This window comes from Cherax quadricarinatus, unplaced genomic scaffold (genome assembly GCF_038502225.1).
Source record: "Cherax quadricarinatus isolate ZL_2023a unplaced genomic scaffold, ASM3850222v1 Contig721, whole genome shotgun sequence".
Lineage (NCBI taxonomy): Eukaryota > Metazoa > Arthropoda > Malacostraca > Decapoda > Parastacidae > Cherax > Cherax quadricarinatus.
The window spans coordinates 50841-122929 of record NW_027195747.1 but is presented as its reverse complement, the minus strand read 5'-3'; the positions used below and the strand labels follow the sequence as shown (position 1 = coordinate 122929).

General features: G+C 41.6%; 2 protein-coding genes across 2 annotated transcripts; one reads left to right on the top strand and one right to left on the bottom strand.

Annotated features, from left to right (window-relative positions):
- Positions 1 to 15600: 15600 nt before the first annotated feature.
- Positions 15601 to 58055, bottom strand: LOC128685758 (uncharacterized). Its single transcript, XM_053772387.2, has 9 exons — positions 57920 to 58055; positions 57564 to 57727; positions 57395 to 57488; positions 56839 to 56975; positions 40838 to 42314; positions 33328 to 33524; positions 29813 to 30004; positions 29327 to 29587; positions 15601 to 16120 (listed from the first exon to the last, which is right to left on the bottom strand). Exons 1-9 carry the CDS (start codon positions 58053 to 58055, stop codon positions 15965 to 15967), a joined length of 2814 nt encoding a protein of 937 aa, XP_053628362.2. The 3' UTR covers positions 15601 to 15964.
- On the top strand, positions 54498 to 56144 carry LOC138851470 (zinc finger BED domain-containing protein 5-like). The gene is made up of 2 exons (XM_070080631.1): positions 54498 to 54819; positions 55085 to 56144. The coding sequence occupies exons 1-2, from the start codon at positions 54556 to 54558 to the stop codon at positions 55547 to 55549; spliced, it is 729 nt and encodes a 242-aa protein (XP_069936732.1). The 5' UTR covers positions 54498 to 54555; the 3' UTR covers positions 55550 to 56144.
- Positions 58056 to 72089: the final 14034 nt, after the last annotated feature.

Sequence of the window (72089 nt, the reverse complement as noted above, 5' to 3'; positions counted from 1 at the left end):
CCAAGGCAGATTATTTGACACCAAGAAGAGGCATCCTCAAGCTACCGCACGAATATTAATAACTGCAGATCTATAAAAAAAAAAGCTATTTTGGACATTGACAAGTTCCTGCACACATACGGAACATGATAGGTGCATCAACCAAAAAAATATTGTAGCCATTCAAAAGAGGTAGACTCGTTATTTAACGTGATTTAACAGGATAAAAATATCGTTATTTAAAGAAAAAATGACAGATGGCCACTTGCAAATCTGATATTCACTTTCCATCCTCGTCGAATTAGAAATCACCATTTTTTAATGTTTAAAGCTACGGCAAGATGCTGGAATTGGGTTTATCAACTTAGATCCTAGGGCACATTCACATACTAATTGTGCCCAGAATATTGCCCTAGTTACCGTACCCTAGCTCTGAAAATTTTAACCTCATTGAATGAGACTTTCTCGTGTTATGATCAATATAAAAACGAAGATATGAGGAAGAAAAAACGTAAAAGATATTATCATTATTATTGTTATTATATTATATATTTTGGTTATAATACACTGATAATTACGTCTCTGTTATATGATATGCGAATGAAACTATTGAAAAGTGACAAACATAACTAAATTTATATAGCTAGTGTCGCCCTTTTATATTTTCATGTGGATGAAACCAAAAATAAATTAATAAACATAAATGAATAACCTGACTGTAGTAATATGCATCACTGGCTTGATTACATGAAGTTGAATAAATATTTGTTTGATGTTACCACTAACTTCAAATTGACACAGCAGAGAGGATATGCATTTACACGTTTGTGCTACGCCTGGGTTACCGGTATTTTTCCATCAAATCTCAATCGTATGTGTTTGTTTGCCATTAAACAGTAGAGCAGTGGTTTCCAGCCGGGGTGTCGCTGAGCAGTGGTTTCCAGCCGGGGTGTCGCTGAGCAGTGGTTTCCAGCCGGGATGTCGCTGAGCAGTGGTTTCCAGCCGGGGTGTCGCTGAGCAGTGGTTTCCAGCCGGGGTGTCGCTGAGCAGTGGTTTCCAGCCGGGGTGTCGCTGAGCAGTGGTTTCCAGCCGGGATGTCGCTGAGCAGTGGTTTCCAGCCGGGGTGTCGCTGAGCAGTGGTTTCCAGCCGGGGTGTCGCTGAGCAGTGGTTTCCAGCCGGGATGTCGCTGAGCAGTGGTTTCCAGCCGGGGTGTCGCTGAGCAGTGGTTTCCAGCCGGGGTGTCGCTGAGCAGTGGTTTCCAGCCGGGGTGTCGCTGATCAGTGGTTTCCAGCCGGGGTGTCGCTGAGCAGTGGTTTCCAGCCGGGGTGTCGCTGAGCAGTGGTTTCCAGCCGGGATGTCGCTGATCAGTGGTTTCCAGCCGGGGTGTCGCTGAGCAGTGGTTTCCAGCCGGGGTGTCGCTGATCAGTGGTTTCCAGCCGGGGTGTCGCTGAGCAGTGGTTTCCAGCCGGGATGTCGCTGAGCAGTGGTTTCCAGCCGGGGTGTCACTGAGCAGTGGTTTCCAGCCGGGGTGTCGCTGAGCAGTGGTTTCCAGCCGGGGTGTCGCTGATCAGTGGTTTCCAGCCGGGGTGTCGCTGAGCAGTGGTTTCCAGCCGGGGTGTCGCTGATCAGTGGTTTCCAGCCGGGATGTCGCTGATCAGTGGTTTCCAGCCGGGGTGTCGCTGAGCAGTGGTTTCCAGCCGGGGTGTCGCTGATCAGTGGTTTCCAGCCGGGGTGTCGCTGAGCAGTGGTTTCCAGCCGGGGTATCGCTGCACAATGGGGGCCCGAGGGATGCCCAGGATGCCTGCCAGTGACGCAAAAATTTATAGACACAAGATTAATTAGCTGCATCTGAGGCCGCATCTGCAAAATCTAAGAGAAGAAAATATTTCAGAAATTAAAAAAAACCGGCTGAACTATAAATATATATTTAAGATATTTAAGCCAAGGAACTGGCTGTCATATACGCATTGTACCACATCTTCAACTGCTGCATCACTCCACATCTTCACTGCCACATCACTCCACATCTTCAACTGCTGCGTCACTCCACATCTTCACTGCTACATCACTCCACATCTTCAACTGCTGCATCACTCCACATCTTCAACTGCTGCATCACTCCACATCTTCACTGCTACATCACTCCACATCTTCACTGCTACATCACTCCACATCTTCACTGCTACATCACTCCACATCTTCAACTGCTGCATCACTCCACATCTTCAACTGCTGCATCACTCCACATCTTCACTGCTACATCACTCCACATCTTCACTGCTACATCACTCCACATCTTCACTACTACATCACTCCACATCTTCAACTGCTGCATCACTCCACATCTTCAACTGCTGCATCACTCCACATATTCAACTGCTGCATCACTCCACATATTCAACTGCTGCATCACTCCACATATTCAACTGCTGCATCACTCCACATATTCAACTGCTGCATCACTCCCGTCTCCGTGGTATCCACGACACCTGACACACCGTCTCCGTGGTATCCACGACACCTGACACACCGTCTCCGTGGTATCCACGACACCTGACACACCGTCTCCGTGGTATCCACGACACCTGACACACCGTCTCCGTGGTATCCACGACACCTGACACACCGTCTCCGTGGTATCCACGACACCTGACACACCGTCTCCGTGGTATCCACGACACCTGACACACCGTCTCCGTGGTATCCACGACACCTGACACACCGTCTCCGTGGTATCCACGACACCTGACACACCGTCTCCGTGGTATCCACGACACCTGACACACCGTCTCCGTGGTATCCACGACACCTGACACACCGTCTCCGTGGTATCCACGACACCTGACACACCGTCTCCGTGGTATCCACGACACCTGACACACCGTCTCCGTGGTATCCACGACACCTGACACACCGTCTCCGTGGTATCCACGACACCTGACACACCGTCTCCGTGGTATCCACGACACCTGACACACCGTCTCCGTGGTATCCACGACACCTGACACACCGTCTCCGTGGTATCCACGACACCTGACACACCGTCTCCGTGGTATCCACGACACCTGACACACCGTCTCCGTGGTATCCACGACACCTGACACACCATCTCCGTGGTATCCACGACACCTGACACACCGTCTCCGTGGTATCCACGACACCTGACACACCGTCTCCGTGGTATCCACGACACCTGACACACCATCTCCGTGGTATCCACGACACCTGACACACCGTCTCCGTGGTATCCACGACACCTGACACACCGTCTCCGTGGTATCCACGACACCTGACACACCGTCTCCGTGGTATCCACGACACCTGACACTCCGTCTCCGTGGTATCCACGACACCTGACACACCGTCTCCGTGGTATCCACGACACTTGACACACGGTCTCGTGGTATCCACGACACTTGACACACAGTTTCAGTGGTATTCTGACACTGCCTTTTCACCGGTGTCATAACAGTCTCTAAGGAAGCCTTTTCACCGTGTCGTTTGACACTTCAACACTCCGAGTTACACGACCCTTTCTAACTTGTGTGTGGTATCACCTGACACTCACAGGGTTACCACACCCTCAACTTCACTGAATACTTGTGTGTCAGTCACCTAAGACACAACGCTCACCGGGTCCAACACCCTGGCTTTCCACAATGCTTTTCTCCGTGTCACCTGACACACGCTCACCGGGCTACACACACCCTGGCTTTCCACGTCCGCCCTCTACAGAGACTCACAGGTCCCTAAGGTCTGCTAGAGAAGAATAAGTCAGCAGGTGTCCACTCCTTGAGGCAATCTGGTGAGCACTCTCAAAGGCCAGTAAATGTACGCCTTGAGGCAGTCTGGTGAACACTCACAGTAAGGTCTAGATGGCACCAGCAGGTCTATTCGTGAGAGTCTGGTGAATACAAGGCCAGTCACCAGCAAGTGTAGAGTCTGGTGAATACTGTCAAAGGCCGGCTCAGCAGTCCCCACATTGGGTTTGATGACTTACCCCGTGGTACTGCCGGCCTGCAGATTATCTTCACATCTTCAACTGATCCATCACTCCACATCTTCATCTGTTGCATCACTCCACAACTTCACTGCTGCATCACTTCACATCTTCACTGTTGCATCACTCCACAACTTCACTGCTGCATCACTCCACATCTTCACTGCTACATCACTCCACATCTTCACTGCTACATCACTCCACATCTTCACTGCTACATCACTCCACATCTTCAACTGCTGCATCACTCCACATCTTCAACTGCTGCATCACTCCACATCTTCACTGCTACATCACTCCACATCTTCACTGCTACATCACTCCACATCTTCACTGCTACATCACTCCACATCTTCAACTGCTGCATCACTCCACATCTTCAACTGCTGCATCACTCCACATCTTCAACTGCTGCATCACTCCACATCTTCAACTGCTGCATCACTCCACATCTTCACTGCTACATCACTCCACATCTTCAACTGCTGCATCACTCCACATCTTCAACTGCTGCATCACTCCACATCTTCAACTGCTGCATCACTCCACATCTTCACTGCTACATCACTCCACATCTTCACTGCTACATCACTCCACATCTTCAACTGCTGCATCACTCCACATCTTCAACTGCTGCATCACTCCACATATTCAACTGCTGCATCACTCCACATATTCAACTGCTGCATCACTCCCGTCTCCGTGGTATCCACGACACCTGACACACCGTCTCCGTGATATCCACGACACCTGACACACCGTCTCCGTGGTATCCACGACACCTGACACACCGTCTCCGTGGTATCCACGACACCTGACACACCGTCTCCGTGATATCCACGACACCTGACACACCGTCTCCGTGATATCCACGACACCTGACACACCGTCTCCGTGGTATCCACGACACCTGACACACCGTCTCCGTGGTATCCACGACACCTGACACACCGTCTCCGTGGTATCCACGACACCTGACACACCGTCTCCGTGGTATCCACGACACCTGACACACCTTCTCCGTGGTATCCACGACACCTGACACACCGTCTCCGTGGTATCCATGACACCTGACACCCTCTCCGTGGTATCCACGACACCTGACACACCGTCTCCGTGGTATCCACGACACCTGACACACCGTCTCCGTGGTATCCACGACACCTGACACACCGTCTCCGTGGTATCCACGACACCTGACACACCGTCTCCGTGGTATCCACGACACCTGACACACCGTCTCCGTGGTATCCACGACACCTGACACACCGTCTCCGTGGTATCCACGACACCTGACACACCATCTCCGTGGTATCCACGACACCTGACACACCGTCTCCGTGGTATCCACGACACCTGACACACCGTCTCCGTGGTATCCACGACACCTGACACTCCGTCTCCGTGGTATCCACGACACCTGACACACCGTCTCCGTGGTATCCACGACACTTGACACACGGTCTCGTGGTATCCACGACACTTGACACACAGTTTCAGTGGTATTCTGACACTGCCTTTTCACCGGTGTCATAACAGTCTCTAAGGAAGCCTTTTCACTGTGTCGTTTGACACTTCAACACTCCGAGTTACACGACCCTTTCTAACTTGTGTGTGGTATCACCTGACACTACCGGGTTACCACACCCTCAACTTCACTGAATACTTGTGTGTCAGTCACCTAAGACACAACGCTCACCGGGTCCAACACCCTGGCTTTCCACAATGCTTTTCTCCGTGTCACCTGACACACGCTCACCGGGCTACACACACCCTGGCTTTCCACGTCCGCCCTCTACAGAGACTCACAGGTCCCTAAGGTCTGCTAGAGAAGAATAAGTCAGCAGGTGTCCACTCCTTGAGGCAATCTGGTGAGCACTCTCAAAGGCCAGTAAATGTACGCCTTGAGGCAGTCTGGTGAACACTCACAGTAAGGTCTAGATGGCACCAGCAGGTCTATTCGTGAGAGTCTGGTGAATACAAGGCCAGTCACCAGCAAGTGTAGAGTCTGGTGAATACTGTCAAAGGCCGGCTCAGCAGTCCCCACATTGGGTTTGATGACTTACCCCGTGGTACTGCCGGCCTGCAGATTATCTTCACATCTTCAACTGATCCATCACTCCACATCTTCATCTGTTGCATCACTCCACAACTTCACTGCTGCATCACTTCACATCTTCACTGTTGCATCACTCCACATCTTCATCTGTTGCATCACTTAGCATTTCATTATTGCATCTCTCCACATCTTCACTGTTGCATTATTGCGGCCTGCTACCAAACTGGTGGTATGGGCTTAGAGAACACTTATCATCTGTTGACTGGGGTAACGAAGAGAGCTATCAATATGACAGTTTTCTGAACACTATACATGCTGCTCAAAGAACGTTTAGCCCATATAAAGAAATTAGATCAAATAGAAATGACCCAAAATGGATGAATAATAGGCTCAAATATCTACTAGGGCATAAGAAAGGAATTTATAGGCGTATCAGAAGAGGTGAGGGTCATCTTATGAATCAGTATATTGACATTAAGAGGGACATTAAAAAGGGGATAAGAAAAGCTAAAAGGGACTATGAAATTAAAGTTGCTAGGGATTCTAAAACTAACCCAAAAAGTTTTTTCCAGGTATATAGAACTTAGAGATAAGATAGGTCCCCTTAAAAATAACTATGGGCATCTTACTGACAAAGAGAATGAAATGTGCTCGATTTTAAATAATTATTTTCTCTCAGTTTTTACACAGGAAGACACTAACAATATTCCAGTAATTAATTTTTATAGTGGGCTAGAAGAAGATAAATTATGTAACATCACAGTCACTAGTGAAATGGTTGTGAAGCAGATAGACAGACTGAAGCAAAATAAGTCGCCGGGTCCTGATGAGGTTTTTTCAAGGGTTCTTAAGGAATGCAAAATGGAACTCTGTGAACCATTAACTAATATTTTTATCTCTTCAAACAAGTGTAGTGTCTGATATGTGGAAGATGGCTAATGTAATTCCTATTTTTGAAGCAGGGGACAAGTCGTTACCGTCAAATTACCGCCCAATAAGCCTGACCTCAATTGTAGGCAAATTACTAGAGTCAATTATAGCTGAGATTATAAGAAGCCATCTCGATAAGCATAGCTTGATTAATGATACTCAGCATGGATTCACAAGAGGCCGGTCTTGTCTAACTAATTTATTAACTTTCTTCAGTAAAGCTTTTGAGGCTGTTGACCACGATAAAGAATTTGATATTATTTACTTAGATTTTAGTAAGGCTTTTGATAGAGTTCCGCACCATAGACTGTTAAAGAAAGTGGCAGCTCATGGCGTTGGGGGAAAAGTACTCTCGTGGAAAAGTACTCATCGTGGTGGAGGAGAATCTCTTCCACCACGATGCTGTGAACACTAACTCCAAGGCCGAGGGACTGATTACCTCATCTTTTGTATATAGTTCTACTGTCTTCCTATTATGTCCTAGAATCTGAATTGATAAAGCCACTGGATGGCGAAACGTCTACAATAAAGATATCCAGATGTTGCACATGTGTCTTAACTTTCATATTGTCGGTATTTTATACCTTTCTTGCACAACTTGTCAGACACTGCAACATCATGGAATCTTGGTTCAGAGGACATCTACAAGACCTTCTTCACGGCTGCTGCAACTAACCCATCTCTTTGGGAAGGACCTACTTCCACTGGGGAATCCCGCCTACCAGTGACTGCCCTCGTCTGCTGCCCGTCCCTTCCACTGACGCCTATATAAACGTCAGTCTTCTTGCCTTTGCTCCAGATTCTCCTCCACCACGATGCTGTGAACACTAACTCCAAGGCCGAGGGACTGATTACCTCATCTTTTGTATATAGTTCTACTGTCTTCCTATTATGTCCTAGAATCTGTATTGATAAAGCCACTGGATGGCGAAACGTCTACAATAAAGATATCCAGATGTTGCACATGTGTCTTAACTTTCATATTGTCGGTATTTTATACCTTTCTTGCACAAGTGATTCATTGTTTGCCAGAACTAAGTCAAGCAGGTTATTTCCCCTTGTAGGTTCTGTCACAAACTGCTTCAAAAAACAATCCTGAACTGCTTCTAAGAAGTCGTATGTTTCTAAATTCCCGGTCAAGAAATTCCAATCAATATGACTAAAGTTAAAGTCTCCTAGAATTACTACATTATCGTGCCTTGTGGCCTTAACAATTTCCTCCCATAGTAGTGTCCCTTGGTCCCTATCTAAGTTTGGGGGACAGTATATCACTCCTAAAATCGGTTTTTCATGCCTCTCTGAAAATTCTATCCAAACAGACTCTGTATGTGTTACTTCAGACTTAATACCCGTTTTTATGCAACAGTTCAAGCGATCTCGGACATACAATGCCACCCCACCCCCCTTCCCGATACTTCTATCTACTTGGAACAATTTAAAACCCTGAATGTGACATTCCGCAGGCATGTCCAGACTTTTTGAATTAAACCACGTCTCAGTTAAGGCAAATACATCAATGTTACCTGCACTAGCAACTAATTTCAACTCGTCCATCTTATTCCTAGCACTACGGCTATTAGCATAATAAACATTGAAAGACTCTCCTTTCTCTTTACCCTTCCTGCTCATTTCTGTTTTTTCTACTAAACCTATTACTGTCCTTATCACCCTATGTCACTGGCTTTTCAATATCTACCTCGTTCTGCTTATTACTAGTTCTCCTAGAACTCATAATATTACTACACTGGGACTTCACTGTTTTCCTGCCAAAACCCATACCACTAACTATTCCTAGTTTAAAGTCCTAACAGCTCCCTCCACTGCAGTTGCCAGTGCAACTAGTTCTCTTCTCGCCTCTCTTCCGTTTGCTTCTCAAATCTCCCTGCTTTTCTTTTTGCCTCTCTCTAGTTCTCTATTCGTTTATCTCTTGTTGTTTACTTGCATCTTTTTCGTTCTCTTTTCGCCTCTCTGTCTGTGTCTGTCTGTCTGTCTGTCTGTCTGTCTGTCTGTCTGTCTGTCTGTCTGTCTCTCTCTCTCTCTCTCTCTCTCTCTCTCTCTCTCTCTATCTCTCTCTCTCTCTCTCTAATTATCTTCTCCCTTCTATTTCTCTTCTCGCTTCTGTGTAGTTCTCTTCTCACATCTCTCTAGGTCTTTTCTCGCCTGTCCCTTGTTCTCGCGCGCTCTAGCTCCCTTCTTCTCTCTCTGTAGCTATCTTCTCGCCTCTCTCTATTTCTCTCTACTCCTCGCTCTCTTAGTTTCTTCATGTCTCTTTTCTCGTTGTCTTCTTGACTATTTTGTTTTCGTTTGCTTGATTTTTTCTCCTTTGTCTCTGCTACTGTTTTTCTTAGGGCTCATTCACGTCACCTCCACCACATCCCTTCTCATTAATTGCATTTGTTGTTATTGTTGATATATCTGCTACTGTACCTGCTGCTGCTGATGCTGGTGCTGATGCTACTGTTACAGCTGCAACTGCTACAGCAACGACTACTGCTGTAACACAAGTAGTAGCACTCGAAGGGCTGCCTATATGTAGTTGCCTGATTTTTCTTGTTTTCTTCCTGCAAACTGTTGTTTATAACTTGAAAATGCCTCATTCAGTCGGCTTCAACTTTTTAACATTGGTTCACTGCAAATGTGCAGACGCACTGTGATCGTTATTACTGTCTATTTCGTGTTTCCTTAAAGGGTTTCTGATTTCTTTTAAAAGCCTCTTGTACTTTGCTTCAAACATTCAATACTCGTCCATGTTACTTCAACGACCACCTTGAGTGTCTTTATTTTTGAAAAATGTCTTTTATATATTGCGGGCCAGCGGTATAATTTGTCCCATTTTTGAATATCATTAATGCATGACAGAACTTTATGGGTGCAAATCTTCTAAATAATTGTACAAAAGTCTCACACACAAAAGTGTTGCAGTAAGATCACAGTAAACAGGTGAGATCACAATATGCAGAAAAACTACTGTGAAAAAAATTATTAACTTCCAAGCGATTTCGTGATTCCTCGCAGTTTCTTGATAACGTGAGATATCACGAAAGCGTTTGTTGTTCTGGACAAAGTGTTGTTTAGAGAAAGGTGGATGAAAGTAGCCGCATTCTTTCTCAAGATATTTAAGGCGACATGCCCAGTTGACTCTCGGAATGAATCCGCTTCATTTTGTCAGAGTGGACGTTTCCTGTACACTTTGAAGGACTCCTCAGTGCACAGTGGCACACTTCAGAGCAATGCAATAGGATTACTGATGTCCATAGATATTTATAAGTTTATCTACGCTAAATGCTGAGGACCCACCCACATAAATAAAGTGACTGTCTTATTGCTATCTAATCAGTAAACGAGAAAGGAGGTTGATGCTAGGAACTGGTTGTGTGTAATCCAGGTAAAAACCGAAGGTGGGAGGGATACCATCCATTAATATCCCTTCAAAGGGTGTGCCTTGATGCTGGTTAAGGGCTGTTAATCTAGGGAATTGTAACTACCCTTCCCTTCCGATCAAACCTTGTCATCTCCGTTTCCAAGGCATTGTATGGCTATTATGAACTTAGCGGTTCCCCTTGAATATTGCAAAACTAGTAAAATAAATAAGTGTTTTATCATTGCCCCCCCCCCCGAGACTTGGTCTCAGACCGAGCCGCGGGGGCGCTGATCCCCGAAACCCTCTCCAAGGTATACACCAAAGGCAGTGGCCGGGACGTCGGCATTTGGCAGATTATAGACAGCCCGGAATCAGGAAGAATTGACAGGGCCGCTGGTGCCTCGCTTGTCATCACCATTATTTGTGCCTAAAATTCATTTCATAAAATGAGTTTAGACCATCCCTGGCAGCCGTGATTACTCCACACATTGATCGCAAATCCAATAACCCAATAATGAAGTGTTATTTCAACAGAATATGTTTGTGTGTTAAAAGTATGGCCCGAACATGTTGATTGATACAGTGATGGAATTTTCTGCATAATATTTACACCACACATTGCCCTTAGACAGAACATCTCCACTGCCTCCAACCGTCTCCTCGCTGCTGCATTTACCACCCAAGCTTCACACCAATATAAGAGTGTTGGTACTACTATACTTTCATACATTCCCTTCTTTGCCTCCATAGATAACTTTTTTGTCTCTACATATACCTCAATGCACCACTCACCTTTTTTTTCCCTCATCAATTCTATGATTAACCTCATCCTTCACAAATCCATCCGCCGACACGTCAACCCCCAAGTATCTGAAAACATTCACTTCTTCCATACTCCTCCTCCCCAATTTGATATCCAAATTTTCTTTATCTAAATCATTTGATACCCTCATCACCTTACTCTTTTCTATGTTCACTTTCAACTTTCTACCTTTACACACTCCCAAACTCATCCACTAACCTTTGCAATTTTTCTTGAGAATCTCCCATGAGCACAGTATCATCAGCAAAAAGCAACTGTGCCAATTCCCATTTTGTATTTGATTCCCCATAATTTAATCCCACCCCTCTCCCGAACACCCTAGCATTTACTTCTTTTACAACCCCATCTATAAATATATTAAACAACCATGATGACATTACACATCCCTGTCTAAGACCTACTTTTACCGGGAAGTAGCCTCCCTCTCCTCTACACACCCTAACCTGAGCCTCACTATCCTCATAAAAACTCTTTACAGCATTTAGTAACTTACCATCTATTCCATATACTTGCAACATCTGCCACATTGCTCCCCTATCCACTCTATCATATGCCTTTTCTAAATTCATAAATGCAATATGAACTTCCCTACCTTTATCTAAATACTGTTCACATATATGCCTCAATGTAAACACTTGATCTACACATCCCCTACCCACTTTGAAACCTCCTTGCTCATCCGCAATTCTACATTCTGTCTTACCTCTAATTCTTTCAGTTATAACCCTACCATACACTTTTCCTGGTATACTCAGTAAACTTATTCCTCTATAATTTTTACAATCTCTTTTGTCCCCCTTCCCTTTATATAGAGGGACTATACATGCTTTCTGCCAATCCCGAGGTACCTTCCCCTCTTTCATACATTTATTAAACAAAAATACCAACCACTCCAACACTATATCCCCCCCTGCTTTTAACATTTGTCATGATCCCGTCAGTTCCAGCTGCTTTATCCCCTTTCATTCTACGTAATGCCTCGCGCACCTCCCCCACACTCGCTCCTAAAAGATGGTATACCTCCCTGGCCAGTGCATGAAATTACCGCTTCCCTTTCTTTGTAAACATTTAAAAGTTCTTCAAAATATTCTCGCCATCTACCCAAAACCTCCATCTCCCCATCTACTAACTCCCCTACTCTGTTTTTAACTGACAAATCCATTCGTTCTCTAGGCTTTCTTAACTTGTTTAACTCCAAATTTTTTTCTTATTTTCATTAAAATTTCTTGGCAGTGCCTCTCCCGCTCTATCATCTGCTCTGCTTTTGCACTCTCTTCACCTTTCTTTTACTCTCCATATACTCTACTCTTCTTACAACACTTCTGCTTTGTAAAAACCTCTCATAAGCTAACTTTTTCTCTTTTATCACACCATTTACTTCATCATTCCACCAATCACTCTTCATTCCTCCTGCACCCACTCTCCTATAACCACAAACTTCTGCCCCACATTCTAATACTGCATTTTTAAAACTATTCCAACCCTCTTCATCCCCCCACTACTCATACTTGCACCAGCCCACCTTTCTGCCAATAGTTGCTTATATCTCACCCGAACTTCCTCCTCCCTTAGTTTATACACTTTCACCTCCCTCTTGCTTGTTGTTGCCATTTTCCTCTTTTCCCATCTACCTCTTACTCTAACTGTAGCTACAACTAAATAATGATCCGATATATCAGTTGCCCCTCTATAAACGTGTACATCCTGGAGCCTGCCCATCAACCTTTTATCCACCAATACATAATCTAACAAACTACTTTCATTATGTGCTATATCATACCTTGTATATTTATTTATCCTCTTCTTCATAAAATATTTATTACCAAACCATTTTCTACACATAGCTCAATTAAAGGCTCCCCATTTTCATTTACCCCTGGCACCCCAAATTTACCTACTACTCCCTCCACAACATTTTTGCCCACCTTAGCATTGAAATCCCCAACCACCATTACTCTCACACTTGGTTCAAAATTCCCCACGCATTCAACATTTCCCAAAATCTCTCTCTCCTCTACACTTCTCTCTTCTCCAGGTGCATATACGCTTACTATAACCCACTTTTCACATCCAACCTTCATTTTACTCCACATAATCCTTGAATTAATACATTTGTAGTCCCTCTTTTCCTGCCATAACTTATCCTTCAACATTATTGATACTCCTTCTTTAGCTCTAACTCTATTTGAAACCCCTGACCTAATCCCATTTATTCCTCTCCACTGAAACTCTCTCACCCCCTTCAGCTTTGTTTCACTTAAAGCCAGGACATCCAGCTTCTTCTCATTCATAACATCCACAATCATGTTTCTTATCATTTGCACAACATCCATGCACATTCAGACTTCCCACTTCTTATTCTTTTTAGTAATTATTACAGGAAAAGGGGTTACTAGCCCATTGTTCCCGGCATTTTAGTTGACTTTTACAACACGCATGGCTTACAGAGGAAAGATGTGCCATTATCACCTAAAAATCTTAGTTGATCTTAAATTAACAAACTTCAGAAACTCCAGAATTAGGTCCAGACAAACGCCGCAATAAATATTAATTACTTTATTATTAATAATATAGCATCTGATACCTTGAGATTATAGGTAGCTTACATTAATGAGATGAATCAACAGTTACGTGAAGATGGAGAGGAATGTGTAATATAAAATAATAACACGATGCATAAAGACAAATGCAGTGTAATGCAATCCTTTATTAACAAGGCTTCGCCCGCACAGTTTATTTTATCAAGTCACAAACAGGTTTGTTAGTGATTATAAAGTCTACTGTGTGAGCGAAACTCTGTCAGTCAAGGATCGCATTACACTGCAATTGTCTTTATAAAACTACGTGAAGAATGTCTTCTGTGAAATGAGTCTATAATATCCAGTAACATAATTATTTACCAAATGATGTCTGATAAGACATTGTGTGACTCTGTACCCTTTAAGAGTACAGGTGATAATGAAGGGCTCTTAGTACAGGTGATAATGAAGGGCTCTTAGTACAGGTGATAATGAAGGGCTCTTCGTACAGGTGATAACGAAGGGCTCTTCAAACAGGTGATAATAAAGGGTTCTTAGTCCAGGAATCTGAAGCTACTCTCTCGTTACTAAGATTAACCTGATACCTATTATTCTCCAGGCCCTGGTTTGACCCCATAGGAGTTTAGCGCTTCCATCAAGACCAAAATAATAATAATGTGTGTGAGGGAAAAGTTCAATAGATAGGAATATCGAGGGAGTATATAGTAACAATAGTTTCATTGCCGGCTACTTGTTAAGGTAGGATAAGTCAAGCTCCCGCTATTCCCACCTTTTTTCCCCCACCCGGAAAGTGATAGTTTGACTGCCGGCTGCTTGTTAAGGTAGGGTCAGTGTAGCTCTCGCTATCCCTTCCCCTCCTTCTTCCCCCCCCCCCGAAAGGTGACGTGTGGGGCTCCGGTCCAAACAGTAATCACTAGACTCACAGCTCCCAGCACTACTCTTGGATGACAGAGAGGGTCACCTGCCAATCAATGAGTAGAATTGAAGGAGATGGACTAACGTTCGGAGACATCCCATATTTTGATCCACTTACCTGTTTGTGTATGCAAGTAGCAGGATATAACCCCTCATCATTGCAGTGGAGAAAACCTGCTTTCCTGTCATCTGGAAGGATTATGGACAGCTAGAAAATCTGTGAAGAACGAGCCAGTGGGTTGTCATCAACACCTGCGACCCCCCCCAATCATCAGCAACGGCTACGATTTCAAGAACACGCAGTGTCACCAACACCAGACACCCAAGTTTTATTTATATCTATTAGCGTTGAATTCAGATATCATTTATATTTTTCATTTTTCATTTTCTTTAATGTAGGATTAATATTTCATATTTAAGTGTTTTATATTTTATATTTTCTAAATAATAAAGTGTTTATGTTTGTCAGTTTTTATTCTTTTTCTATACATTAATTTTCCTGAGGAGCCAGCCTTGGTAATACTGTCTGAAGTTGTTACAGGGCTGAGTAAGCCTTCACAATGTGACTTCTGAATTACTTTTGTGTTTTTGTAAGTGAGGAGTTGTAGTTACATAACAAACTTTCTACTTAAATATAAACCAGTCACTTTTGCTGGGAACAAACAGTGCTAGGAGCAAACACTCCTAGTTAGTTAGCAGGATATGACAACGTTACATTTGCTTCCTCTACAAGTGAAAAATCGGTCTGACAATGTGACCAACATCCATCACACGTCTACTGTGGAAAACCAATTATCTCTAGCCTCTTCCCTCAGGGCACCTGTACTCATGCTATGGGTGAGAGGGGTTAAGTCTGAGAAAGAATTGCCTAGCATGGGCCAGTAGACCTACGGCAGTGCTCCTCCACTGTTATGTTTTTGTGTATAATCTGCATGTTATCCAGTCGACATTTTTCTTCAGAATTTACATGAGCGCTTATCACAAAAGACCAAGAATCTCAGAGTTCTGATTTACAGGACATTTCGGTGTGACTTTGTAAATGGTCCAAGTCGGACCGAAACGTCGTCGTAAGCTCCTCTCTTCTATGTGCGGGTTATTTGTGCATATTTGGTTTGAATCTTACAGCGTATTGGTCCAACTCACAACAGGACCCCATTGCTAGTATGTAGAAACCGTAGGAATGAATCCTGTAGCGTGTTGGTTCAGCTTCACTTACTACAGAACTCAAGTGCCAGTACGTAGGAACCGAAGGATTGAATCCTGCAACCTGTTAAGCTTCATTACTATAGAAACCCAGTGCTAGTATGTAGGAACTGTAAGACTGAACCCTGCAGTGTGTTGGTTCATCTTCACTCACTACAGGACCCTCATAGCCATCATGCTGTAGAATACGACGAAGGTGAGGACCACTAACAGGATGAAGACGCCAGAAGCAGTGTTATACCGTCTGGCTACTTCCTCTGACACCTGTGTCTGCTGCTGCCTCTCACCTGACGAGAACGCCCTCACCACCTGCAACAGTTACACACCGTGAATAATAATAATGATAATTATCTCTGGAATACTGGTGAGAGAAGAGTTAACAATAATGAAATAACTGATAAAAATATAAAATAATGAAAGGATTCAAAAAATAATAAAATTTAAAAAGTAATGAAATAACGATTACGAAAATAATACAATTTACGAATTACAATGTCTCATTAAAACACCGAAAATTTTCCTGAAAGCATTAAAGGAATTAACCAAGAAATTTATTTTCTCTTAAAGTACCTCCTTAAATCTTGTGCTCAGCCTCTCGCAGACTTCCTGGTCATTTGTTACAAGCTCTCCTTCTACAGTTTTATTACCTGGTTCTGAATTATCATCTCCCTCTCCCTGTTGGCTCATATTTCCTCAAAAACTGATACTCCTTTTGGAAAAATTGCATCTAGTGTCATCTACGTGAGTTTGTCTCTGTAAGCACTATGATCCCTGGTACTGCCTTTGATATTTGTTTGTACAGCTCGTCACATTTATTTGCTATTTCATCTGTAATCGTAAACCATACTTTAGATTTATTCTATCTTACTGTGTTCCAATTCTTGGTGTCCTGTTTCCTGATCCTTGTATATGGACCAAGGATAGTTGGAGTGGAGTAGAGGGAGGTAGGGGTTTGGGTGATGACTGGTTAAGATGAGATTTGTTCGTATTTTTAACCCGGAGGGTTAGATTAGATTTTGCCACCGAAGTGGCTAGTTTATTGTGCACCCCATATCCATCCTGTGGACGGTAGCGCAAAAGAATATGGATACACAAAAGGCCTAGGAAGTAGGCCCCAAAAGGGTAAACAGGTGTACATATTGGTTTATGTCTACAGTTCACTTATTTGTTACAAGCAAATTTAGGAAATTTGCTTAGTATATCTGATATCTTATTTTCATTAATAATATACAGGGCTAGCCACCCAGGATAACCTAAGAAAGTCAGTGCATCATCGAGGGCTGTCTTATTTCCATTGAGGTCCTTCAATCTTATCCCCAGGATGCGACCCGCACCACTCGACTAACACCCACGTACCTACTTACCACCAGGTGAATAGGGACAGCAGGTGTAAGGAAACATGCCCAGCGTTTCTATCCGGCCGTGGATTAAACCACGGATACTTAGTGTGTGATACCAGACCGTTGTCTACCCAGGTTCTTGTATTGGAATGGGTCAAGATTGTGGGTATGGGAATGGATGGGAGGTAGAGTATGGCAGCCTACAGCTGCTCCTCCCTGTTATGTTCTTCACAAGCCATATGAACAAGACGATATCTCACCTTATCCCTTAATAATGCTTTCCATATCATAATCCTTTCTCTTGCCATTTATGTTTCAAGAATGAATTTAATTAGAGAGAGGCAGACAGAGAATGTTTAGTATTATGAGGCGCAATCTAAGAGGAAACAGCACCAAGGCCAGCAAGAAAACACCGAAAAATCAACTATTCAACAAGTGTAGCCAGGAGGACGCCAGCTCAGCAACCACTCCACTCACCACCACTCAAGGCGACACCACAACAATAACAACAAACATGGCTGCCACCAGCCCATCCTCCCCTCTCTTCCCCGGATTCAACCTACCAAGTAGTCTCTCAGGTATGACCAACGATCCAGATACCCTAAAGACATGCATCTCCAACTTAGCTATTGAAAATATGAATCTTCGAGAGACGCTAACAAAACAAGACACCAGGATGACACAACTCGAGAACAAAATCCTCAGTCTTGAACAAAAGTTATCAACACCAGGAATGACTAACTGTGACAAGACCATCCAAACAGTCATAGATAGCCATACCCAACAAATAATATCTCTTAATACAAAGGTTGAAGAAGCAGTAAAAGAATGGAAGAACAACTTAGATAACCAGTTCAGTGACTACTTTGCTCTCCAAGAAGATAAAACTGAACAAGATAAACTATCGGACGCAGTAATAGTTAACAGTCCACTTTTTCCCAGTGATATGAACCAAACAAACAGTAAAGAAATTACTCTGCAGATCATAAAGGACCAAACAAGTGTTATTGTACCAGAGTCTGAAATAAAAGAAGCCAGGTTACTAGGATCCCATGGTAGAAAAAGTGTTATGCTTAGATTCCACTCACATGACAGGAAAAAAGACTTAATCTATTAAAGTAAAGAAAGAGGTATACATAAATGAGTGTCTTACCAAAAAACGTCAGAACCTCCTGTATAGAGTAAGAAAACTTAAGCGGGAGAATAACGACACAATACACCAATGCTTTACACGGGATGGGAAAATTCTTGTTAGGAAAACAAATGTAGGTCAACTGTACACAATCACGAACGAGAATGATCTATCACGATTTCTCAGGGATACTAATCTTACAGAGAATAACTAAACAATGTCCAACTTAAAAGCCTACGTAGTGTAGTGTATGTTTTGCTCCATTATTGTTCAAATTTCATTGTACAATCTCTTAGTAATTAAATAATCAACTACCTCATTTAGTGATTTTACTAGTAAGCATAAGTCACCTTATGTGATTTTCTTATTTACTATTGTTCGCTTAAACATTAGCTGAATTAATACTTTCTCTGTCCATATTACTACCTCATATTTTTTTAAATACTATCAATTGATATTACTTACTAAAATTAATAATTATCATTTTTACTAAAATTTCAATTTACTCTTAACATTTTTGACATTTAATAACCATTACTTGTCTAATTACCTTTACCTGTTTTAATACCACATTTACTATCTTAGATTACTCTTAATTACCTTGTACTGCCATATAACCAAGTATAACTACCAGTGCAATATTGAATGAAATAAACATTACTTTTTCACTTTTTTGTAATCATTATTACTTACTAAAATTTTATTAAACACCATATTTACTACCAGTCAATTTTACTTTTGTACATTAAACATTATCTTATACTTCCCATAACATTTTGTTGCCAAATTTTCAAGTTTGTATATTCAACCCCAACCTTTGTACCTGTGTACCTGGGTACCTGTCTACCATCTTACTATCATATTATAACCAAGACATTACCATTGTTATTTTTTTACTATTATTCTTTTGGTACTTTAATTGTGAATTTTATTTTGTCAGTTTAAATCTAGTTATAATCTTGATCTTGTCAACAACCTATACCAGACTCTAGTGCAATTGCAAGTACCATTTCAAATTGTATTTTTATATTATAAGTTTATATTATAATTCCTACCATCTGTCCATTTAACTTTGTTTACCATTACTTAATTTTAGTCCCTTATATATCTTCTCCTTTATTTTAGCTTTATATAACTACCCTAGTTTATATATTCACAATTGTTAAAATAATCAAGGTGCTATTCTCAGGTGCTAAAGTAGAATAAGTTCACAATTTTGCCATTATATTCCAAAGCTCATTTATTTGATTACCACTTTATTGTTCACCACAACCTATATTAGTCCCTTTTATATTATAATTTTATACTATAATTCTAACTTTAAAAAATTACCTTTATAGTACTACCTACTATCATATTCCCAAGCTCCATTATTTGATCATCACTTTATTTGTATTAGTCCCTTTTATATTGTCTCCTTTATTTTAGCTTAAAAAAAAAAAAAAACTACCTTAGCTCATTATTTTACATTTGTTAAATAATTCAGGTGCTATTTTTTAGCTTAAGACTATTTATTCTGTTTTATACTTAATTCTAAATATAGATTCACTACAAATCTTATGATTACAAACCTCTTATTTAATGACTTAAATGAATCAAACAGTTACTGTAATTACTACACTGCAGAACAATCAAAGGCACTTCTCAGTGCCAACAACAACATAACTATCTTTAACTACAATATCAGATCTTTAAGCAAGCATTACGATGACCTCATAGCATTACTAAATTCCTTACATGCCAATATGTCCATCATTACACTAACTGAAACCTGGCTAAAGCCTGATAGTACAGATGTCTATGCCATTCCTGGTTACACAGCCATACACAACTGTAGGCCAGACCAACAAGGGGGTGGCACAGCCATATACTACTCAGACCAACTAGAATGTATCACTAATACTTGCACAAGGGATGAACATGGGGAATATATAATAGCTAAATTCAAATCCAAATACCTACAAAAACCTCTCACATTGATAAACATCTACAGAGTTCCACAGTCAAACATTAGCCAATTTAGTCAAAACCTAGGAAGTATGATAACTGATGCACGCATGAACGAAGATCACTTACTACTCTCAGGTGACTTCAATATAAATCTCCTGCAAGACCAGGACCCACACGTTACTGAATTCACAAACACAATGAGTAACTGTATGTTACTACCAACAGTAACAAAACCTACAAGAGTTACAGAGACTAGTGTTTCCCTACTTGACCACATCTGGACCAACACCATATCCCCTTTAAAATCAGGCATAATTACAGATAATACCACAGACCACTACTCTACTTTCCTCATAACAACTCTTGGTAAACTACCCCAAGACACTATTAAAGTCACCTTCAGACTTCACAATGAGGCAGCCATTAATAACTTCACAACAGCAGTAGCAAACATTGATTGGCACACTGAGCTAGAAATCTATACAGATATTGATGAATGTATTAATAATTTTCTAAAAAAGACCCAATACCTCTATAACAAGCACTGCCCTAAAAAAACTAAACAGATGACAGCTAAGAGACTGAACAGTCCCTGGCTAACACCCAGCATTCTCAAATCCATAAATACAAAACACCAATATGAAAAACAGTACAGAATGGGTCACATAACCAGAGACCAAACAAAACGTTACTCGTCAATCCTAACCAGCCTGATAAGAAGGGCAAAAAAATTGTATTATGAGAACAGATTATCCAACTTACGAGGTGATATAAAAAAGACCTGGAAAACCCTATCAGAAATTCTGGGAACAAAAAAGATATCACGAAATAGCGAAATAAAATTAGCAAAATCAGATGAACCCCAACTCCCACCAACAGAAACAGCAAACAGACTCAATGATTTCTTCTCCACTATAGGACAAAACCTTTCCAATAAAATCCCAAGCTCAGATACCCCACCAAATGACTACCTCACCGGCAACTACCCGAACACACTGTTCCTAGCTCCGACTAACCCATACGAAGTCTCCCTTATTATCAACGCACTAAAAAACAAGGCAGGAGATTTAAATACCTTACCACCCTTTATATACAAAAAACTGTCACAAGTGCTATCACCAATCATTGCAACACTCTTTAACAAATCCATAGAATCCTCCAGCTTCCCTACAGTACTCAAAATAGCAAGGGTCACCCCGATCCACAAAGGAGGAGACCAAACAGAGTTGAATAACTATAGGCCAATATCCAACTTATACCCTCTCTCAAAAATCTTCGAAAAATTAATTCATAAACAAATCTACTCCTACCTTATCTCCCAAAACATACTCAACCCCTGCCAATTTGGATTCAGGCCTAATAAAAATACTAATGATGCTATTATACACATGCTAGAACATATATACACTGCAATAGAGAAAAAAGAAGTCCCACTGGGGATCTTCATTGACTTACGTAAAGCTTTTGATACAGTTGACCATGACTTGCTCCACGTAAAATTGTCACACTATGGTATAAGAGGGCACTCCCTCAACTACCTCAAGTCATACCTCAGCAACAGAAGCCAATATGTGAACGCAAATGGGGCAAACTCTACTGCGCAACCAATTATAGTTGGTGTCCCACAGGGAAGTGTCCTTGGCCCTCTTCTCTTTCTACTATACATAAATGACCTTCCAAATGCTTCGCAATTACTCAAACCCACACTATTTGCAGATGACACTACATACGTCTTCTCTCACCCGAGCCCAGTCACGCTAGCCAATACTGTAAATACCGAATTACAGAAAATATCTACCTGGATGAGGACTAACAAACTTACACTAAACATTGACAAAACCTACTTCATTCAGTTTGGTAACAGAGCTACAGATGTACCTCTTAACATAATGATAAACGGATCACCTATCACAAAACTAACAGAGGGAAAATTCTTAGGAATCCACCTTGATAATAGACTCAAATTTCATACACATATACAACAAATTTCTAAGAAAATTTCCAAGACTGTAGGCATACTATCGAAGATACGGTACTATGTTCCACAGTCAGCCCTCCTGGCCCTATATCACTCTCTTATTTACCCCTATCTCACCTATGGAATTTGTGCATGGGGCTCAACAACAATTAACCATCTCAGACCACTAATTACCCAACAAAAGGCTGCAGTTAGAATGATAACAAATTCTCACTACAGGCAGCACACTCCACCAATATTCAATACACTAAACCTACTCACCATACAAAACATCCATACTTATTACTGCACCTATTACATACACAGAACACTTAACTCTGATATTAACCCTCCCCTCAAACATCTCCTTGCCAACCTCAACAGAACACATGACCATAACACAAGGCACAGATCACTCTTTGATGTTCCTCGTGTTCATCTCACACAATGCAAAAACTCAATGCACATAAAAGGCCCTAAAATCTGGAATTCATTACCTGTAAATATAAAAGAAACACTACCTGTTTATAAATTCAAGTCTCTTCTCAAAGATCACTTACTCACCCAAAACCAAATAAATACTGAATAACTGAACCTTATAAATTGTATATCTTAAATGTTTCTCACAATTATATCACATAAATGTTAAACCTAAAACCCAATCTAACTTTATTATTTTTTAAATACACTACCTAACAGAATACTCCATACGACTGAATGTACAACAATGCATGCAACCATATGACCTGTCTTTGTAATACTCATTTGTGCTTTATAGTTATCTGTTTACAATAATGTAAAGTAGAACAAGTTCACAATTTTCCCATTATATTCCAAAGCTCATTTATTTTATAGTACTACCTACTATCATATTCCCAAGCTCCATTATTTGATCATCACTTTATTTGTACTAGTCCCTTTTATATTGTCTCCTTTATTTTAGCTTAAAAAAAAAAAAAAACTACCTTAGCTCATTATTTTACATTTGTTAAATAATTCAGGTGCTATTTTTTAGCTTAAGACTATTTACTTTGTTTTATACTTAATTCAAACTATAGATTCACTACAAATCTTATGATTACAAGCATTGATCCTGATACCAACCTCTTATTTAATGACTTAAATGAATCAAACAGTTACTGTAATTACTACACTACAGAACAATCAAAGGCACTTCTCAGTGCCAACAACAACATAACTATCTTTAACTACAATATCAGATCTTTAAGCAAGCATTACGATGACCTCATAGCATTACTAAATTCCTTACATGCCAATATGTCCATCATTACACTAACTGAAACCTGGCTAAAGCCTGATAGTACAGATGTCTATGCCATTCCTGGTTACACAGCCATACATAACTGTAGGCCAGACCAACAAGAGGGTGGCACAGCCATATACTACTCAGACCAACTAGAATGTATCACAAATACTTGCACAAGAGATGAACATGGGGAATATATAATAGCCAAATTCAAATCCAAATACCTACAAAAACCTCTCACATTGATAAACATCTACAGAGTTCCACAGTCAAACATTAGCCAATTTAGTCAAAACCTAGGAAGTATGATAACTGATGCACGCATGAACAAAGATCACTTACTACTCTCAGGTGACTTCAATATAAATCTCCTACAAGACCAGGACCCACACGTTACTGAATTCACAAACACAATGAGTAACTGTATGTTGCTACCAACAGTAACAAAACCTACAAGAGTTACAGAGACTAGTGTTTCCCTACTTGACCACATCTGGACCAACACCATATCCCCTTTAAAATCAGGCATAATTACAGATAATACCACAGACCACTACCCTACTTTCCTCATAACAACTCTTGGTAAATTACCCCAAGACACTACTAAAGTCACCTTCAGACTTCACAACGAGGCAGCCATTAATAACTTCACAACAGCAGTAGCAAACATTGACTGGCACACTGAGCTAGAAATCAATACAGATATTGACGAATGTATTAATAATTTTCTAAAAAAGACCCAATACCTCTATAACAAGCACTGCCCTAAAAAAACTAAGCAGATGACAGCTAAGAGACTGAACAGTCCCTGGCTAACACCCAGCATTCTCAAATCCATAAATTCAAAACACCAATATGAAAAACAGTACAGAATGGGTCACATAACCAGAGACCAAACAAAACGTTACTCGTCAATCCTAACCAGCCTGATAAGAAGGGCAAAAAAAATGTATTATGAGAACAGATTATCCAACTTACGAGGTGATATAAAAAAGACCTGGAAAACCCTATCAGAAATTCTGGGAACAAAAAAGATATCACGAAATAGCGAAATAAAATTAGCAAAATCAGATGAACCCCAACTCCCACCAACAGAAACAGCAAACAGACTCAATGATTTCTTCTCCACTATAGGACAAAACCTTGCCAATAAAATCCCAAGCTCATATACCCCACCAAATGACTACCTCACCGGCAACTACCCGAACACACTGTTCCTAGCTCCGACTAACCCATACGAAGTCTCCCTTATTATCAACGCACTAAAAAAACAAGGCAGGAGATTTAAATACCTTACCACCCTTTATATACAAAAAAGTGTCACAAGTGCTATCACCAATCATTGCAACACTCTTTAACAAATCCATTGAATCCTCCATCTTCCCTACAGTACTCAAAATAGCAAGGGTCACCCCGATCCACAAAGGAGGAGACCAAACAGAGTTGAATAACTATAGGCCAATATCCAACTTACACCCTCTCTCAAAAATCTTCGAAAAATTAATTCATAAACGAATCTACTCCTACCTTATCTCCCAAAACATACTCAACCCCTGCCAATTTGGATTCAGGCCTAATAAAAATACTAATGATGCTATTATACACATGCTAGAACATATATACACTGCAATAGAGAAAAAAGAAGTCCCACTGGGGATCTTCATTGACTTACGTAAAGCTTTTGATACAGTTGACCATGACTTGCTCCACGTAAAATTGTCACACTATGGTATAAGAGGGCACTCCCTCAACTACCTCAAGTCATACCTCAGCAACAGAAGCCAATATGTGTACGCAAATGGGGCAAACTCTTCTGCACAACCAATTACAGTTGGTGTACCACAGGGAAGTGTCCTTGGCCCTCTTCTCTTTCTCCTATACATAAATGACCTACCAAATGCTTCGCAATTACTCAAACCCACACTATTTGCTGATGACACAACATACGTCTTCTCCCACCCGAGCCCAGTCACGCTAGCCAATACTGTAAATACCGAATTACAGAAAATATCTACCTGGATGAGTACTAACAAACTTACACTAAACATTGACAAAACCTACTTCATTCAGTTTGGTAACAGAGCTACAGATGTCCCTCTTAACATAATGATAAACGGATCACCTATCACAAAGCTAACAGAGGGAAAATTCTTAGGAATCCACCTTGATAATAGACTCAAATTTCATACACATATACAACAAATTTCTAAGAAAATTTCCAAGACTGTAGGCATACTATCGAAGATACGGTACTATGCTCCACAGTCAGCCCTCCTGGCCCTATATCACTCTCTTATTTACCCCTATCTCACCTATGGAATTTGTGCATGGGGCTCAACAACAAGTAACCATCTCAGACCACTAATTACCCAACAAAAGGCTGCAGTTAGAATGATAACAAATTCTCACTACAGGCAGCACACTCCACCAATATTCAATACACTCAACCTACTCACCATACAAAACATCCATACTTATTACTGCACCTATTACATACATAGAACACTCAACTCTGATATTAACCCTCCCCTCAAACATCTCCTTGCCAACCTCAACAGAACACATGACCATAACACAAGGCACAGATCACTCTTTGATATTCCTCGTGTCCATCTCACGCTATGCAAAAACTCAATGCACATAAAAGGCCCTAAAATCTGGAATTCATTACCTGTAAATATAAAAGAAACACTACCTGTTTATAAATTCAAGTCTCTTCTCAAAGATCACTTACTCACCCAAAACCAAATAAATACTGAATAACTGAACCTTATAAATTGTATATCTTAAATGTTTCTCACAATTATATCACATAAATGTTAAACCTAAAACCCAATCTAACTTTATTATTTTTTTAAATACACTACCTAACAGAATACTCCATTCTACTGAATTTACAACAATGCATGCAACCATATGACCTGTCTTTGTAATACTCACTTGTGCTTTATAGTAATCTGTTTACATTAATGTTTTTCACTGATCTCATCATTGCTTAGTTAATCTTAAGTTAATTTTAAGCCAGCCCGTAATGCTATGCATAGTATAAGTGGCTTTGGCATGCTGCTCTTATCTGTATTTTTTTGTACCTCTGTATGTATGCTCAAATTGTTAATAAATAAATAAATAAATAAAAGGGAGTTTGAGGTAGACTCACACATAATAGTATGTCCTCTAAAGTTAAAAACTACAGTTTTCTCCGGGCTGAACGTTGCCGCTAACAGAAAATGAAAATAACTAATGGCTTTAAGATGAACTTTAAAATTAAATGACACCACTGACACTGAGGGTTGCCTTGTGACACCACAGGTGACACTTTTTCTGAGCATATATATATATATATATATATATATATATATATATATATATATATATATATATCAATAACAACACTACGAGTAGCCGAGGATTCGAACCCATGTCGTTTTGGCCCGCCTCATGGTGAACGAAAATCACATGACGCTCTAACCCACAGGACCACCCAACCCTACAAGAATCACACACCCAGCTGAGCTAGGCATTTTACTATGATCCGAGGATTTGGCGTTCCTGTGGGTTAGAGCGTCATGTGATTTTCGCTCACCATGAGGCAGGCCAAAATGACATGGGTTCGAGTGCTCGGCTAGTCGCAGTGTTGTTATTTATTCAATACCACTCGTGGAGGCTAGTACACCAAACGTTGAGGCTAGTACACCAAACTAGCTCAGTGGCACCCACACCTGGGGTTTACCTGGAGAGTTCCGGGGGTCAACGCCCCCGCGGCCCGGTCTCTGACCAGGCCTCATGGTGGATCAGAGCCTGATCAACCAGGCTGTTACTGCTGGCTGCACGCAATCCAACGTACGAGCCACAGCCCGGCTGGTCAGGTACCGACTTTAGGTGCTTGTCCAGTGCCTGCTTGAAGACAGCCAGGGGTCTATTGGTAATCCCCCTTATATATCCTGGGAGGCAGTTGAACAGTCCTTGGATCATGGGAAAACACCTAGCTCAGCTGGGTGATTACCAATAGACTCTTGACTGTCATAAAGAAGGTGCAGGACAGGCACCTAAAGTCAGTACCTGACCAACTGGGCTGCAGTTCGTACGTCGGGTTGCATGCGGCCAACAGTAACAGCCTAGATGATAAGGCCCTGATCCACCATGAGGCCTAGTCACAGACCGGGTCGCGGGGGCGCTGACCCCGAAACCCTCTCCACGTATATCTCCAAGTACCAGTATGTTACTGATGTCAGCTACATCTTTATACCTTGTACATGTACTTGTAGAAATAAAGATAATATTATTATAATTATTATTATTATTTTACAGTAACTGAACATGAACCCGGTGGCCCGGTGGCTAAAGCTCCCGCTTCACACACGGAGGGCCCGGGTTCGATTCCCGGCGGGTGGAAACATTTCGACACGTTTCCTTACACCTGTTGTCCTGTTCACCTAGCAGCAAATAGGTACCTGGGTGTTAGTCGACTGGTGTGGGTCGCATCCTGGGGGACAAGATTAAGGACCCCAATGGAAATAAGTTAGACAGTCCTCGATGACGCACTGACTTTCTTGGGTTATCCTGGGTGGCTAACCCTCCGGGGTTAAAAATCCGAACGAAATCTTATCTTATCTTAACCCAACTAAACCTAATCTAAGTCTAGAAGTTAAAATCAAAGTTACAATTGGTTGGGTTAGCTTTCTTTAGTTATCAAAAAAACTTTCACTATATAGCCCAAAATAAAACTGTTCCATTGTACAATCTACTTAGTATGCATTGGAAAATTTACATAATATAGTAGTCCCCCCGTATCCGTATCCGCGGATGATAAGTTCCAAGTCCTACCACAGATGGCCGAAACAGCAGACAGCAGCGAACCCTATATACAAGTCATTTGTCGTTTATACATATAAACTTTTGATAAAGTTTAATTAATAAATTATGTACAATAAGACATTACCAACATTAAATAATAAAATACATTCCTCCACTACTTCCATCCCACACAACCACCACCAGCTGCTGCTGCTGCTGCTGCTGCTGCTGAACTAACTGCTTGACTTACTGACTAATTAACCTACTGACCGACTGCTTTTCTGACTTACTGACTGCTCGACTGACTTGCTGACTGCTTGACTGACTTATTGACCTCTGGCAATGCTATTTTTTTTATTTATTTGTTGATCAATCTTAATGAAACTTTACATGATCATGTTCTATGCACTCTTATTCAAACAGAAAAAAAATGAATGAAATCGGACGATAAATATAAAAAAATGAAACCTCAAGTTGCAACCTCCTTAAAATTTTCAGGTCGAGGTAAACTGGGGATAACTGAAACCGCGGAAACTGAATCTGCAGATTCAGGGGAGGGGGAGGGGATCTACCTTCGCATAAGTAAATATTACCCTTAGTTTGGACTGATGACCACAAACATACCCTTACTTTATTTACAGATCTTGTAAGCATCTGATGCCATGAGCTAAAACAACATATATAAATTTGCTAATTAGAAAAGGAAAGTTTTCGAAGGTTTTTACAACTGTTGTACTGACTCATTCTTTCATATCTGCAAGATGTTAAGTATTATGGGAGAACTCTTATAATAAAACATAACAGTGAAATATAAACTGATTAATGGCACAAACCCATCCACATGGAAACGGTAAAATGGAAAACGAGTACTGTGCATTTCGTGATATGATCAAGAAATGCACTGGTCCTCTTCAGCAAACTGAAGAGGGTCTCAGTGTTTTGGTAAAGCATTTATGAATGTTTTATTGTTATCACCTATGTTTTTGTTTGTTTTATTGACTTTAAGTTGATTGACTTGTGCAGTTTCTATAATGTTGAAGATTTACATGCGGCACTAAAGATGTAACAGCATTACCTTATCACTGCCATGGTCCAGCGGCACGACACCCACAGCCCTCACCACGAGCGATGGTAGATTGACACTGTTGAAAATCACATTGATCACAGTCTGAATGATGACGATGACGAAGCAGAAAGTGATGATGGCAGCATACCAGACGTCGATGAGCTTGAGGTAAGGAGTCTTGACAGAGGACTGTGTGGTAGAGGTGAAAAGAGCTGCCAGAACCAGTTGTGCTGTTAGCGACACCATGATGCGGTTCTCAAAGTCCTCCAACTAACACAGACGGACACTAGTTCAGTTTCTCCTCTAAATATCTCTTTTATAATAGCTATTATTTTAATGTCTTTCTGGGTTGCTAGTCAATTAGGTTTAAAGCTCATTTACTACACCAGTCAAGTTACACTTTCAATTACTAGAATAGGAATTAAATTGTATATATTATACACTGAAAGACATACACCTCTCGGTGTATGCATTCCTCACAAGAGACAGACTCACCTGAAAGAAGAGAGTAGCAAAAGAGACGAAAAACATGAGGAGGCTGGGGAAAAAGCTGTTGACAACGTGGTAGCCGTAGAGGCGACGCAGGTGGAAGGTGAGAACAAAGTAAGTGTTGTTGTCTGTACCTTGCAGGAACCAGCCCACCTCCGTCGTCTGCTCCTCCAGCTCGTACTCCAGCAGTACCCGACGCTGCCTCACAAGTACCCATACCACTATCAGTAATAATATTAAAAAAAAAAAACTACACCTGGGCGGACCAGTCAACACAATTAATGGTGGAGGAGTGATACTATGTCTACTAAACAGTATGTACTGTATAGAGGCTTAAACTAGTACACAACTATAGCCTAATTTCTTATTCACCCTATATTGATGTTACGGGGTAATAGGACCCAATATGTATCTATGTACCTAAGTAGCAGAAAAGATTTATTGTTTGTAATACCTAGTTATAATGAAGTATTGGGGGCAGAACTGACTTAATTCTGTTATAAGAATTGATCACTCTTAAGGATAGAAGCAAAATATGTTAACCCTGTATTTCAGTAAAAACAGGTTCAGTTGTAAATCAACAAACACAATTATAATAAACTTATTGTAAAAACAGTATTTTAAAATTACAATAAGTTATTGTTACGGGAAAAAAATAGAGTATTAATAAAGCAGTTAAGAAATTGTGCATAGTGATGTTCTGTCGTTGTGGGTATAAGAGCAGAGGAGAGGCTAGGTCAGCCTTCATTGTTGCTGTGTTGACCAGGCTGACTGAAGTTATTCACTCTATTTATGAGGAAAATATGAGTTGCCCAAGAGATAAGACTTATAATTAAGGGTTGATGTTAAACAATAATACCAGAGTGGCTACAAGGTATCAAAACAATGGATTACAGCCACCAAGAGGAAAGAGGTAGTAAGTGTTTTCAGATGGGGCCTTGTGACTTGTGCCCATGTGGTGGAATGGCTAAACTCATACTCTAGGTTATGTATTCTTTGTGAATGTGAAAGCTGGGCCAGACTACTTGACACAGGTATATGCTGTAAATACTTATCCACTGAATATATGTGACCGGAAAGAAGGTTAAGTTTCAGAGGCCGAGATGGCCTGTTCATAAACGTAAGTATTTCCCTAGAATACTCATATATAGTGAAGTAACACCGAAGTAAAAGGGAAAAACTATGTAACAATGAAGCTTGATTGATTGCTAAGATAACTCAAGACATGCTTTGAACTATATGTACAGGAATGGGGTGACAGTTACATGTTTATAGTGGGAGATTTACTAAGGTGACAGTGGAAGTTGTTTTCATATGTTAGTTTACAGGTTGTTTTCCTCCTAGTGGGAAGTTGGGCAACACATTTTGCTTGCGGTTGTATGGTAAATGCTGTGTGCATATTTTATATTCAACTTGTGTTATTATATTTGGCAGTAGAAAACTTTATCCATTAATACTGTGAGAGGGAAGCAGATGTTTAAGGATATAAAAACTATTTTAGAAGCTGAGTCTTTAAATGTTCAGGCTTCAGTGAGGAGGGTAATAATCCATCAGTAAACATGTCTGTTAACAATGACCATGAGGGATCACCTTCTTCAGGTGATAAGGGAATGAAGATGATGAAACTTAAGCTAGCCTTGATACAGGCTGAAAAGGATTTAATAGAAACTAAGGAGGCAACAAGAGAGAGAAAAATTCACAGGTTAGAAGGTTAGTAAGTAAGTAAGTAAGTAAATTTATTCAGGTATACACAATACAGTTACATAGAATTATCATACATAGCAGCATATGTGTAGAGAACCTAGGATAACCCAAAAAAGTCAGACAGAGTGACTTATTTCCATTGGGGTTCAGAACAAGAGCCGCCTGAGTGGTACTTGAACATAGTTAAAACTGCTAATTTTGTCCCCAAGTTTACGGAGAGTGACCGAGAAAGATTTTTTTTTTCACTTTTTAAGAAAACTGCTTTGTTGCAAGGACGGTCCCAGAGTGGCCTACCCTAGTTCACACGTAGCTGTAAAGGATTACAAAGAGTAGATACACTGGAGGGGAACCAGTTTTCTGATTATGATAAAGTCAAGGAAGTAGTACTGTTTACATGCCAAATGATATCCGAGAAATATGTATAGACAAAATATGTATAGACAAAAGTTCAGAGGTCAAAAATTTTGAGATAGTTACTCCTTAACTGATTTTTGGGAAAGAGAATCTCTCTCTTTAGGAAATGGTACCGTTCCAGAGGGGTAAACTGGGATTTTGACAAGTTAGTAGATCTCTTTGTTCATGAAGAATTGTAAAGCAATCCCTGCTGACCTCATAGACTATTTGGAGGACAAAAATCTAGATAATTTTTCAGCAGCGCTAGACCTGGGTGAAAGATTCTTAGTTAACAGAAAGCTAGTAAGTAAAAACAGGCATGCTCATTCAGTATAAAAATGGTATACATGTGGATGAGTAAGACAAATATACTGTGGAAAATGTATATAGTATTTTCCACATAGTATACACCACAACTGTTGAACATCTCTCTCGTTCACTCTACTACATACCACTAAAATAATTTCCAAACCTCCAAAGTCATTCATTTTTTCTTACGTTATACATTAGCATTTTATCAGTAAATAGTAGCATAATAAATCTGGTCCAATTTTGTGTTTCTGAATTATGATTTCATTATTTCAGAATGAGATGAGACTTTCCCAGGGCAAGGTAGGCTCTTGTTTTGTAAACGGAGAAAGGAAACAGCTAAGTCATTCAATTAATAACTTTTAATATAATCTGTTATATTTGTTTTCATGCACTGTTACACTGTGATATCGGATTTCATTTCTAGAAGAAAATATTGTTCTTATCAAATGGCATGGGGAACTCGTCTAGTTTTCCCTCCAGATAAGATAACAAATCAAGGACAGGTACACGGGTGAACAAAGTACACGGGTGAACAAAGTTGTGACACTGTAAATTGCAAAATGTTAATATGTCTAATGATTTTACGCTAGTAAATTTTGACGTCACAGCTTTGTTTACCCGTGTACATGTCCTTGAATTGTTATCTTACCTGAAGGAAGTACTAGATTAGTTCCCCATGCCATTTGATAAGAACATTACTATTGGGTTGATAAGTGTGTGTGGCTGATTGCAAGTTTGAGTTCAAAGGGAAATACTATTGTTCACAAACATTTTAGTGTCTCTTGTAGGTCAGGCTGATGTGTGAAGAGGGAGTGGAGAGCCCATTTAACTATGTGACCATGAAGAGGAAAATTCTCAAATTTGCCTTTATCTTAATTATGTCTTGTAGAAAGTTGCAAAAGCTGTCCAAATACGAACAGAGGTTACAAATCTTCTTATCCTTTGTGACGTCTTCAACCTACAAACTGAGTATGCTACCGTGGGCTTCTGCGTTGACTTTGATATGGCTATCAGTATTATATTTACAGATTTTGGGTCATTCATTTCTAAGACTTTTTTATTTCCTTTTTTCCTTGCCGAGTCAGTTTAAAAACTAGCTAACAGTTACTCACCGAGTCGTAGTAAGGAACCCTGTCTCCTTCTTGAGACTTCTTAAAGACCCGGGTCCAGGGAGCGTTCATAAGCATGAAGGATATGTTGCAAAGTTGGAAGTCGAATGGGTACATCTGCAGCTGGAAGTGACAAGGTACAGAGGCCAACACGCCCACGTAATGCTGGAGGGCGTGGGTCATCCCGTCTGCCTGGTGACCTGCAAGCACACCACGGAACCATGTAAGTGACCTGATAGATGGGCACGATTTCCAGAAATGGGTAAGTGGATAAATGAGAGGACAATTATTACAATCAAAACAAAGCGCTAAACCTTACCCAGAAATGGGTAAGTGGACAAATAAGAGGGCAGTTATTGTCATTGATGTCAGCTAGGCCTGTATACCTTGTACATGTGCTTGTAGAAATAAAGATACATTATATATATATATATATATATATATATATATATATATATATATATATATATATATATATATATATATATATATATATATATATATATATATAAACCTAATAGGGTCATACAGCGAATGAGAGGGCAAGTAAGGTAAAAACGTTTAGAGTAGATAAATCGACTGACAGTTAGGGAAAAATGATAGCTGTACAGTATAGTTATTTTTTGTTATTAAAGATTCGCCGGTATTCTCCCGGCCCGGGCCTTTTCCAAGTGGTGGCCCGGCCTTGGCTCCCTCTTTAGGGAGTGTCTGAGACCTAAGTCTCCCATGGGAAAAGACACAAGTACCTCCTCATCTTTGGGACCAACTGTCCCCAGGCCTAGCCACAAGCTAGGCCTCTCTGGTCTGCCATCCTCGTCCCAAGGGGGCTAATGGGAATGACAGTCTTGTGAGCTACAAGCTCTTGCTCAGGCACCTACCCTGCCCAGGAAGGTCTGGGCATGGTGTCGATGTACAGTATGGTTGCTGAGTTGTAACCCTGGACATGGTCTCCGCTCACTTGTTTGTTCTGGTCACCTAACACCAAAAATAAGCTAAGGGCTTCATCTTCCTGACAAGAAGTTTTGTTTCCTTATTTCCTGCCTTATCATCTGTTTATCACTTTTTGAGTTTTCGTGTATATTTCTGAATTTAAATATATATATATATATATATATATATATATATATATATATATATATATATATATATACATATCGTGCCGAATATGTAAAACTGGTCAATTAGCAAGAACTTATTTAAAATTAAGTCCTTTCTAAAATTTTATCTTATACGTTTAAAGATATATTTTTTTCATGAATGTTGATGTAAAAATTATAATTTTGCACCAAAAGAATCTTAGAAAACTTACCTAACCTTATTATAATAAGAACAATTTATTTCAGCCTAACCCAACTAAATATATTTTAGATTTGTTTACAATAATTTAATACTAAACACACACAGTGAAATATATTTTTTTCGTTAGGTTCAGAATGATTTTGGCGAAATTATTGAATACACAAATTTTCACTTGTCCTATATTGGCTATTTAAGCCAAGATCGCAAGTTCTGCCTATTCGGCACGACATATATATATATATATGTCGTGCCGAATAGGCAGAACTTGCGATCTTGGCTTAAATAGCAACGTTCATCTTGCCATATAGGACAAGTGAAAATTTGTGTATGCAATAATTTCGCCAAAATAATTCTGAACCTAACGAAAAAAATATATTTCACTGTGTTTGTTTAGTATTAAATTACTGTAAACAAATCTAAAATATATTTAGTTGGGTTAGGCTAAAATAAATAGCTCTTGTTATAATAAGGTTAGGTAAGTTTTCTAAGATTCTTTTGCTGCAAAATTAAAAATTTTTACATTAACATTAATGAAAAATATATATCTTTAAACGTATAAGAGAAAATTGTAGAAAGGACTTAATTTTAAATGAGTTCTTGCTAATTGACCAGTTTTACATATTCGGCACGACATATATATATATATATATGTATATATATATATATATATATATATATATATATATATATATATATATATATATATATATATTACATTTATATGCATGGGAAACTCTAAACCCGTAAGGGGCACACAACGCTTGGAAAACAGGAGGCAATCAGATCTGATCAGAGGCAGAGGAGGGTAGCTCATGTTTTTTGGATCAAAAGCCCTTCATCAGCATCAGACGTTATATCACCGCCTACGTATTTTGTAGTTCCTCGTTCATAACAAATAAATTCACCAGGATGACGGCACTCACCGGGACAGTGCTGCACATTATTACTCCTTTAGGACACTCATACCTGAGCTACTTACGGAATCCACCACTACCACTTTTATTTTCTGATTTCTCTCTAATACATTCGTCCCGTGTGAGTGGAGCTCATGTTTCAAGCAATGTGTTGCCATCCCTCCCCTGTCAATAGTATCTTGTACGTAGCAATCGTACAGTGAATTTCTCTTGTGTTCCTTGCTAGTACGTCCTCTCGGCCCTCTTATAAATCATCGAAGATTTTTTTAGACTAGTTCAGTCTTTCTACGCTACATACATGCTGGTGCTTCATAGTCTCTGATTTGCCTGACTTACAGCTGGTGCTTCATAGTCTCTGATTTGCCTGACTTACAGCTGGTGCTTCATAGTCTCTGATTTGCCTGACTTACAGCTGGTGCTTCATAGTCTCTGATTTGCCTGACTTACAGCTGGTGCTTCATAGTCTCTGATTTGCCTGACTTACAATGTGTATAGTTTCCTAAATAACTATTTGATCAGGTTCTTGATGGAATTCGAGTCTCACATATGCCACTATAATGATTTGGTTTTGTCTGTGTTTGTACTTATTGCCTGTGCTTTCAGATGTATAGTCTTGGTTCATGGCCCCGCCTCTTAAACTTTCTCGTCCAACATTCTAAAATTAAAGTCTTCAATATGATTAAGAACCATGTAAGGAGACACTTGTCCTCTTTCTTGACGAATATTATAGCAAATCGTCTAGCCTCTTGAACCATGTCATACGTACTCTTAAAATTATGTAGTGAATTTACCTCCGACCTTTACATATAAAGTTAATTCCATTTCCGTTTTGCCCTGAGACTGAAAAAGCACATCATGTCCATGTGACGCATCTGTTTCTTACTTTCTATCTGTGCAACACATTCTTTTTCAAGCCAATAAAACTGTTTGCTTCTATCCGTCCCATCAAGCCCCTAAATATTTTGTTCATAATAATCACATTTTCCCCAAGCCTTCCTCTATTCCCGAGTTTTCAGGTTTAGTTCCTTTAATCTCTTAGAAAGTGTCCCGTGGCTCTGAAACTAGTCTGGTTGTTCCTAAGTTATCTTTTAGCTCATTACTTTTGATGATGACACAGTCTGCATATATGTACCAAATTCTGATCTTTAAAATTATCTACATTTTTTTATTTGTTTCAGTTTTTCTTGTTATGGAGGTTCCTAGTAGTGAGTGTTTCTATTGAGAATGGAAGGGCAAGGATGAAAGTTTGATCTTAACAAGGAAGAAATTGTAAAGTAAAAATAGAGGAGGAGCTATTGCATGTATGGAAAGGCCTAAAGTAGATGGGGACGAGAAAGGAAAATGTGTAAAGCTGAACTGGGAGGAGTTTTATTGAGACTCAATTAGGGGGTCAATGAAGGCGACTAGTGTTTCAACTGAGGTAGGACGACTCAGGGAAGAATAGGGAAATGAGTGTGTTTGTAAATCAGTGCGGCAGATTGGAGCTGGTAATCATCAGGGTGGGATTTTGGGGGTGAGGTGGAAGGAAAGTGGTATTTGAAGATTTGGAGTTATGCGGGGTTAAGGTGATGAAGGTTGCAAGAGTGATGTGGGGTAAGAATGTGTGAGTGTGTAATCACCTAGTTATAGTTGCAGGGGTCGATTCACAGCTTCTAGCCCCGCCTCTTCACTGGCCGCTACCAGGTCACTCTTCTTGCTCCATGAGCTTTATCATACCTCTTCTTAAAGCTATGTATTGATCCTGCCTCCACTACATCACTTCTCGGACTATTCCATTTCCTGACAACTGTTACTGAAGAAATAATTCAACTTCCAGCTGTGACCCTTTGTTGCTGTGTCCCATCTCTGAAACATTCTGTCTCTGTCCACCTTGTCGATTCCTCTAAGTATTTTATGTCGTTATCATATCCCCCTATCTCTCCTGCCCTCCAGTGTCATCAAATCGATTTCCCTTAACTTCTCGTAGAACATGCCCGTTAGCTCCAAGACTTGTCTTGTTGCAAACCTTTGCACTTTCTCTAGCTTCCTTACGTGCTTGACTAGGTGTGGGTTCCAAACTGGTGCTACATACTCCAATATGGGCCTAACGTACGCGATGTACAGGGTCCTGAACAATTCCTTACTGAGATGCCGGAATACTGTTCTTAGGTTTGCTAGGCGCTCGTTAGCTACAGCAGTTATTTGATTGATGTGCGCCTCAGGAGACGTGCCTGGTGTCATACTCACCCCAAGATCCTTTTCCTTGAATGAGGTTTGTAGTCTCTGGCCCTCTAGACAGTACTCCGTCTGCGGTCTTCTTTGCCCTTCCCCAATCTTCATGGCTTTGCACTTGGTGGGGTTGAACTCCAGGAGCCAGTTGCTGGACCTGGCCTGCAGCCTGTCCAGATCGCTTTGCAGTTCTGCCTGGTCCTCGTCCGATTGAATTCTTTTCATCAACTTCACGTCATCTGCAAACAGGGACACTTCTGAGTCTATTCCTTCTGTCATGTCGTTCACAAATACCAGAAACAGCACCGCTCGTCACAGGCGCCCACATTTACACCTCGCCTCGTACCATGACTCGCTGTTGTCTTCCTGACAGGTATTCCCTGATCCACTGCAGTGGCTCTGTGACCACTTTCCTTATTCTCCTGGGTCTTTTGCCTTCAATACTTCTTCCATTCTCTAGCATACTTCGTTTTGACCTCTCTACACCTTTGGGTGAACCAAGGGCTCATCCTGGCTTTGTCGTTTTTCTGTTACCCTTGGGTACATTATTATTATAATAAAAAAAGAAGCGCTAAGCCACAAGGACTATACAGCAACCCTTGGGTACAAATCTCTCCTCAGTTTCCTTGCATATTGTTTTCACATATTCCATCATCTCATGTGCTGACTTCCCTGCCAGTTCTCTGTCCCACTGAACCCCGTGCAGGAAATTCATGCCTGTGTAATCCCCTCTCTTGTAGTTTGGTTTCATTCATCCTCCCCTTCCTGCTTCCTTCTCCACTTGTAACTCTACTAGGTATTCGAAGCTCAGAACTACATGATCACTGGCCCCAAGGGTTCTCTCATATGTGATGTCCTCAACATCTGCACTACTCAAGGTGAATACTAGGACCAGTCTTGCTGGTTCCCTTATGTGTTGACACATGAGGTTTTCCAGTACCATCTCCATCATCTTAGCCCTCCACATTTCTGGGCCAGCATGTGGCTCCCGGGTCTCCCAGTCGATTTCCTTGTGATTGAAGTCACCCATAATCAGCAGCTTTACCCTGCTCGCATGAGCCCTTCTGGCCACTTCAGCTAGTGTGTCAGCCATCGCTCTTTTACTCTCATCATACTCTTGCCTTGGCCTCCTGCTGTTCTGTGGTGGGTTACACATCACTTCAATTACCACCTTGGGACCTCCAGGCTGAAGTGTTCCTATTATGCAGTCTCTTGCTTCTCCTCTCTCCAGTTTATCAAAATCCCATTGATTTTTGATGAGCACTGCCACTCCCCTACTCCCTCTGTCTTTCCTCAGGATCTGATATCCCATTAGAAAGATGGCATCTGTTTATCATTCCCATGAGCTTGCTTTCCGTGAGAGCTATGATGTCCAGTGATGCTTCTTTGACTCTTTCATGCCACTCCTCCCACTTATTTGCTATTACATCAGCATACCATACCTTCAGTTTCCTCTCCAACACTGTGTTCTGAGGGGTCAGTGAGGGTGGAGGACCTGGCAGTGTGCCATGGGATTCTACAGCATAGTGTGGGGTGGGTTTGTGTTGGGATAGCATGTTTGGTTGTGGGGTTCTGGGGGTGGTTGTGTGTGCTTGTGCTTATTGCTCTGCCCTGCTCCGGTTGTCCTCGGCTGACTCTGTCCTTGTTTATCTTCCTAACCCCTTTCATTTCTGTGTCGTCTCCCTCAGCTGCTGTTGTTTTGTTCTTGTTCTGTCTCGGTCTAGGAACACCCTCTTGTATGACGATTCCTTCAGCCATGGTTTCTCTTGCAGGATCCTGTTCCACGCCATTTCTGTCTTGAAAATCAGTCTGACTGGCCGATTTCTGCCCTTTAAGTACCCCCAGTTCTCTGAAAACTTACTATCTCAGTTATGTCCTTCTCACCTATTTCTCTGATAATGTTTTCAATCTCCTGTTTTTCTTCCTGCTGTATTTCATTGTGTGTCCTCCCCTCGCTCTCCTGAAGCCCATGAATAAACACTGACTTCTCCCTCTCCTCCTCCCATTGCCGTTCTCTCCGTCTCTCTGGGTCCTGTATGTATATGGCCATTGTCTCCCTTATTTTTTCCTGTATCACTTGGTGGCATGGTCGTGCCTCTGCATGGAGCCTATCCCCCTCTCCACCTTCTCCCCTCTCCCTTACTGCTATCCCTGCTCCCAACATCTCTCCCCCTTCATTCCTGAACCTTGCTTGGTGGACTGATAGAGCCTTCGCTTAAGTCATGTCTCCTTCCTTTCTGTTGGGCTGCTCATTCAGTAAGGGGTGTACCTGCTTCAGATGGTATGTCTCCTCTGGGCAATAGCCCCATGACTCACTTCAGCCAATTTATCTCATATTCTAGGGCTTGTATCCTGGCTTCTGCAGCTTCGGCTTGTGGCTCCCATTTCTTCTTCTCTGCCTCCATCCTCTTCTACATTTTTGCAGAAAGCTCACCTAGTTTGCTCTCCCACTCTTGTTCCATCCTTTTATATTGCTCTTCCATTCATTCTTCCTTACCAGAACCGTCTTCCTCTGATCCCCTGAGCCTTTGACTTCCCCTCTGAAAACCCATTTTTTATGGGTAAGGTATTGTAGTGTGTGCTGTTTGTGTGTATGTGTGTGTGTGTGTGTGTAGGGGTGGGGGAGCTGTAAAGGGGAGAGGGAGGGGGGCAGAGTGATGGAGAGGTGGAGAGTGGGAATGGGGTAGTGGGAGAGGGAGAGTCACTCACATAGGTTAGGTGTTGTAGTGCATGTGTGTGCTGTGTGTGTGTACTCACCTAGTTGTGGTTACAGGAGTCGATTCACAGCTCCTGGCCCTGCCTCTTCACCTGGCCTCTGTGTGTGTGCACGTGTGTGCACACGTTTGTGTGCATGCGTGTGTATGTGTGTGTGTGCGTGTGTAAGTGTGTGTATGTGTGTGGGGGTGGGGGAGTTGTAAAGGGGGGACAGATGGGGAGAGGGAGGGAGGGAGACAGAGTGGAGAGGTGGTGTGAGGTGGGGTAGAGGGTGGGTGTGTGTGCACGTGTCTGCATGTGCGTCTGTGTGCGTGCGTCCATGCGTGCGTGAGTGCTAACATTCAACACAATCTGATGTCGACAGACTGTCAACTCACTCATGTAGGGATCATCCAGAGGTCTCTTAGTAGTCTCGTCAGCGTAAGCGTAGCAAAACTTTTCGTAGTTGGTTGTTTCCAGAACGGTTCCTTCCCCGTGACCCGAGACAGCTCGAACACTGGGCGTCCACACCAGCTCACACGGGAAATAGTTCTTCACTTTGGGCTTCAGGTTCACAAATTTTAGTCGAGAGTCGAACCAACTGAGTGTCATTCCCACGTTCATTGTTGCCAAGCCGCTCTCTGTGGTCATGTCGTCCATACTGTACAGATCAACACGATAGAAAAGATCCATCGGGATTTCCTCGCCTGGTCGTGGTGGAGGAGGGTAGTATGGGTCATACCCAGATGACCTCTCTACCACATGGCAATTGGCCTCATCCGACCTGTCGAGACAGTGTGCAATATCGTCGCAGCGAGAGATCTGAGGGACGCACTGGCCATTGTCACAAGTAAACTGGGAAGTGCGGCATGTGGTGAAGGCCAGCACCATCTTGTCATCCCCCACAACCCATTTCTGGCGACCAACTGGGACTGCAGCCTCTGCCAACACCCACTCCATCTGGTGCAGTGTTGATTTCAACACCCATCCACCGCCCACACGAACTATCTCTGAGCCTCCAGTACCCTTGAAGGCCAACTCGCCACTTGCCGCGTAGATGTAGAAATTGTAATCGAAGATTCTTCCATCATGACCATACAGGTTGTACATGGCCGTGGAGGGCACCTGACACAGGGAACACTCCAGTTGTCGCACACACGCGACAAACGTGCCCCCATCAGTGCTCTGGGCAGGACATTCATCTTCCGCAGTGACCCTTACTGTCGCTCCTTTACCCATTTTTCCTCCCAATAACCAGGTCAGTAGCCCTCTCGGGCCAACACAGGAGTCATTGGTACCACGAGCTAAGGTCATGACGTGTGAGGTCAGGTCGTCACTCGCCATAAGTGTACCCCCCAGGTAACGGCACACCATCATGTGATTAGAATATGACCTGGCGGGCTGCACTATAACTGCCCACTGAACCAAGTGACACACCTCGTCCAGACTGAATGAACCAAGTGATGCATTTCCTTCAACCATCCACTGCGGACCTAGCAATAAGTATGGGGTTACGACAACTTCATGCCCTCGACAACCCGAGGCTTTGAGCAGCATATCAACTCCCAGTGTCCTCCGCCAGAGTGCTGCTTGTGCCACCTCTGCTTCAAGGATGCCACGGTGACCCCCGCCCACACACATCGTCCTGGTCATCAACAGTCGTCTTATCTGGTCATTCCCAACACCTGGCTTGACACTGTTTGGGACTGAGTTGTATCCATTTGCTGACTTTCCTGTTGTGTTCCCATCTAAATCCTTGTTACCAAAAGGTCTTGACATTTCCTCGGTTTCCCCGACTACAGTCTCCTCAAACTCGCTCCATGGTAGATGCTGGGCAGAGAGCGGTTCACTGGTGTCATCTACGATGCAGGCAACCTTGGTGGAATGTAGATAAATGGTTCAGAGAACCGACAAGTTGATAAATTAGACACATGTACAACACTTGGGTATCTTTACTGAAGAAACGTTTCGCCACACAGTGGCTTCATCAGTCCATACAAAGAGAATGATGATGAACAGAAAGTGTTTGAGGTAATCAGTCCCTCAGCCTGGAGTCAATGCAATCACTCCATCAATCTTGAAAAGAATACAGCACATGCACGAAGTTGCTTATATACTGTAGGCAAGTGAGGCGAAGCAGTCGTATGTGGTATCACATTTGACAAATCCAAATGTGGGAGTAGGTCATGCCTAAAGGTAAGGCAAATGAAGAATTCCCTGTATGGACTGATGAAGCCACTGTGTGGCGAAACGTTTCCTAAATAAAGACACCCAAGTGTTGCACATGTGTCTAATTTATTAACCTTGGTGGAGACAGTTATTCTAGCACTGAGATTAAACAAATTAGGTTTCATAAGAAAATAAGTCTTAATTTAGGCAAAAAGTTTGTTATTTAGGCACTCACACACACATATGTATATTAGTTATATATATATATATATATATATATATATATATATATATATATATATATATATATATATATATATATATATATATATATATATATATATATATATATATATGCAAAACAACCACTGTGAAAGAATAGAGAAATTCCAAGCGCTTTCGTGACTACTCACATTATCAAGAAACTATGAAAGTAAAGCATCCAAGGAAGGTATATAAAGGGTCTGGCCAACACCTCACTATCAGATCCCACAACGGTTAAACACCTGACGTGCGCCGGCCCAACTGGACAGGTCCTTCGCACAACCCACCAACAAACTATTCTACCCAAGAAAATTTTAGAAATTATTATTTGTCCAGTGTATTATTAAATTCTTCCCAAATTCTATTAATTATAAATGGATCTAATCTATATAAACCAAAGGAAATATTCATATTATTCTCAAAACTGCTTTTTATGAAACAAGATTCAATTATATTCCTGTCGACCATGGACTTGCTTAATACTACTTTCTCAACTTTTTGAAAATCAATTGGATGGTTAAAATCTCTTACATGAATAAATAGAGCATTGGAATCTTGTCCAGTTATAATGCTATATTTATGTTGTTTTAATCTTAGTTCGAGATTTTTACCAGTTTGACTGTAATAAACTTTATCGCAAATTTTACAAGGAATCTTATAGACACATCCATCAGCATTTTGGGGGGAATTCTTTATCAAAAGTTTTTTAACTGTATCAAGATTTTTGAATAGAACTTTAATATTAAAAGTCTTAAGAAGAGAAGGCATATCAACCAAGTTTTCATGGTAAGGGAGAACCAACATATTTTTAGTTGAATAAGGCTGGTTGTCCCTTTTTGGATTGTAAAAAGTATTTCTAGCAACTTTAAAAGATTTATCAATTACATTTCTTGGGTATTTTAAATCATTACCTATTTCATAAATTTTGGATATTTCCTCATCTATGAACTCAGAACTACAAATTCGTAAAGCTCTCAAAAACATTGATGAGAAAACAGACAGTTTGACTCTATCTTGATGCGAAGAATAATAGTGGACATAGGAACAGGTATTTGTAGGTTTTCTGTAAATTTTAAATTTGAATTCATTATTACCCTTAATAATTAAAACATCTAGAAAAGGCAATGAGTTATTTTCTTCAAACTCAACACTAAAGTTTATAGAATGGGCTAAGCTATTTAATTTTCCAAGGAAATGGTGTATAGCTACATTTTTGGGCATAAGACACAAAATATCATCAACATATCTGAACCATTTAGCTTTATTAGGGTCAGTTTCATATAATTATCCAAATGGCTTGTTGATATTTTGAGCCCTATTGTTGGCAAAATTTCCAACTTTAATGTTAAAAACAACATAGACTTAGTTGATAAATTAAGCTCCTTGACTGACTTAAATGATTTTAACATGGTTAGTTTTGATGTTACTTCCTTGTTTACGAAAATTCCTGTTGACGATTTATTAAGTTTCTTATCTGAAGAACTCGTTAGCTATGATTTACCATTGCCAGTTCCTACTATCATTAAACTTATTAAACTTTGCATTGTTGATGCAAAATTTGTATTTAATGATAAGTTTTACACTCAGAAGTTTGGTATGGCAATGGGAAATCCTCTTTCACCTGTTCTTAGTAACCTATACATGGAATTTTTTGAAACAAGGTTGCTTAACACAATCCTCCCTAATAGAGCTAAATGGTTCAGATATGTTGATGATATTTTGTGTCTTATGCCCAAAAATGTACATATACACCATTTCCTTGGAAAATTAAATAGCTTAGCTCATTCTATAAACTTTACTGTTGAGTTTGAAGAAAATAACTCATTGCCTTTTCTAGATGTTTTAATTATTAAGGGTAATAATGAATTCAAATTTAAAATTTACAGAAAACCTACAAATAACTGTTCCTATGTCCACTATTATTCTTCGCATCAAGATAGAGTCAAACTGTCTGTTTTCTCATCAATGTTTTTGAGAGCTTTACGAATTTGTAGTTCTGAGTTCATAGATGAGGAAATATCCAAAATTTATGAAATAGGTAATGATTTAAAATACCCAAGAAATGTAATTGATAAATCTTTTAAAGTTGCTAGAAATACTTTTTATAATCCAAAAAGGGACAACCAGCCTTATTCAACTAAAATTATGTTGGTTCTCCCTTACCATGAAAACTTGGTTGATATGCCTTCTCTTCTTAAGACTTTTAATATTAAAGCTGTATTCAAAAATCTTGATACAGTAAAAAAAAACTTTTGATAAAGAATTCCCCCCAAAATGCTGATGGATGTGTCTATAAGATTCCTTGTAAAATTTGCGATAAAGTTTATTACGGTCAAACTGGTAAAAATCTCGAACTAAGATTAAAACAACATAAATATAGCACTAGAACTGGACAAGATTCCAATGCTCTATTTATTCATGTAAGAGATTTTAACCATCCAATTGATTTTCAAAAAGTTGAGAAAGTAGTATCAAGCAAGTCCATGGTCGACAGGAATATAATTGAATCTTGTTTCATAAAAAGCAGTTTTGACAATAATATGAATATTTCCTTTGGTTTATATAAATTAGATCCTTTTATAATTAATAGATTTTGGGAAGAATTTAATAATACACTGGACAAATAATAATTTTTAAAATTTTCTTGGGTAGAATAGTTTGTTTGTGGGTTGTGCGAAGGACCTGTCCAGTTGGGTCGGCGCTCGTCAGGTGTTTAACTGTTGTGGGATCTGATAGTGAGGTGTTGGCCAGACCCCTTATATAGCTTCCTTGGATGCTTTACTTTCATAGTTCCTTGATAATGTGAGTAGTCAAGAAAGCGCTTGGAATTTCTCTATTCTTTCACATTGGTTGCTTTGCATATTCTGATATCACCTGTTTACTGTGATCTTATTGCATATATAAATATATATATATATATATATATATATATATATATATATATATATATATATATATATATATATATATATATATATATATATATATATATATATATATATGTGTGTGTGTGTGTCGTGCCGAATATGTAAAACTGGTCAATTAGCAAGAACTCACTTAAAATTAAGTCCTTTCTGAAATTTTCTCTTATAAGTTTAAAGATATACATTTTTCATTAATGTTAATGTAAAAATTTTTAATTTTTGCACCAAAAGAATCTTAGAAAACTTACCTAACCTTATTATAACAAGAACAATTTATTTTAGCCTAACCCAACTAAATATATTTTAAATACGTTTACAATAATTTAATACTAAACAAACACAATGAAATATATTTTTTTAGTTAGGTTCATAATGATTTGAGCGAAATTATTGCATACACAAATTTTCACATGTCCTATATGGCAAGATGAGCGTTGCTATTTAAGCCAAGATGGCAAGTTCTGCCTATTCGGCACGACATGTATATATATATATATATATATATATATATATATATATATATATATATATATATATATATATATATATATATATATATATATATATATATATATATATATATATGTCATGCCGAATATGTAAAACTGGTCAATTAGCAAGAACTCATTTAAAATTAAGTCCTTTCAAAAATTTTCTCTTATACATTTAAAGATATATTTTTTTCATTAATGTTAATGTAAAAATTTTTAATTTTGCACCAAAAGAAACTTGGAAAACTTACCTAACCTTATTATAACAAGCGCAATTTATTTTAGCCTAACCCAACTAAATATATTTTAAATACTTTTACAGTAATTTAATACTAAACAAACACAATGAAATATATTTTTTTCGTTAGGTTTAGAATGATTTTTGCGAAATTATCGCATACACAATTTTAGCTTCTCCTATATGGCATGATGAGCGTTGCTATTTAAGCCAAGATCGCAAGTTCTGCCTATTCGGCACGACATATATATATATATATATATATATATATATATATATATATATATATATATATATATATATATATATATATATATATATATATATATATATATATATATAACAAGTCGGCCGTCTTTCACCGAGGCAGAGTGACCCAAAAAGAAAGAAAATCCCAAAAAAGAAAATACTTTCATCATTCAACACTTTCACCTCACTCACACATAATCACTGTTTTTACAGAGGTGCTCAGAACACAACAGTTTAGAAGCATATACGTAAAAATATACACAACATGTCTCTCCAAACTGCCAATATCCCAAACCCCTCCTTTAAAGTGCAGGCATTGTACTTTCCATTTCCAGGACTCAAGTCCGGCTATATAAAAATAACCGGTTTCCCTGAATCCCTTAACTAGATATTACCCTGCTCACACTCCAACAGCTCGTCAGGTCCCAAATACCATTCGTCTCCATTCACTCCAATCTAACACGCTCACGCACGCTTGCTGGAAGTCCAAGCCCCTCGTCCACAAAACCTCTTTTACCCCCTCCCTCCAACCTTTTCGAGGACGACCCCTACCCCGCCTTCCTTCCTCTAGAGATTTATACGTTCTCCATGTCATTCTACTTTGATCCATTCTCTCTAAATGACCAAACCACCTCAGCAACCCCTCTTCAACCCTCTGACTAATGTTTTTATTAACTCCACACCTTCTCCTAATTTCCACACTCCGAATTTTCTGCATAATATTTACACCACACATTGCCCTTAGACAGGACATCTCCACTGCCTCCAACCTCCTCCTCGCTGCAGCATTTACAACCCAAGCTTCACACCCATATAAGAGTGTTGGTACTACTATACTTTCATACATTCCCTTCTTTGCCTCCACAGATAACGTTTTTTGACTCCACATATACCTCAACGCACCACTCGCCTTTTTTCCTTCATCAATTCTATGATTAGCCTCATCCTTCATAAACGCACAAGCCACCTACCTTTCAGTACATAATAAACCCACACATAATTCCACACACAATTACACACAAAATTACACACACACACACACACACACACACACACACACACACACACACACACACACACACACACACACACACACACACATATCCAGACACACACACACTCCCCCCTCACCACCGACATCTCACTACTTCCCCTGATCCATCCCCTCCCTCGATCACCCTCCCCTCCCCCGTTCACCCCAAACCCTCCCCACCCCTCCCCACTCAGCTCCCAAATAGCCACAGTTCCTCCACTACTTCCCCCCCCACACTCTGACACACACACTACTAACCTAACATACAGAACTACATAGGTTTCCCACTCTGAGGCAATCAGGATAAAACAAAAATGGGTTGCCAGAGAGCAACAAGAAAAACCAAGGGACAGGAGGAGGAAAATGCAAAGGAAGATTGGGCAGCAGAGCTCATAAAAAGGGATCATGAATGGGAAAAGAAACTAGAAGAACTTAGCATGAGAATGGAAGAGAGGATAGATATGGAAAGCAGGAAGTGGGAGGTGCATGTCAAAGCAGCAGAAGCTAGGATACAGAGTTTAGAAGAGGAACTGAAAAATCTGAAACAGCCTAAAGAACTAAAGAACATTTTGGGATTGACAACAGAGACTGCTACCTCAGCCACAAATAAGGGGACTGTAGGGAAAGAAGGGGCACAACTGCATGGAGAAGCTCTATCAGAGGAGACTGTAGCAAATGAAAGAGCTAAGCTTTATGTGGAGGCCCTAACAGACAACAACAGAGCCCAAGGAAAGCCGAGAAGGGAAAATGACAGGCCACTGAGCCCAAGCACATTAGCCAGTGAAACTGATGAAAGGAAAGCTGCAGTGGAGGAAACCAAATTAAATGAGGGGATACACAGGGATATGCAGTAGGAGAATGAAAGGGTGAGGTCATGTCTTTGTGTATGGGCTCCAGGAAGTCGAAGGGGAAACATAAGAAGCAAGAAAACAAGGGGAAAAAAAGCAATTGAAAGCATCATGAAAGCAATAGGAGAAGACGATATGACCCAGCTGGAAAATTTTCGGAGAATAGGGGGGTTTGTAAAAAAAAGAACCCGGCCAGTGAGAGTGACCTTCAAGGCAGAAGCGACTCGGACCAGGATACTGCAGGAGAAAGCACGATTAAGGGACATGACGGCATACAGGAGGGTGTATCTCGACCGCGACAGAACACAAGAAGAAAGGAAGAAACTGAGAGAGATGGTACAAAGGCGAAAGGAGGAAAGAGAGGGGATGGAGAAGACAGACAGGAGATCCCAGACCCAGGAAGAAGATCTAATACAGCCTCCCTCACAACTTTCTATAGAAGCCTCCCAACCAGGTCAACCCCAGTGCAACCAAACACTCTAAATCAAAACACCCATGCCACATCCAATGCCCCCACCCACTACATTACAAACTTCACCCCCACAGCAACAACCCATAGTTCCTTACCAGGTCTCCCACTTCCCCAACCCCAATATACTTCCCAGACCACAGTCTTAGAAAAGAAGTTGAAGGTGTGATATACAAATGCAGATGGAATAACAAACAAGTATGAGGAGTGGCACGAAAGAATCAAAGAGACATCCCCAGACATAATAGCACTCACAGAAACAAAACTCACCAGAATAATAACAGATTCAATCTTTCCATCCGGATATCAAATCTTCAGGAAAGACAGAGGGAGGAGAGGGGGAGGAGGAGTTGCACTGCTCATTAAAAACCAGTGGGGTTTTGAGAAAATGGAAGGAATGGATGGCATGGGCGAAAGGGACTACTTAGTAGGAACAATCCAGTCTGAGGGACATAAGGTGATAATTGCAGTAATGTACAACCCACCACAGAACTGCAGGAGGCCAAGAGAAGAATACGATGAGAGCAACAGAGCAATGATCAACACAGTAGCCGAGGTGGCCAGGAGAGCACACATGGGGGGAGCAAAGTTACTAGTTATGGGTGATTTCAATCACAAGGAGATTGACTGGGAAAACCTGGAGCCCCATGGGGGTCCCGAAACATGGAGAGCCAAGATGATGGATGTGGTACTGGAGAACCTCATGCATCAACATGTTAGAGACACTACCAGAGAGAGAGGAGAGGATGAACCAGCAAGGTTGGACCTTGTATTCACCATGAGTAGTTCGGACATCGTGGGTATCATGTATGAAAGGCCCCTGGGAGCTAGTGATCATGTGGTTCTGTGCTTCGACTACATAGTTGAGCTCCAAGTGGAGAGAGTAGCAGAAATAGGCTGGGAAAAACCAAACTACAAAAGGGGGAACTACTCAGGCATGAGGAACTTCCTTCAAGACATTCAGTGGGAGAGGGAACTGACAGGAAAACCAGTACAAGAAATGATGGACTATGTAGCAACAAAATGCAAGGAGGCAGAGGAGAGGTTTGTTCCCAAGGGAAACAGAAATAATGGGAAGAACAGAACGAGTCCTTGGTTCACCCAAAGGTGTAGGGAGGCCAAAACTAGGTGTACTAGAGAATGGAAAAGGTACAGAAGACAGAGAACTCAGGAAAATAAAGAAATCAGCCGAAGAGCCAGAAACGAATATGCACAGATAAGAAGGGAGGCTCAGAGACAATATGAAAATGACATAGCATCAAAAGTAAAGACTGACCCGAAGCTGTTGTACAGCCACATCAGGAGGAAAACAACAGTCAAGGACCAGGTAATCAGACTGAGGAAGGGTGATGGGGAATTCACAAGAAACGACCGAGAGGTATGTCAGGAGCTCAACACAAGATTTAAAGAGGTATTTACAGTGGAAACCAGTAGGACTCCAAGAAATCAGAACAGGGGGGCACACCAGCAAGTGCTGGATGAGGTACATATAACCAAGGAGGAGGTGAAGAAGCTGCTATGCGAACTTGACACCTCAAAGGCGGTGGGACCAGACAACATCTCTCCATGGGTCCTTAAAGAGGGAGCAGAGATATTGTGTGAGCCATTAACAAAGATCTTCAACACATCATTTGAAACTGGGCAACTCCCTGAGGTATGGAAAATGGCAAATGTAGTCCCAATTTTTAAAAAGGGAGACAGACATGAGGCACTAAACTACAGACCTGTATCTCTAACGTGTATAGTATGCAAGGTCATGGAGAAGATCATCAGGAGGAGAGTGGTGGGGCACCTGGAAAGAAACAAGTGTATAATTGACAACCAGCACGGTTTCAGGGAAGGAAAATCCTGTGTCACAAACCTACTAGAGTTTTATGACAAGGTGACAGAAGTAAGACAAGAGAGAGAGGGGTGGATCGACTGCGTATTTTTGGACTGCAAGAAGGCTTTCGACACAGTTCCTCACAAGAGGTTACTGCAAAAGCTAGAGGACCAGGCACACATAACAGGAAAGGCACTGCAATGGATCAGAGAATATCTGACAGGGAGGAAACAACGAGTCATGGTACGCGACGAGGTGTCAGAGTGGGCGCCTGTGACAAGCGGGGTTCCACAGGGGTCAGTCCTAGGACCTGTGCTGTTCTTGGTATACGTGAACGACATAACGGAAGGGATAGACTCAGAAGTGTCCTTGTTTGCAGACGATGTGAAGTTAATGAGAAGAATCGAATCGGACGAGGATCAGGCAGGACTACAAAGAGATCTGGACAGGCTACAAGCCTGGTCCAGCAACTGGCTCCTTGAATTTAACCCTGCCAAATGCAAAGTCATGAAGATTGGGGAAGGGCAAAGAAGACCGCAGACACAATATAGTTTAGATGGCCAAAGACTGCAAACCTCACTAAAGGAAAAAGATCTGGGGGTGAGTATAACACCGAGCATATCTCCTGAGGCGCACATCAATCAGATAACTGCTGCAGCATACGGGCGCCTGGCAAACCTACGGATAGCGTTCCGATACCTCAGTAAGGATTCGTTTAAGACTCTGTACACCATCTACGTCAGGCCCATACTGGAGTATGCAGCACCAGTTTGGAATCCACACCTAGTCAAGCACGTCAAGAAATTAGAGAAAGTGCAAAGGTTTGCAACAAGACTAGTCCCAGAGCTACGGGGATTGTCCTATGAAGAAAGGTTGAGGGAAATCGGCCTGACGACACTGGAGGCCAGGAGGGTCAGGGGAGACATGATAACGACATATAAAATACTGCGCGGAATAGACGAGGTGGACAAAGACGGGATGTTCCAGAGATGGGACACAGACACAAGAGGTCACAATTGGAAGTTGAAGACTCAGATGAATCAAAGGGATGTTAGGAAGTATTTCTTCAGTCATAGAGTAGTCAGGCCATGGAATAGCCTAGAAAGTGATGTGGTGGAGGCAGGAACCATACATAGTTTTAAGGCGAGGTATGATAGAGCTCATGGGGCAGGGAGAGAGAGGACCTAGTAGCAATCAGCGAAGAGGCGGGGCCAGGAGCTGTGACTCGACCCCTGCAACCACAAATAGGTGAGTACACACACACACACACACACACACACACACATACACACACACATATATATATATATATATATATATATATATATATATATATATATATATATATATATATATATATATATATATATATATATATATAATATATATATATATATATATATATATATATATATATATATATATATATATATAATATATATATATATATAATATATATATATATATATATATATATATATATATATATGTGTGTGTGTGTGTGTGTGTGTGTGTGTGTGTATGTGTGTGTGTGTGTGTGTGTGTGTGTGTGTGTGTGTGTGTGTGTGTGTGTGTGTGTGTGTGTGTGTGTGTGTGTGTGTGTGTGTGTGTACAGAATACAGTACAGTGGAACCGAGACAACTCCATATATAAAGAACATCATGCACAGAATTTTGAGCCAGAATATTATTCCCACCTGCAATTACAATAGCTATCCTAAGTTTATATTTCACGGCCACAACACTGGTAAAGTGAACAATATTAAAGTATCTATTGTTAGATCAGTAGAAAACACGAGTGAAACCTCGACTTATACCACCTGGGTAACATCTTCAATGTAAATCCCAATATGGCTATAATCCTGACATAATGGAAGACAGTTTTTGAACAATGAGCAAAGTGTGCTCGGGTTGAGACACACCAGTCTAAGACAAGTCTGCTCCTTTTCCTCAAATATTAGTCAGTTTTAAAAAAAGAAATGTTGCATTTCAGAGAATTCGGAGATCTGGTGTGACACCCTTGTTAAAGATTGTGGACAACTGACTGCTAAATATAGATCTCGCTTGTATAGCCCTTGGCTCATGTTGTACAAAGCATGGCTATAGTTTTATAAGAAAGCCTTCCATCATGTGTCCTTCAATGATGAAACTGTTAGGGACAATAACCTGAGTCCTGATGTAGCTAAAATCACATTCAACTTCCTTGCCATCCTGAGCAAGTACTGATGTGATAATGTAGCTTCAAGATATTTTCCTGATTTTTTTACATAGAAAAGGTCCCACATAGTGTAAGAAACCTTATAAGCACTTACAGCTACAATGTTTGGTGCATTATTAAGCAACCTCTGTTAATTATAGGTGCCCACCCGTATCCTGTATGGCAGTGGTTCCCAAACTGGGGGTAAATTACCCCCTGGGGGTAATTTAACCATTTTTGGTGGGTAATGGAGGGGTGACAGAAAAAAAGTTATGAATTCTGAAAATCAAGAAAACAATGCGGTACCCGGTATGAGGATTATTGTTAACTTTGTCTTAGTATATAAAGTTGTAAAGTAAACCTATTATAAGTAAGTAATAAAGTTAAACCAAATAACAATAAACATCAAAAACTAATATACAGTATTAGAAAAGAAGAAATATATAGCTAAGTGTGTGGAAACCCAAAAGTATTTTGACAAGTATGCTTCAGGACAAAAGTCACTCAGTAGCCCAGATCGACCTGTCCAGTACGCATCACTCACTTCCTGAGGCTGCCTCTATTTCGCACTGTCAGTTTATCTGTGAGCATCAGCCGAGGTAGACATAAGCTGGTATGTATGTGTACTGTCCTGTGCAGTATATAGTTAGTATTTACCCACTGTTACTGTGAATTTGTAGCTATTATTAATTTTATATATAATGTATGTGTGGTTCTTACGCTTTCAATGGTTTTGCTAGGATTAGCAGAGTATGCGAGGCTGTATACGTTCACTGTAGTCTCGCGCTACACGGTGCTCTTGTGCTGACAAGCATGATACTTGCAGCCTGACAATTCTGAATGTATGCGTGTGTGCTTGCATCAGTGAACTTGTGTTAGCTGCCATGCGAGAAATTATGTACCTTGCGTTTTGCAGTGTATGCATGGATATTCTTCTTTTTCTGCAGATTGAACAAGAAAATGTCCAAAAAGCGCACCTACACTGACGCCTTTCTTCGCCATGGCTTTGTGAATTTAACTTCTGGTGGAGAGGATCGGCCACAATGTGTGGCATGTCACAAAGTGTTGACAAATGAAAGCCTCAAGCCATCAAAACTCTCAGCTCACCTCCAGAAGTGCCATCCAAAACTTCAAAATAAGGATCAGGTTTATTTTCAGCGCCAGGCTGTAGCACTGAAGAATATCCAGTTCGGCTCATCTGGAATTCAAGCCCAAAAGCTTCAAGCTGCGGTCGAAGCATCCTACTGTGTTGCATATAAAATTGCCGAACAACAGAAATGCCACACCATTGCAGAGAATCTGATTATGCCTTGTGCATACGAGATGGTAAGCAAGGTATGTGGCGAGGATCAAGCGAAGAAACTGAGTGTCATATCTCTATCAAACAACACCATCCGCCGACGAGTCGATGACATGGCATCAGATATCCTGTCCCAAGTTACAACAGAGATCAAGGAAAGCTCATATGGCAAATTCTCCTTGCAATTTGATGAATCGTGTGACGTAGCCAGTTGTGCTGTTCTCCTTGGGTTCGTCCGTTACGTCCACCAGGACAAGATCAAAGAAGAGTTCCTATTATGCGAGGATCTGCTGACAACCACAAAGGGAGAAGATGTCTTCAATATCATCAACAGTTTCTTTACCAAGAATGGATTGGATTGGAACAGCGTTCAACAGGTAGGAAACGATGTTTATATAAAGTCTAAATTAGTATAAATACAATGAATTACACGGCATATAGTCATATACAGTTTTATTTATTGTACAAGTAACTGTAGTGTAGCTAATATTTTGTACATGATTCACACAAAAAATATCGTGCCTGTCGTACTGAAATACTCAAGTACCGAAATAATTAATTAAAACCATATAATTATAACGCAAAAGATAAGTAACAATGACTAACTGACGCAGTCTATAATAATTTTTCTTTTTATTCCAGGTCTCCGTCGATGGAGCACCGTCGATGATGGGTGGTCATCGTGGATTACGGGGCCTCATACAAGCTATCAATCCAGAAATTTCTGTAGATCACTGCATCATTCATCGGTACTCTCTTGGATCGAAAAGCCTGCCTGGTAATCTGAAGTTAGTGTTTGAAGATGTGTTGAAAATCGTCAACTTCATCAAGTCCAGAGATATGAATTCGCGCATATTCAAGGAGCTGTGCAAGGAAATGGGAGAGCAGTATCAAGTTCTGCTCTACCACACCGATGTTCGCTGGTTGTCACGAGGCAAGGTTGTACGTCGAGTCATTGAGCTCCGAAAAGCTGTTCAGGAATTCCTGGAACAAAAAGGATCTCCTTTTGCTACCAAGTTCACCGATAAGGAGTGGCTTGCTCGACTTTGTTACTTGGCTGACATATTTGCGGAGCTGAACAGTGGTAATCTGCAACTCCAGGGCTGAAATACGACTGTCATTGATGCCCATCACACTTTGACTGCATTTCTGGGGAAACTGAGACTCTGGATTCGGCGCTTGGAGAAAGGAGTGATCGCCCAGTTTCCCACCCTAGACCAGTTTGTTGAGGAGAATAGTCATGATACTGGATCACTTCTACAGACCATCAACAAAGAAATGAGCGACCATTTGAAGGGGCTTGAAACAAGCATGCATCACTACTTTCCAGAGAGTGACCAAGAAACAGCCACTCTTCAGTGGATCATTCATCCCTTCTCTGTACCTGTTGATGCCATTCATGATGATGATTTCCCTGCAAAGGAGGAGTGGATCACAATGCGAGCCAATGAAGCCTTGAAAATCGAATTCCAAAACCAAAATGCAGATTCCTTTTGGATTTCACGACTACCTGACTCGCCAACTCTGTCCAAGAGAGCCTTGAAGTTGTTGGTATCATTCTCAACAACGTATCTGTGCGAGAAGGGCTTCTCAACTGTGCTGGGTATGAAAACAAAAAAGAGGACTCGCTTGAATGTTGCAAACGATGCCAGGCTGGCACTTTCAACCACGAAGCCAAGAATTCCTAAACTAGCTTCAAGTATGCAACTCCATCCATCCCACTGATGTTCTTGACATCTTTGGTAATAGTCATTAGAGATGCACAATGTTCAAATACAATAAATAAAAGAAAATATCTCAAGTGTTTTAATTTAGCCATATATATCAATAATAACAACATTTTGTGAAAGGGGTAACATGCTTTATGTGGCATGTTAAATTGGGTAACAAGCTGAAAAAGTTTGGGAACCACTGCCGTATGGAGAGTATGTGAGGGAAGAGGAGTACGTGTATGTGGTATGGTGCTGTGCTGGTGTCTTGGAGTCTGGACATGGTACTGGATAATCTGCCTGTTTACCTGAGAATTTTCCACTGCATCACCTTGTGATGCTGCATAACGTCTGACAAAGTGCTGGCAACATATGAATAAACAGAAGAATGGAAGGGCACTCGACCTGTGGTCCATGTTGCTAGCAGGCACAATATTGTAGATACTCGGCCACAGAGCTTACAGTAGAATGATCTTACTACCAGCACTTCTGTGACATGCTTGCATCAGCGGCACCAACTGTGGGATGAGACAGTAGGATCAAGTGGTACTTGGCTCACCTTATGCAGAGTTCATTTGGTGCTGGGCTCACTTGGTGTTGGGTTCACATGGTGTTGGGTTCACCTGGAGCTGTGCTCACCTGGTGCTGGACTCACCTGGTGCTGGGCTCCCCTGGTGCTGGGCTCACCTGGTGTGTGAGGTGGTCATACTGCAGACACAGGTATCGCCACACGTTAGGAGGGAATCTGACTTCGAAGAAGTAGCGGAGGACCTTATCACTGTTGGTCTCCTGCACCTGCAGTGCCACACCCAGGCGGGTCACATCTGGCCATACAAGTTCCTCTCAGAGAAAAACTTTCATTGCAACTCAAGAAACGTGTTATAAACTTTGATCTGGAGACACAGAGGTTCACAATTGTTATACAACATGGAAATAGTCTTATGATACTTGTCGGCAGCCCTGCCATTCCAGATCATGAAAATGGGGAAACAACTCAGTAAATTATATCATGAACTAATGGCCTCCAAATTTAAAAACAAATCTACTAAGATTGTCAAGATTCAGCAAAAAAATCTTCGAATTCTCATTCTGATTAACTTATAAGCTGCCTAACTGATTGACTACCTGTCTAATTTAAGGTATCTTTTGTTATAAATTTATGCCTATGGACTTGTTTAGTATAGCCCTAATTGTAGACATGTTTTGTAAAAACAGAAATATCCTAATCTACAGTAAGACTCACCGAGGATAGCTGTCCAGGTAGCCCCGTCATACATGAATAGAGGAGAGCGTAGGCGACTCTTGTGTATTTTGACGAAGGCGCAGAATGTAAAAGACTTCAGATTTAAGGCTGGGGCATTTGTAGACGTAATGTCTGATTTCAAAGTGCCCTGGAGTGATGATGCACTAGCAGCAGAACTTCCAGAAGCAGATGGTACAGCAGACCCACCAGCAACAGCAGGAACAACACCAGTAACAGCAACAGGAGCAGCAGCAGCAGCAACAGGAGCAGGTGGGCTACACACTAGTGAGTACCCGGAGCCTAAGACTGCTCCTGTTATAACTGCGTCATTCACTGTCCAAACAGAATGTCATTTTTATAGATGACTACATCAAGGCTCAAATCACCCACTCACTAAAGCTAGTTGAAAACGAAATGATGATCAGAAGTGTCAGGGAAGACATTGGTGGTGGTGTATTCAACAGAAGCAATGTGAAATAGATAATTGGGATATCTCTGACCAAGTTGAAGATACGATCATCTCACCTGGGGTACTGTTAGGCGTTTCCTCTGCCTCGGAGGGGGGTAAGAGATAGAGTCCGACTATCAGAGAAGACCACTGCAGCACACCCACCAGGCAGAGCCACGCCAGGCTCCGGGCCACCACCAGTGACACATTCATAGTCACGAGGTCACCTGCGAGTTGAAGGAGAAAACAAAAGCTGGACAATGAATTATGAAAAAGCAAATAGTCTTATTGATCAAAACTCAAACAAAATAAATATTTGGGTGAATAAATGAAGATTATACTAAAATATCACTGCAAATTATGATTTATAAGAATAATCTGATGAAGGACTGTGAGGACGCTTCGTGTTTCTTGACGAGCCCAAAATAATCACAGATGGTTACATCATAATGCAATCAGAAAACTGCTTTTAACATGAATGTACGACCAGAGTAGCGCTAACTAGGTGAATTAGTGAAACTGTGCTCTTACTGTAGGTACTGACGAAGACAGCACTCTTACTGTGGGTACTGACGAAGACAGCACTCTTACTGTAGGTACTGACGAAGACAGCACTCTTACTGTAGGTACTGACGAAGACAGCACTCTTACTGTAGGTACTGACGAAGACAGCACTCTTACTGTGGGTACTGACGAAGACAGCACTCTTACTGTAGGTACTGACGAAGACAGCACTCTTACTGTAGGTACTGACGAAGACAGCACTCTTACTGTGGGTACTGACGAAGACAGCACTCTTACTGTGGGTACTGACGAAGACAGCACTCTTACTGTGGGTACTAACGAAGACAGCACTCTTACTGTGGGTACTGACGAAGACAGCACTCTTACTGTAGGTACTGACGAAGACAGCACTCTTACTGTGGGTACTGACGAAGACAGCACTCTTACTGTGGGTACTGACGAAGACAGCACTCTTACTGTAGGTACTGACGAAGACAGCACTCTTACTGTGGGTACTGACGAAGACAGCACTCTTACTGTGGGTACTGACGAAGACAGCACTCTTACTGTAGGTACTGACGAAGACAGCACTCTTACTGTAGGTACTGACGAAGACAGCACTCTTACTGTAGGTACTGACGAATACAGCACTCTTACTGTAGGTACTGACGAAGACAGCACTCTTACTGTAGGTACTGACGAAGACAGCACTCTTACTGTAGGTACTGACGAAGACAGCACTCTTACTGTGGGTACTGACGAAGACAGCACTCTTACTGTGGGTACTGACGAAGACAGCACTCTTACTGTGGGTACTGACGAAGACAGCACTCTTACTGTGGGTACTGACGAAGACAGCACTCTTACTGTAGGTACTGACGAAGACAGCACTCTTACTGTAGGTACTGACGAAGACAGCACTCTTACTGTAGGTACTGACGAAGACAGCACTCTTACTGTAGGTACTGACGAATACAGCACTCTTACTGTAGGTACTGACGAAGACAGCACTCTTACTGTAGGTACTGACGAAGACAGCACTCTTACTGTAGGTACTGACGAAGACAGCACTCTTACTGTGGGTACTGACGAAGACAGCACTCTTACTGTAGGTACTGACGAAGACAGCACTCTTACCGTGGGTATTAACGAAGAATTGAAAGCTGAGGACGTTTACTTCAGTACTGACTTCTCATTCTTAATAACGAACCTGAGATTTACTGGAGATGAAGCGAATTATGGGAACCTCTCACTCTGTACGCTGGTGAGAGTGAATCAGTGAACCTCCCACTCTGTATGCTGGTGAGAGCAAATCAGTGAACCTCTCACTCTACGCTGGTGAGAGCAAATCAGTGAACCTCTCACTCTACACTGGTGAGAGCAAATCAGTGAACCTCTCACTCTGTACGCTGGTGAGAGCAAATCAGTGAACCTCTCACTCTACGCTGGTGAGAGCAAATCAGTGAACCTCTCACTCTACGCTGGTGAGAGCAAATCAGTGAACCTCTCACTCTACGCTGGTGAGAGCAAATCAGTGAACCTCTCACTCTGTACGCTGGTGAGAGCAAATCAGTGAACCTCTCACTCTACGCTGGTGAGAGCAAATCAGTGAACCTCTCACTCTACGCTGGTGAGAGCAAATCAGTGAACCTCTCACTCTGTACGCTGGTGAGAGCAAATCAGTGAACCTCTCACTCTGTACGCTGGTGAGAGCAAATCAGTGAACCTCTCACTCTACGCTGGTGAGAGCAAATCAGTGAACCTCTCACTCTGTACGCTGGTGAGAACAAATCAGTGAACCTCTCACTCTACACTGGTGAGAGCAAATCAGTGAACCTCTCACTCTACGCTGGTGAGAGCAAATCAGTGAACCTCTCACTCTACGCTGGTGAGAGCAAATCAGTGAACCTCTCACTCTGTACGCTGGTGAGAGTAAATCAGTGAACCTCTCACTCTACGCTGGTGAGAGCAAATCAGTGAACCTCTCACTCTACGCTGGTGAGAGCAAATCAGTGAACCTCTCACTCTGTACGCTGGTGAGAGCAAATCAGTGAAGCTCTCACTCTGTACGCTGGTGAGAGCAAATCAGTGAACCTCTCACTCTGTACGCTGGTGAGAGCAAATCAGTGAACCTCTCACTCTGTACGCTGGTGAGAGCAAATCAGTGAACCTCTCACTCTGTACGCTGGTGAGAGTGAATCAGTGAACCTCTCACTCTGTACGCTGGTGAGAGCAAATCAGTGAACCTCTCACTCTGTACGCTGGTGAGAGCAAATCAGTGAACCTCTCACTCTGTACGCTGGTGAGAGCAAATCAGTGAACCTCTCACTCTGTACGCTGGTGAGAGTGAATCAGTGAACCTCTCACTCTGTACGCTGGTGAGAGCAAATCAGTGAACCTCTCACTCTGTACGCTGGTGAGAGCAAATCAGTGAACCTCTCACTCTGTACGCTGGTGAGAGCAAATCAGTGAACCTCTCACTCTGTACGCTGGTGAGAGCAAATCAGTGAACCTCTCACTCTGTACGCTGGTGAGATCAAATCAGTGAACCTCTCACTCTGTACGCTGGTGAGAGTGAATCAGTGAACCTCTCACTCTGTACGCTGGTGAGAGCAAATCAGTGAACCTCTCACTCTGTACGCTGGTGAGAGCAAATCAGTGAACCTCTCACTCTACGCTGGTGAGAGCAAATCAGTGAACCTCTCACTCTACGCTGGTGAGAGCAAAGTGAACTCTCACTCTACGCTGGTGAGAGCAAATCAGTGAACCTCTCACTCTACGCTGGTGAGAGCAAATCAGTGAACCTCTCACTCTACGCTGGTGAGAGAAAATCAGTGAACCTCTCACTCTACGCTGGTGAGAGCAAATCAGTGAACCTCTCACTCTGTACGCTGGTGAGAGCAAATCAGTGAACCTCTCACTCTACGCTGGTGAGAGCAAATCAGTGAACCTCTCACTCTACGCTGGTGAGAGCAAATCAGTGAACCTCTCACTCTACGCTGGTGAGAGCAAATCAGTGAACCTCTCACTCTACGCTGGTGAGAGCAAATCAGTGAACCTCTCACTCTGTACGCTGGTGAGAGCAAATCAGTGAACCTCTCACTCTACGCTGGTGAGAGCAAATCAGTGAACCTCTCACTCTACGCTGGTGAGAGCAAATCAGTGAACCTCTCACTCTGTACGCTGGTGAGGGAGTGAGTTAGTGAACCTCTCACTCTGTACGCTGGTGAGGGACTGAGTTAGTGAACCTCTCACTCTGTACGCTGGTGAGGGAGTGAGTTAGTGAACCTCTCACTCTGTACGCTGGTGAGGGACTGAGTTAGTGAACCTCTCACTCTGTACGCTGGTGAGGGAGTGAGTTAGTGAACCTCTCACTCTGTACGCTGGTGAGGGACTGAGTTAGTGAACCTCTCACTCTGTACGCTGGTGAGGGAGTGAGTTAGTGAACCTCTCACTCTGTACGCTGGTGAGGGACTGAGTTAGTGAACCTCTCACTCTGTACGCTGGTGAGGGAGTGAGTTAGTGAACCTCTCACTCTGTACGCTGGTGAGGGACTGAGTTAGTGAACCTCTCACTCTGTACGCTGGTGAGGGAGTGAGTTAGTGAACCTCTCACTCTGTACGCTGGTGAGGGACTGAGTTAGTGAACCTCTCACTCTGTACGCTGGTGAGGGAGTGAGTTAGTGAACCTCTCACTCTGTACGCTGGTGAGGGACTGAGTTAGTGAACCTCTCACTCTGTACGCTGGTGAGGGAGTGAGTTAGTGAACCTCTCACTCTGTACGCTGGTGAGGGACTGAGTTAGTGAACCTCTCACTCTGTACGCTGGTGAGGGACTGAGTTAGTGAACCTCTCACTCTGTACGCTGGTGAGGGACTGAGTTAGTGAACCTCTCACTCTGTACGCTGGTGAGGGAGTGAGTTAGTGGACCTCTCACTCTGTACGCTGGTGAGGGACTGAGTTAGTGAACCTCTCACTCTGTACGCTGGTGAGGGAGTGAGTTAGTGAACCTCTCACTCTGTACGCTGGTGAGGGAGTGAGTTAGTGAACCTCTCACTCTGTACGCTGGTGAGGGACTGAGTTAGTGGACCTCTCACCACAATATTATATGAATGTGCTACATATTGATTATTTAACTTCACTTCGCTTCTGCTTCCACAACCAGTCAGGTGTAGACAACAGATGCGCTCGACCATACCTGGAGTATACCTGGAGAGGGTTTCGGGGGTCAGCGCCCCCGCGGCCATGCCTGAGACCAGGCCTCGTGGTGGATCAGGGTCTGATCAAACAGGCTGTTACTGCTGGCCGCAGGCAAACCGACGTACGAGCCACAGACCAGCTGGTCAGGTACTGACTTTCGGTGCCTGTCCAGTGCCTTCTTGAAGACAGCCAGGGGTCTATTGGTAATCCTCCTTATGTATGCTGGGCAGCAGTTGAATAGTCTTGGGCCCCTGACACTTATTGTGTTGTCTCTCAGTGTACTCGTGGCGCCCGTGCTTTTCACTGGGGGATGCTGCATCTCCTGCTGAGTCTTTTGCTTTCATAGGGAGTGATTTTCGTGTGCAAGTTTGGTACTAATCCCTCTAGAATTTTCCAAGTGTATATTATCATGCATCTCTCTCATCTGCATTCCAGGGAATACAAATCAAGGGACTTCAACCGTTCCCAGTAATTTAAGTGCTTTATCGCACTCATGTGTGCGTGAAATTTCTTTGTACACTCTCCAGGTCAGCAATTTTGCCTGCCTTGATGGGGACAATTAGTGTACAGCAGTATTCCAGACTTGAGAGCACAAGCGATTTGAAGAGAATTATCATGGGCTTGGCGTTTCTAATTTTGAAGGTTCTCATTATCATCCTATCATTTTTCAAGCAGATGCGGTAGATACATTGCTGTGGTCTTTGAAAGCGAGATCCTCTGACATTATCACTCCCAGGTCCTTCACATTACTTTTTTCGCTCTATTGTATGGTTAGAATTTGTTGTATACCTTGATACAGTATTAATTTCCTCAAGTTTTCCATATCTGAGTAGTTGAAATTTCTCTTCACTGACCTTCATATTGTTTTGAGTGGCCCATGCAAAGATTTGGTTGATGTCCGCTTGGAGTCTTGCGGTGTCTTCGATGGAGGACACTGTCATGACAATTTGGGTGTCATCCGCAAAGGAAGACACGGAGCTATGGCTTACATCTCTGTCTATGTCAGGTAAAAGGATGAGGAATAGGATGGGAGCGAGTACTGTGCCTTGTGGAACAGAGCTTTTCACCATAGCTGCCTCAGACTTCACTCTGTTTACTATTATTCTTTGTGTTCTATTTGTCAGGAAGTTATAGATTCATCTACCAACTTTTCCTGTTATTCCTTTATCACGCATTTTGTGCGCTATTACACCATGGTCGCACTTGTCGAAGGCTTTTTCTAAGTCTGTGTATACTACAGTAGCTGGGACAGGCAGGAGCTACCTGCTCTAAACCCGTGTTGCCCTGGGTTGTGTAACTGATGGATATCTTGCTTCTAAGAATCCTTACAAAGGTTTTTATGATATGGGATGTTAGTGCTATCGGTCTGTAGTTCTTTGCAATTGTTTTACTGCCACCTATGTCTGTTGATTTTAGTGAGTGTGGGATGATCCCTGTATCCATGCTCCCTCACCATAGAATGCTGAAGGCACGTGTCAGGGGCTTCTTGCAGTTCTTGATGAGTCTGGGCCTTGGACAGAGTGCATGGGCATATCATTTACTGCCTTTTCAAAGTCTTGTGGTGTTACGATAATATCAGAGATTTTTGAGATGACCAGATTTTGGGTCTCGTTCATAAAGAATTAATTTAGATTGTCGAACTTTAGTCTGGGTAACGGCTCGCTGAACACCGAGTCGTATTGGTAACTTTAGTATCTCACTCATTTCTTTGCTGTCATCTGTGTATGTCCCATCTCGCCTAAGCAGGGGCCCAATACTGAATGTTGTTTTACCCTTAGATTTGGTATAAGAGAAGAAGTATTTTTTTTTCAATTTCCTCTATGGCTTTTAGTTCTTCCTGAGATTCTTGTCTCCTGTAAGATTCCTTAAGCTTAAGTTCGATAATTGATATCTCTCTGACCAGTGCCTCCCTTCGTATTTCAGATATATTGCCCCCTCTCAGCAGCTCTGTTATTCCTCGCCTTCGTCTGTATAGGGAGCATCTCTCTCTTTCTAGTTTACATCTTCTCTTTCTTTTTCTTAGTGGAATGTGCCTTGAGCAGACCTCAAGAGCCACAGAGTTCATTTTTTCTAGGGAAGGTTCCAATCCGTGTTGTTTAGGATATGGTTGATTTGTTCCTATTGTATGTTTTTATTGAAACTGAATTTTGTGAAGACACCCTCATGACTGATTACATTTTGCTGGTTAGGAGCCCTGTGTATACATGTCTGTACCTCTATTATGTTGTGATCTAAGTGTTTTTTCTTTGATACGGTTATATTACGTACTAGAAGGTCGTTGTATGTCACGTTTTTCATAACGTTAATCTATCAGACAAGTTTTTCTGTGTACCAGTTGTTTTTCTTCTGGTTAAGTGTTCCAGTTCCTCCGACGGTTACAGTTCTTTACCCTTTTCCTTCCACTATTGTGTTATTAATTAATGTTATTAATTAACTTTGTCACTCATGAGTTATCCTTCTCGCGACCTTCCGTCAACTTCGTAGAATGAATGTTAGTTGTCACACTTTACATTCATCACAAACATTCACACTTACTAAAGAACAGTTTCTTCCTTGCAAGTGTCTGCCGCTCGTGTTTATATTTTACGGTATATATCTTTATTTCTACAAGTACATCTCCAAGGTATACAGTCCTAGCTGACATCAATGACATACTATTATATAGAAAGTCCCTTGTTATGCAGAGCATTTCGGGTAAATTAGGTCAATTTTGTCCCCAGGATGCGACCCACACCAGTCGGCTTACGCCCAGGTACCCATTTTACTGATGGGTGAACATAGACAACCGGAGTAAGAAAACACGCTCAATGTTTCAACTCCAACCCGGAATCGAACCCGGGGCCCTTAGCGCGTGAAGCGAGAGCTTTCGACACCAGGCCACGGGTCACCGTGGCATGTACTGTGGTGGTAAATTCTTAAAAGAATTAGCTGGACATTGACTAACGTAAGTGTAAAAAAAAATGTATTGGCTCAAATAACCTTATCTCTGATTATTTCTTTCTCTATCCCCCCCTCTCTCTGTATCCTCTCTCTATATATATCTCTATCCACTCTCCCTCAAACTTTCCATGGAAGAGTCCAATGTAATAATTTTTTTATATTGGTAATCATTTCCAGATATCTTAGTATTGTAAAACTTAGGAATGTTTTTGAAGGTTAAGAGTGTGTGTGTGCGTGTACTCACTTAGTTGTGGTTGCAGGGGTCGATTCATAGCTCCTGGCCCCGCCTCTTCACTGGCCTCGGCTGGGTCACTCTCCCCGCACCATGAGCTTATCGTACCTCTGCTTAAAGCTATGTATGGATCCTGAGTCCACTACATGGCTTCCCAAACTATTCCACTTCCTGACTACTCTGTGACTGAAGAAATACTTCCTAACATCCCTGTGATTCATCTGTGTCTTCAATTTCCAACTGTGTCCCCTTGTTGCTATATCCCATCTCTGGAGCATTATGTCTCTGTCCACCTTGTCAATTCCTCTCAGTATTTTATATGTCGTTATCATGTCCCCCCTATCTCTCCTGTCCTCCAGTGTCGTCAGGTGTGTGTGTGTGTGTGTGTGTGTGTGTGCTAACCTATATATGGTTGCAGGGGTCAAGTCACATCTTCTGGCCCCTTGTGTATGTCTCGTACCACACTGTATTATATATTATAAATTTATGTAACTAATATTATGATACTCAGCTCTGTGTAAATGAAGTGCACGAGGCAGTGGGAAGAAAGAATGAAGTGCACGAGGCAGTGGGAAGAAAGAATGAAGTGCACGAGGCAGTGGGAAGAAAGAATGAAGTGCACGAGGCAGTGGGAAGAAAGAATGAAGTGCACGAGGCAGTGGGAAGAAAGAATGAAGTGCACGAGGCAGTGGGAAAAATGCAGTACACGAGGCAGTGGGTAGAATGAAGTGCACAAGGCAGTGGGTAGAATGAATTAAGTGCACGAGGCAATGGGAAAAATGAAGTGCACGAGGCAGTGAGTAGAATGAAGTGCACGAGGCAGTGAGTAGAATGAAGTGCACGAGGCAGTGGGTAGAATGAAGTGCACGAGGCAGTGAGTAGAATGAAGTGCACGAGGCAGTGGGTAGAATGAAGTGCACAAGGCAGTGGGAAGAATGAATTAAGTGCACGAGACAGTGGGAAAAATGAAGTGCACGAGGCAGTGAGTAGAATGAAGTGCACAAGGCAGTGGGAAGAATGAATTAAGTGCACGAGGCAATGGGAAGAATGAATTAAGTGCACGAGGCAGTGAGTAGAATGAAGTGCACAAGGCAGTGGGAAGAATGAATTAAGTGCACGAGGCAGTGAGTAGAATGAAGTGCACGAGGCAGTGAGTAGAATGAAGTGCACAAGGCAGTGGGAAGAATGAATTAAGTGCACGAGACAGTGGGAAAAATGAAGTGCACGAGGCAGTGAGTAGAATGAAGTGCACGAGGCAGTGAGTAGAATGAAGTGCACAAGGCAGTGAGTAGAATGAAGTGCACGAGGCAGTGAGTAGAATGAAGTGCACAAGGCAGTGAGTAGAATGAAGTGCACGAGGCAGTGAGTAGAATGAAGTGCACGAGGCAGTGAGTAGAATGAAGTGCACGAGGCAGTGAGTAGAATGAAGTGCACGAGGCAGTGAGTAGAATGAAGTGCACGAGGCAGTGAGTAGAATGAAGTGCACGAGGCAGTGAGTAGAATGAAGTGCACGAGGCAGTGAGTAGAATGAAGTGCACAAGGCAGTGAGTAGAATGAAGTGCACGAGGCAGTGAGTAGAATGAAGTGCACAAGGCAGTGAGTAGAATGAAGTGCACGAGGCAGTGAGTAGAATGAAGTGCACAAGGCAGTGAGTAGAATGAAGTGCATGAGGCAGTGAGTAGAATGAAGTGCACGAGGCAGTGAGTAGAATGAAGTGCACAAGGCAGTGAGTAGAATGAAGTGCACGAGGCAGTGAGTAGAATGAAGTGCACGAGGCAGTGAGTAGAATGAAGTGCACAAGGCAGTGAGTAGAATGAAGTGCACGAGGCAGTGAGTAGAATGAAGTGCACGAGGCAGTGAGTAGAATGAAGTGCACAAGGCAGTGGGAAGAATGAATTAAGTGCACGAGACAGTGGGAAAAATGAAGTGCACGAGGCAGTGAGTAGAATGAAGTGCACAAGGCAGTGAGTAGAATGAAGTGCACAAGGCAGTGGGAAGAATGAATTAAGTGCACGAGGCAATGGGAAGAATGAATTAAGTGCACGAGGCAGTGAGTAGAATGAAGTGCACGAGGCAGTGGGAAGAATGAATTAAGTGCACGAGGCAGTGAGTAGAATGAAGTGCACGAGGCAGTGGGAAGAATGAATTAAGTGCACGAGGCAATGGGAAGAATGAATTAAGTGCACGAGGCAGTGGGAAAAATGAAGTGCACGAGGCAGTGAGTAGAATGAAGTGCACGAGGCAGTGAGTAGAATGAAGTGCACGAGGCAGTGAGTAGAATGAAGTGCACGAGGCAGTGAGTAGAATGAAGTGCACGAGGCAGTGGGAAGAATGAAGTGCACGAGGCAGTGGGAAGAATGAAGTGCACGAGGCAGTGGGAAGAATGATGGGGTGAAGGTGTTTTGATGTTTGAGTGATGCGGTGGAATCATACACAACAGCTGTACTCTTCGTTAATAGTGGTATGATCTGCCGTCTCCGTATATTCATACACCTTGACGTCTACATCTTAACTCTGCTATACCCTGTAAGTGAGCCAGGCGACCCGACATTCTAAATAGGGGGCAGCATCAGTGACCTTAACATTCCCAAGCTCTAAGGCTGTAACAGTTCTACCCGATAACTTGAATTACACTATGCACAGGACGACGTAATGCTGGCAGGTAATCTAATACATGCAACATAAACAGACTGACAGGTTCTACAGATGTGGGAAATTATGGGGATGAGTTTCACAGGTACATTCCTGAACTATTTCATCAACATGATTTACGGGAGATACAACTAAGCAGCACTTTATTAAACTTACCAATATTGGTTGTACCTCAGTTAGGTGGGATTTTCGAGACACTAGATGCATCATGCCTCTCCTTCCAGACCCATAAACACTCTTCCCCATCTATCAGCGCTGTATAGCCCTTGTGGTTTAGCGCTTCTTTTTGATTGCAATAATAATAATCTTCCCCCATCTACAAGTCGGGCTTATGAGGGTTAAAATATATAAAAAATTAATACCAATAATGTTGGTAAATTATAAGATAGTGGACTGTATATTTTGGGTTTGACTGAAATTATTCAGGAATGGTTGGGTCTACAGCATTAGTATAAAGTTCATTAAAAGAGATTGCATATCTACAACATTATACACACAACCCTTATCAAATACTTACCACAATTATAGTAGCTAGCTCACATCCTAATGCTACCCTATCAGAATATATGCATTGGCCAAGGCAATATATACTGCTAATTAAGGGAAAGCACACACGTGATGTGGGCTACAAAAATTTAGAGTCCTCTCGTTTCTCACCATACAGTGGCTGTTTCACACAATAATTGTCCATTTACCACATCGGAGGATGCTAAATGCACTTGTAATCGTTTATTCCAGCCGATAAGCCCATTTTCGGCCTCGATACGCCGGATTAATAATACACAACGCACAACCAGTACTACACCGCTATATTGTCAGCGTCTCTCTTCTGTAGTACTCCGCGGCCGCTGCACCCCCTCCCCCTCCCCCTCCCCCTCCCCCTCCCCCCCTTGCTACAAACTTCTAGAAGCCCAAATCAGAACCTCAATTTTAGTCACATATTTAAAATTTACATATGTTAAATTAAGGAAAACTATGAAAAAAATTCCACAACAGAGATGGATATCGGGTACTGATTCTATACAGTGGAAAGAATGTTGTTCGACAAGAAAACATATACTCTCAGAGCATATCCAAAACATAATGAATGTTAGTGGATCAGAGTGAAAATCAGAGATTAACTATCGCTTCTCAGGTGGTCTATGAGTTCTGGAGGAAATTGCATACAAAAGAGTAAAAGTACATAAAAGACAAAGCGTTATTTGGTGCACATAAGTCACAACCGTTAAATTCAAAACTCGCAGAGGACATGGATAATCAATGTATAATAAAAAAAAATATCCACAGTTAAATATATTGACACACAGTCATAATGACTCACAATCACGCAGAGCAACTCTTAAAATATAATCAACTATATAACTAAATTCACATGAACACAAAAATTGAAGCTCCACTGTGCGAATTACGTAATAAAAAACCTGCTTAAAAAATTACTATTACTGTAACTGTACAGTATTTAGAGTAAATATTAATAAATTCTGGCATATAAAATACACAAGAACGCAAGAAAATCATGAAACTGAGCAAGTATATCAACACAACTTTCCAAGGTAAACTGATCGACACCATGCCTAACCCTTCTAGGGTAGGGTAGGTGCCTGAGCCCGACCTTACAGCTCACAAGACTGTCATTCCCATTAGCCCCCTTGGGACGAGGATGGCAGACCAGAGAGGCCTAGCTTGTGGCTAGGCCTGGGGACAGTTGGTCCCAAAGATGAGGAGGTACTTGTGCCTCCTCCCATGGGAGACTTAGGTCTAAGACACTCACTAAAGAGGGAGCCAAGGCCGGGCCACCACTTGGAAAAGGCCCGGGCCGGGAGAATACCGGCGAATCTTTAATAATAATAACAAGGTAAACTAACCCATCGACTGTAAACAACAGCTGATATTGTTACATCAACAACCCTAGACTTCGACCTTACTAAATCCTTCTTTCTGAGTGTGCATTATTAGATTTGAAAACAAATTATGACCAGATTTTATCATGATACTGAATTATTATAAAGAAAATAAGTTTCAGTTAATGAATCTTCAACAAATTTATTCCTACAATGTCTCACCAAGAAAATGAACACAGAATGTGCTGGTTGAATGTCGCTTACCCTTCGGCCCTTATTTTTGTCCCTCTCCAATTATCCCGCCATCGTCTCAGTGTCATATCATAACACAACTAACTGTGAGGAATGCAGTGCTATCTCAGAACAATTACCACGATATTTCATAGCATGGAACAGAAAAATTAGTTTCCCATTATGATCCATGATTATATTATTGAGTGAGCTTAATATTTATGATGAATTTACCATCTTTGGTGGTTGTGCAGTGTTCACCTAGCACACCCAGAATATACACCCCTGGCTAATGAACTAGCTGCAGGGCTACATTCACAAGTGATTTTGGAATAACTGATGCGCTTTACAGCTAGGAGTACCAAGCTCGGCTACTCAGTACGACAAATCTTGGTTCATAACAGTCATTGATAGGAGCATGTAGTTTCATAGTTCAGTCTTCCTTCATCAGGAATTCAGTTACACCAGACCATGTTGGATTTGTTCAGTGAACATTCTTAACTGTACTGAACGGAGGATTGATTACAACTGCACTAATGTGGTGAGACAAGGCATCTGCGACAACATTCAACTTGCCAGGCAAGTGTGCAAAGGTGGAGTTCAACTCTTGTATGGTCAAGAATTATCTTGCTAATCGTCCAGTAGGCTATTTATTTTGAAAGAAGGGAATTAGTGGAGCATGATCTGTCAAGACATGGACTGGGCACTAGTAGATATCTCAGAAATGTTTTAAAGCCCAAACCATGACTAATGCTTCTTGCTCAGTTAACATTCGACTAGAAAATGCAACTGGGATATTGTTATCAGTCTTTCGCGCTAAGACAAAGACCTATGCCAATGGCGCTGGCATCTGTTGTCAGGTAGTGTGAAAAATTAAAATTACGTGGATGAATCTCATTAGATACATACTAGTAATTTTATAAAAGTAACAAAGATAATTATGCTTTATCAAGGTTACAGAACCATGTAGGAATTTTAGGACATCCTAGGTCGCAAAAAATGTCCTCCTTCGATACCTACTCCACTCATATCTCCACAAGTCACTCTGGAACTTTATTAATTTCAAATGAAATATACATCACCAGGAATTCTGGTACAGCATTAATATAAATATGTGGACTGTACATTAAATTTAAAAAAATGACTACATATACATTGAAGGAGAATTTATGTTAATACCACTCACCAATTAGTCTAAAGATTACTTGGTGTGTCATACACAAACTCCTGCCTAAATATGAAGAAAATACTGGCCAGAATTTCAACATAAAATATAGACATGACTTAGCTGAGGTTCCCTGGGTGTCCTGTCCACTTGCCTTCTCAAGTTCTGCAGGACTGCAATTCCAACAATTTCTGCTCCTATTTGGGAGGTTTCAACCACAATTTAACCTCCAGAGCGACGATATTTATGCACATTTCACTAGCGTGTCTTTGCCCAATTCAAAACAATGGCGTCTCTCCTCCCCTGCGATGCTTACCACTCTCGCTGGTTCTTTATTTATTTACAAATTAATTTTTATTAACTACAATATATTCCATCAATTTACATACAAAATACACTGTATTTTCGGAAAATATACAGTATTTTCCACAGGTAGAAAGACTTTTAAAATCTGGAAATTTTGATACAGGAACAGAAGTTATCT

Coding starts and splice junctions, on each gene's coding strand:
- LOC138851470 (XM_070080631.1), top strand. CDS start 54,556: ATGGCATCAGATATCCTGTCCCAAGTTACAACAGAGATCAAGGAAAGC. Junction 54,820..55,084: donor ATTGGAACAGCGTTCAACAG/GTAGGAAACGAT, acceptor TTTTTATTCCAG/GTCTCCGTCGATGGAGCACC.
- LOC128685758 (XM_053772387.2), bottom strand. CDS start 58,055: ATGAATGTGTCACTGGTGGTGGCCCGGAGCCTGGCGTGGCTCTGCCTG. Junction 56,976..57,394: donor TACCTGGACAGCTATCCTCG/GTGAGTCTTACT, acceptor TTGTATGGCCAG/ATGTGACCCGCCTGGGTGTG. Junction 16,121..29,326: donor TGGACCATGGCAGTGATAAG/GTAATGCTGTTA, acceptor TAACTGTTGCAG/GTGGTGAGGGCGTTCTCGTC.